The sequence below is a fragment of the Rhinoderma darwinii genome, chromosome 7 (assembly GCF_050947455.1).
Source record: "Rhinoderma darwinii isolate aRhiDar2 chromosome 7, aRhiDar2.hap1, whole genome shotgun sequence".
NCBI classification, from domain to species: domain Eukaryota; kingdom Metazoa; phylum Chordata; class Amphibia; order Anura; family Rhinodermatidae; genus Rhinoderma; species Rhinoderma darwinii.
Window position 1 is genome coordinate 34707457 of NC_134693.1, and position 72089 is coordinate 34779545.

A 72089-nucleotide genomic window follows, 5' to 3' on the forward strand; every position below is an offset into this window, starting at 1 on the left:
GTCATCGCAGGCTATGTTCACGCTGGCGTTCTTCTCTCTTTTGTCACTTTTACAAAAAAAAAAAAGAAGTCAACTTTTCAATTTCCAAAGGGAACGGTCAAATTGAAGCCTTGACCCAAGTGAGAGCCGCACCTAAAGCTACTTGCACACTTAACAATCTCTTTGATTAGTTTGTTTCCAAAAATAGTTTTTAACGGTATCTGTAAATGTTACATGTCCAACATTTTACAATACATGTGTCGCTACGATAGGTAAAAATTTAGAAAAATGTCAGCATATGTACAATGATTGTACCAATGGAAATGTCCGCCAGATACTCGGAACAATTTTTTAAACCAAAGATATTTCGTTTTTGTTGTGTAAAATTGCAGTGTTAACGGGCCCTAAGAGAAGTGCATGAACCAGTGTGGTTACAGGTTTAGCGCTAGCTCCTAACTTTTACAACTGAAATAAATGGCTAGGCACACCAAGTAAGTGAGCAATCCATGCCCTAAATTTTGTGAATGATTTCAGTGGACACATGAATTTTTTTCATCAGTTTTTGGTCATTTTGAGAACTACAGATTTTCCTTGAAAGAGGTTGTTTTGCCAGTAGAACCTCAAAAGAAATGCATTTGGCAACGTTTAGCAGATTGTATAACGCTGGGGTCTCTGTACAATCCACTTACTTATGAAGTGATCGAAATGAAATCCCTTTGGTCATCTGAAGATGGTCTATTAAATATCGATTCTATTAAATTATATTTATTATGTAAAGTTTTCCTTCCACTTAATAATTGTGTCTCAGAAGTGTTTTATTAAACCTCTTTACTTACACCAAGATGCATGATGTTGAAATTGAAGTTCGGGTTAGGCATTCTTTAAAGGTGTAGCTAAACGTTTGACAAACTTCTGACATGTCATAGTGACACGTCAGAAGTTTGGATTGGTGGGGGTCCGAGCACTAAGACCCCCACCAATCGCTAGAACGAAGCAGCTGAAGCGCTCGTGTGAGCGCTCAGCTGCTTAGTCTTTATTCAGGTTTTTCCGGAATGCTGATGTATCGGAGTGCGGGCTCATAGACTTTGTATTGAGCCCGTACACCGATACATTCTTTTCCAGAAAAAGCCGAACAGACACGAAGCGGCTGAGCGCTCAGATGAATGCTTCATTCTAGCGATTAGTGGGGTCTCAGTGCTCGGACTCCCACCAATCCAAACTTCTGACATGTCAGAAGTTTGTCGAACATTTAGCTACACTTTAAGGCCAGAATCACCCACATTTGTGGTCCAGTTTTTGGATCAGCTTTTTATTTTTTAGCCAAACACCGGAGTGGAAAGGAGATGCATCAGTCTTTTCTTTTATACCTTTCCTTCCTTTTGGATCCACTTCTGGCTTTGGTTTAAAAAAAACTGCACCAAAAACTCTGCATGTGCCTAGTGGCCAATCATTCCTTCTCCAGTAATTATAGAACTATTTGGGGTTAAGGAAAGGAACCTGCATGGATCACACTTGCTGATAAAATTAGAAGACCGGATTATGACAATACATGTATTACAACAAAAATATTAAAACACAGTTATGTATTTATGGAACTAAATGTAACATAGGGAAAGGGGGAAATTTACTAAACTTTCTACACCGGTTTTTTGATGAAGAAAAGTGGCAATTTGCAGGGTAAATTTACTTTTGGGCATTTTATGCCACCCTCACCACTTTTTTTTTGTTCCATGCCTTTTTTTTTTAAAAGGGTTGGGGCCACCCATGGCTCTCACAGCCAGCTGTGGCTCATACAAGGTACTGAAGCCGGGCAGCGGCCGGACGTTATATGTTAAGCAGCACTCAAGATGGTTGAGTGCTGTGTCGTACAGACCCTGACACTGTTCGCTATCAGTACCTGCTGCGAGATCCAAGGGGAGAAGCAGAGCGGTAAGGTGTGTTTTTTTTTTTATTTTTTATAAATATGCTTATTGGGCCTGGCCAGGAATACAACCACAATTGTGGGGCATGGCGAGCTGAAAGATGCAATGCATTAATTATGGGGCTTTTGCCTGTTAATAAATGTGTCATCTTACTATAGTGAATTGTTTTTTTAATATGGGAGTAGAAAACGCCAGTCCCAATCTCCTCAAATTGGATTTCCATATAAACCTATCTGTTCTTGTCACCACTCCCAAGTAGAGGCACATGTGGATATCGGGAAGTAGCCTATTGAACTATTAGGTCTGTATTTACTTGACGACGGAGGTGAGATGTTTCCTGACTGGATTGATTCAATGCTCATGAAGAGCATAAGGGGAACCTGTCATGTTTAACTTGCTGTGCGGTGTGATGGCTGGATGTTATAGAGCATGAGGGACTGAGCAGAAGTATCCAGTTTGAGACAAAGGCCCTGTTCACTGAGTTTTTTTTGTGCAGATTTTGATATGGAAAACGCATCGGTGTAAGCACCAAAAACGTCTGAAATCGCTCGCCAGAGCCTGGTTACTTTATTAAATCTGATATTCGAGCAAGAACAGCCAGAGCATCTGAAATATAATCCTTATCAATCATATTACTAAATTAACTTATAAATCCAAGCTCATCGGATCAGCTCAGCTTTTACTGTAACGTATTGCTGCAGATAGCAATGACCTTTCTTTGCCGCCCATACTGTTCTCAAAACAGTTAGCAGCAGTTGGAGACATGGGCAAATCTGACCTTTAACCCCTTCAGGACCAAGCTCATTTTGGCCTTTAGGACCAGCCCCATTTTTTTCTAATCTAACGATACTTTCTGTGGTAATAACTCTGGGATGCTTTTACCTATTTACGTGATTCTGAGATTTTCTCGTGACACATTGTACTTTATGTTAGTGGAAAAAATTGGTTGATAAATTCATTGCTTGTATGTGAAAAGCACCAAAATGTAAAGAAAATGTGTAAAAATTATGATTCTACTAATTTTAAATGTTTCTGCTTGTAAAACAGATAGCAATACCACACAAAATAGTTACTATTTCAAATTTCCCATATGTGTACTTTATGTTCCCATCATTTCTTGAACATGCTTTTATTTTTCTAGGACGTTACAAGGTTTAGAACTTTAGCAGCAATTTCTCACATTTTCTAGAAAATTTCAAAAGGCTATATTTTCTGGGACAAGTTCAGTTCTGAAGTGGCTTTGAGGGGAAAATTGTACCCCTCAAAGTATTCAAAACAGCATTCAGAAAGTGGTTTAACCCTTTAGGTGTTTCACAGGTATTGAAGCAAAATAGGTGAAATTGACAAATTTCATTTTTTTTTGCCAAAATTCATTTGTTATAAAAAAAAAATTCTGTAAGACAGAAGGTATAGCCCGAGAAATTCAACTCAATATTTATTGCCGAGATTTTGCAGTTTTTAGGAATATCCCACATGTGGCCCTAGTGTGTTAATTGACTGAAACACTGGCCTCAGATGGAAAGGAGCACCTAGAGGATGTTGATGCCTTTTTATTAGAATCAATTTTAGGCACCATGTCAGGTTTGAAGAGGTCTTGTACCAAAATAGTGGAAACCCCCAAAAGTGACCACATTTTGGAAACTACCCCTAGATAAATTCCTTGAGGGGTTTATAGTTAGCATTTGGACCCCATAGGTTTTTTTCTATATTTATTTGAATTGGTTTGTGAAAATTAAAATTGACTTTTTTCTGGAAAAACATGGAACTTTGACCCCACATGTTTTTTGCTGAATTTATTGGAATTCGTTTATGAAGAGAAAAATCAAATTTTTTTCTGAAAAAACATTGAATCTTTGAAATTTTACAAGGTATAGCAGAGAAAAAGCACCCCAACATTTGTAAAGCAATTTCTCCTGATTACGGCAATACCCGATATGTGGTATGGCTGAGAAGGGAAGGAGCACCATTTGGATTTTGCCGTGCTGAATTTGTTTCTGGGGGCCATGTCGCATTTGAAGAGCCCCTGAAATACTAGTACAGTAGAAATTCCCCAGGTGTTATCCCATTTTGGAAACTATACCCCTCAAATAGTTAAATGAGGTGTAGTGAGCATTTTGTTGATTCCTCAGGTGTTTTATAGATTTTATTAGAATTGGGCCAAGAAAATTCTCCAATAATGTGTAGATTTAGCTGATAATTTTCATTTCCACAAGGAATACAGGAGAAAAAATACCCCACAATTTGTTACACAATTTCTCCTGAGTAAGGAAATACCCCATATGTGGTTGTAAACTGCTATTTGGACACACGGCAAGGGTCTAAAGGGAAAAAGCGAAATTTCGTTTTTGAAGTGGAGATTCTATAAAAACCGCTCTGATGACATGTGGGGAGGTACCAGTACAGTGAAAACCCCCGAGAAGTGACCCAATTTGGGAAACTGCACCCCTTTAAGGAATTTATCATGAGGTATTGTGAGCATTTTGACCCCACAGTTTACGCAGAAATTAGTACACAATAGATGTTGCAGATTGAAAATTGCCATTTTCCCACAGATATGCTAATTCAGTGCCTAATATGTTGTGCACAGCTTGTGCCACTTTAGACACAGACCCCATAAATTGTTAAGCATGTTATCCAGAGTACAGTAATCTCATATGTGGTCAAATTGCTGTATGGGCACACTGCCAGGCACAAAGACTGCCATTTGGGTTTTGAAGAGCAGATCTAGCTTGGCAGTGGTTTTTGTTTAGTGTTTTATTGGTGTTTATAATATGGGGGCATATGTAAGTTGGGCAGAGTGCATCAGGGTATGTGTGTGTGTGTGTGTGTATATATATATATATATATATATATATATATATAAGCTGTGTGGAGTACATCAGGGTATATGGCGGCTGGTCGGAGTATATCGTGGTACATGTAAACTGCGGAGTGCATCAGGGTACATGTAAGCTGGGCGAAGTACATTAGATCATAATAGGATGATGTAATAATGGGGTAAATTTAATTTAAAAAAAAATTATCCATGGAGTGTGATGCTTTGAACCAATCCTTTATGCACAGGCCAGATTTTTGGGTGCAGGAGTCGCACTTCTAAAGGCTGTCCGTGGTATTGTACAAAATATCCGCACTCCAGCATTGTCTAATCTCTGACTTCTTCACTAGCCCCATATGTAGCACAGACCCCAAAATGTCATAGGGTATGTACACACGATAGCAGGCATTTACATCTGAAAAGGCAGACTGTTTTCAGGAGAAACCAGCTGCCTCGTTTCAGACGTAATTGCTCCTCCTCGCATTTTGCGAGGCTTCTCTGACAGCCGTAAATTTTGAGCTGCTCTTCATTGAGTTCAATGAAGAACGGCTCAAATTACGTCTGAAAGAAGTGTCCTGCATATAATGTATATAAGTGTCCTGCACTTCTTTTGACGAGGCTGTATTTTTACGCGTCGTCGTTTGACAGCTGTCAAACGACGACTCGTAAATTACAGGTAGTCTGCACAGTACGTCGGCAAACCCATTCAAATGAATGGGCAGATGTTTGCCGACTATTGTAGCCCTATTTTCAAGCGTAAAACGAGGCATAATACGCCTCGTTTACGCCTGAAAATAGGTCGTGTGAACCCAGCCATAGTTTCTGCTGCATTTACAGGGTCTACCAGTGGGGGCTAGAAAATGATGACGTGGGGTTTTATGTGAAGAATTGCTGGACGTATAAATTAGTTTGGGCCGTCATTTTGCATTATTGCATTCCGAGAGTGATAACTTTTTATCTTCTTGTTGACGAGCTGTGAGTGTGCTTGATTTTCATGGGACGAGTTGTAGTTTTTATTAGTATCATTTTGGGTTACATGCGATTTTTTTTTTTTTTTGATCACTTTATTCCATATTTTTGGGCAGTGAGGAGACAAAAAAAACTGAAATTCAGAGTTTATAAATATTTTAAAGCCATTCTCTGTGCAGTATAAACAGGTTTACCTTATTCGGCGGTTCGATAAGATTACGGCAATACCAAATTTATATTGTTTAACTGTTTTACACAATAAAAACACTGTTTTCTAAATAAAAATGTTTTAGTGCCACCATATCCTGAGATCCACAGCTTTAATTTTTTTGTCGACGGAGCTGTGTGAGGGCTTGTTTTTTGCGTGACAAACTGTAGTTGTTTGTATTGGTACAATTTTGGGGTATTTAATTTTTTGGGGAAACGTGACAAAAATGAAATTGCCCTTTTTATTTTTTTACAGTGTTAACCGTGCAGGATAAGTAATACGATTTTTTTATAGTTCAAGCCGATACGAACGCGGTGATACCTATTATGTATAGCTTTTTTTTTTTCTCATTATAAAGGACTTGATCAGGGAAAAAAATCATTTTTAGTACAAAAAAAACGTATATTGTTTTTCTAAAACTTTTGTTTTTACACTTCCTAGGGGACTTGAAGATCTGATCCCCTTCACAATAGACTACTTCTGTATTGCAGCTGTCATTGTACAACCGACAGTCAGTCTATTAGGTCCTGCCTTTGGATTTTGTGTCAAAAACGTCTTGTTTGCTTGATTGTACTTGTTTAATTCCAAGATTATTCTATTCTTCTTTACAATTCATTGGATAACTTTAAGAAACCTTATTATCTCCATAGATAAAATTGCATGAGCAAATAGCTGCATTCCTTGATATAAAAAAAATTCTGTTACAAATATTCTGTTTGATCTATGACAATAACGCATTGATGTACATAGACGAGAGGGGACCCATAGCAAAGATCAAAATTGGTCCTCCATTATGATGCCAAGTTTTGTAACCCAGCTAATATAAAAGGGGGCAGGGTTAGACTGGGATCCCTTTTTCCGAGGCCCCATAGCAGCTACATTGTTTGCCCTTATGGTATGTATATCCTTTGACATTGCCATAGATTAGTAAGTCAGAAGTTGGGGCAGTATCCAGAGTTTTATAATTAAGATTCTATTACATTTAGAGATATTGGCATTTTTCTATTTAGTTGTGGTGGCCATTTTTGCAACAGATAAAACAGGAAGTCCAGCCATATTGGTCGCTTATCCCGCTCTTTTTAGAAACATTCATACTCAACCAACCCAATTTATGTAAATCTTAGTTGGTTAAAGACTATGTTCTCCATCACAGACAACACATGCAAGCAAAGTCAGCACAATGGATTCATACATACAAAAATTAGTAAAATAATAATTTTATTCCTTTATTACAGCCACAAAGAAAAATATATACGATAATGAATATGTGGAGAGCGAATTCGCACCAGTAGAAAAACACAACAAAGCTTTGTCTTTTACGCTTTATTTTTTTGTGTTACTAGTGAACTACCATACAGACATGACAAATAAATAAGAGGAGGCAAGCGATAGAGACCATATGTTCTTAAGACAAAATAAGGCACAGTTCTTTAATAGTACAACGTGAGTACATGCTCGGGATGTATTTGGCTTAATATGTGCGAGTTCGGACCAGCCCTGTTTTATTGTGGCAGTGTTTGCTAACAAAATGTATCAGCATTGTCCATAAAGTAAGAATCCAGTCAGTACATAATATTACATTGATAAAATCTCTATTTAACAATCTTGATGACCTGGCTCGAAAACTAGAAAAACTTATAAATGCAACATTTCTAACTACCTTTTTGTTTATTCGTTTGTCTTTCCCCTCCGGGGAGGGACTAACCTGGATTATGACTATGCAAGTGACAGGGGTCAGCAACCTTCGGCACTCCAGCTGCTGTGAAACTACAATTCCCAGCATGCCCTGACAGGTTTTGGCTGAAATGATAAAGCTTTCGGCTGTCTGCATGATATGGGTTGTAGTTTCACAACAGCTGGAGGGCCATAGGTTGCGGACCCCTGCTCTAGATAATTGACGAGATTCCTGATACCAGAGTGAAGACCAACCCTCTCTTCTAATCCAAAATTCCACAATAGGGTATTTGAAAATGGGTTTTGTATACCAGAAATCCCCTTTAACGATGAATAAAAGGCTATAAAGACTTATCAATTTATAGTAACAGAAATATACAAACACCATGAGAGAGCTCATTGACTGGAGTTATGCTTTAATACAATTTGGTCTACATTTTGATAAGATTATATCTTTTTTTTTTAGAAGAAAATGTTTTATCCTTTGCTGTTCCTCGGTGTTAAAGCAGTGACTGCTATAAAAGGCTATAACAATATACCGAGCTGTAAGGAAAACAAGGGGCCTCTTTTGTACTATTGTCCCTAAATATAGTTCTATGGCTTTTGAACGCAAGTAGTGATCCGAAGGGAAACCCTATTACGATGTAGCTCCATGTAATACGGGATCCTGAATACAGTATTCCTCTGGGGTTATCCAAAGTCACGTGGAGTCTATACCAAAATAAAAGAATTGCAGGATACTCCATTGAATGCCTTATATATCGGTGCTAGGTGGTCTGATACACAGCAAGCAATATGGACTGGGAATTGTGACAATTCATTGCACAATAAGGTTCTGTATGGAGTGCTGCATTACGCACAGTAGCGCACAGTCTTTTGCATTAGCCCTTTGTTATGCCCCTACGAGCTAGTTTTTTACTATTTATAACATCAACAGTGATGGTAAAATATTCCCTATAATTTATTATTTTACTAAAAGGAAGGAATGATTTACTGAATCCCATAACCACCACAAGACAAGCTTTACCCACTAGACTAAGAATAATTAATATGAATTTCATATTGTTTATATGTTATTTGTGAACAGTTGTGAATCCGCCACTGTCACACACTGGAGCAAGATCTACATTCAAAGAAACGAGTGTGTATTGCTGCAGTGCAGTGCAGTCCCTATAACCAGTGACGTAGCGATCATGGCCACAGGGGATGCGAATGCGTCCAGCCGGGAGGGGAATAAGGCCTACATGGGGGGGGGGAAGCTGCATCGGGCCCCAGCAAAGTTCTGCATCATGGCGCACACAATGTGCCGGGCAACGTCGTCGTATGTGACGCAGCACACAATGAGAACGTGCCTGGCATCAGGGCCTTGTACGTGCCGTGGCTTGATGATGGCTGCCTAAGGGGATCCAAGACTGGCCCCCTGCAAACACAAGAAGGGATTACGTACGGAGATGGACTTCAACTTGAAACACCACTCCCTTTAACAACACTCCTATGCCAATGCTGAAGTGCTTTCATAGGGACATCGTATGGATGATCAATATCAATGATCATGTCCTAAATGCCACTATTTACTGCCGTTAAGATGTGGATATAATAGGTGAACTGATAAAATAGGGATTTTTTTTTTATAGTGCTCTTGAAACACTGCAAGCCACTAATGCCCACACATGATCTGATTTTTCAGCTCCGTTACCAGGCCACGTACAGTATGTGGAAGTGCAGAATGTTTAAGATGAACCAAAGTGCTTAGAGCTTCTCTAATATTGCAAAGCTTTTTAAATTATCCAATATTTTCCTCCAGTGGAGAGAATGGACTGAAATTGGGCAGGTGCCTCAAAACCAAGTTTCAGCGTGACATCTAGCACAATATCATACAGACTAGCATTAAAAATAAAAGCATTTAGCGGTCTGCTCCTTTTCACAACAAAAACCTTATGATGTTATCTTTCCCTAAACACCAAATACCTCGATATATCCAAGAAAAGAGTCAGCTTTGTGCCTGGATTCATGAGCCATAAGTTACTAAGGTATAGCATAACGTTAGCGAAAAACTGATGTGAACGTAGTCTAAAATAGATTATTTTTTAAAATGCCAAGTTTGTTGTATGTGCTGGGAAAAGCGTTTGACTCATACACCGAACGCATCCATAAGTCCCCATGGACCAAACGATTGCTAAAAAGAGTGTCCTTTTGGCATACAGCTGAACTACGCTTTCCATACATAGGCATATACGCCGCTTTAACATGGAAGCTTATGCAACTGTATGGCACACAGTTGTATACATTGGGGCTAGGCGTATGGTGCATATTTTGGGATAATTGTATTAATGGAATGAAAATGCATCTTTAGGCTTGCTCACACTTGCATATTCAAGATCCTTTATATGTTAAGAAAAAAAATATGAGGAGAGGTCAGTAGATGAGAGAAGGATAGAGCACTAGTTTCAGAAGACTGTCCTTCCTCTCGCTCCTGGGATCGGCTAATATTTTTCTTATTGGAAAACAGAACTTGAATATAAAAGCATGAAGAAGTTCTTAGCATTTGACTGCAGGGTTATATGATACTGTCTGAGAAAACATTTTATATGTAACAAAAACAACCACAAGTATGGTAGCATTAAACCGCTCCTCCAACAATGAACAGACACTGAAGAAATTTCACCAATTACGCAACTAACTCAATATGATTGGTGTAATTATCTTTGAAAAAAATAAAAATCAAGCCTGTAAATACATGGGAGGCCAAGACAGATCTTGTCTGAAGCTGTATACAATGACATAACTAAAGAAGAAATACAATAAAAGAAAAAAAAAAAAAAAGCCAAAAACGCACAATACTAGGCTCATAGTAAATTATCTTCCTATACTTAAACCACAGTTTTCTATATCAAAAGACATCAACTTGCATAGCATTAGTCACAAAAGCAATACGGCAGGAGGCAGGCACTAGTGGCTCTCCAGCTACAGTTGAAAATGTAGTCCCAGAATGCATTGGCAGTTTAACGACAGCTGGAGTGCGCCGTTGGTGGTCTACAATAAAATTGTCCATTAAAAATGTACACACAAGTCTTCTGGAGTTCTTCATCCATAGTTTAAAAATCTCCATATGTAACGAGTATGAATCTTATATCACTTTTTTCCCCAGCTTGGCCATTCTAATTCTCAATGCTGTGAGAATAGAGAGAACAAGAGAATAGAATCAGGAATATTTTAAAAAAAATTTCATATTTACCTTTTCTGAGGAAAAGGGAAAGGAGTGTAGAGCAAGATTGCCAACCATTAAAAATATGTTCTGTGAAAAATGCCCAAGAAAGTCTACCGATCCTCAAGATTCACTTTTTTTTATTATTATTGTTATTTATTTACTACTAATCAGTATACAGTCTGGAGCTATATTATTTTTAATTACACAATAAAGGAAATGTACAGGATCAGCCATTTAATATTAATAAAATGGATTTCATCAGATGGACCAAAAAAAACATAAAAATAAAATAAGTGTTGGGATTAGAAATAAAAGCTCCATTGAGATTAAAGAGAAAATTTGACAGTGGGGAATCAGTAGTTCGATAACCAATAGAACTGATTTTCCAGTTTTATGTTCTACAACAAATTAGATTTATTTGGGAGAATCAGTGGAGTAAAAAAAAAAATAAAATTCTAAATATTTGCTCATTTATAAGGAAAATCTATTTAATAAAATTCACAGAAATTTGGGCTGATTATTTTCTATTCAGTCATCTCTAGTACGGACTACTAGTATGGTTGGCATACTAATGGTTGGCAACAATGCTAAACTGGCAAAAGAGCGCAGAACAACATACCTCAGATTTATTTCCAGTGGCAAAAAGCAGAAGTTTACAGACCATTAGAAATGAGGAAGATTCGTGAAAGCATATCCACAAATCAAAGAAATGTGTTTCCAACCCTCAATTACAGATTTTCTGCAATTGAGACAATGACTTCGCAATTAATGTTAGTTTTTATATTAAGTGCAGTATTAAGTTAAAATTTTATTTTGAAGGAAAATCTCCAAATATTTTGCCAAAATCCATCATTCCACTAATGAAGCAGTGAGGTCCTGCATTACTTGATATTAAATAAAGACTTTCCAACATGGTGAAAAAAGTATTGTGACCCTTCCTTTTATTTTTCGTAGAAAAAAAAAAAAAGGGAGTTCACCGTCCTTGCACCACTGGTATTTGAGAAAGGGCAAATGTCCCGGTACACAGTTCTTGTTGAGACATCTCTGTTTTTTAAGCTTTAAAAAAACATGACTTTCTTCTAGAAACAGCACCACTCTTTTCCATGGGCTGTGTGGGGTATTGCAACTCACTCCCATTTACTTGAATGAAGCGGAGCTGCAATACCACACACAGCCCATGAACAAGAGCAGCACTGTTCCTGGAACGAAGCAGTTATATTTTTCTCATCTCACACAACCCAAGGCTTTAGTAACAAAAGAGAATGAGGGATTTTGGGAAAATAGTCATAGTGGGTATCCAATAATTCCACGGACATAATTGTAGTCATGCAGATTTATCTGAAGTGAAATCGTTGAATCAAACATGGCAGAATTTGGTTTCTGTTCATGTTAATATTACAATATTAGAAAAATAGAATTATTTCTATATAATTTCACGCGTCTTGTGGCTGCTGACAAGGAAACCCCTCCTACGCAATGGTTGTAAGGGTGCAGAGAATGAGGATCTCAAGTCAACAGCAGCAATCGGCAGAGATTTACATTGGCATGCGGTCCTCTTCACGGGGATTCCCACCACTTACCTATGGATGTACCATACAAGTTTGTGTGGTGATGCAACAAACTGGAAGCCAGAAGACTTCTAAAATTAAAATGCACTAGTCCCCCAGTTACGTTTGAACAGGGAACTGTAGTTAAATCTTTAAATTGAATTTAAAAGAATTATAATAAAACAAATATATCATAACTAGTAATTCAGTAAATTGTGGAGCTAAAATCTCAAAGTAACACGGACTGGAGCCACAAGTGACTTAGGTCATCAGGGACCAATTTTGTATGAACATGTTACATTATAGAACAACATTTGCATCTCTGGACAGGCTTCTCACCTGTTAGGGATGGGTCCTCAGTACCATCATCTATGCTCTGTTTGGAGACAGGGAGATAGTTATGGGGCCCCAGGGTTGCATCTTGTTCTCGCAAGGATATGGAGTTCTTGTATGGTGGAGGACTATGCAATGTGATATCATGAGTTGGTACTTTCTGTATGGTATTGGTTGGCATGGATGGATTAGAACTATATAGCGGTTGAGTTTCAGGTGCAGTTATTTGTTCTTTTGCGTTTTTTTCTTCCTTATCATCCTTCACCTCCTCATCATCATCATCATTAATAACAACCAATTCGGCCCGGATGACCCCTTCATAATCGGTTAGTGGCCTGCTTTCATTTTCATCAGCATGCTTGTACCCCATGAAAATCATAGTAACTGGCTCGTTGTCGTCTACATAACAAGGTGTAGCATGGACAATGTTGTAGTGGATGTCATCTTCTAATCCAGTAGGTGGATATCCAGTGATGTCACCTCCTGGGTTCCTCAAGGTTACTTCATGTCGTGCCTCCTTTTTTTGGAATTCCACATTAGTTGCTTGTCCATTCCGTGTATTGACTCTTGGCTCAGAAGATATTACATCTCCTGGGACAGATGGTTTAAGTATGGGAATTTCTTCTGTGACTGTAGAAACATGACCATTTTGATGATCCATGGTAACTGGTGAGCTATGGCCATTTAACTTGGGGGAGACTTGGCCTTTGTTAGTTGCAGAGCTGTTAAAAGGATTTGAAAATACTGGTGCATGATATTCCGTGGGAGACTGTGTACTTCTTTCTGTAGCTTTCCTCAAAAGATCCTCCACTTCTACGGGGGCAAGACTGTCTATTCCATTTTTTACCTTCTTTCCTTCAGAACTTAAGGCATATACAGACTTTCTGCCATCATCATAGACTTTCACTCCTGCGTCTTTAATTTCATTTGAGGGCACGGGGATCGATGATATCACCGTGTTTGTACCAGTTTTCATATCTTTCTCAACCTTGATTTCCATGGCAAATAATGCTACATAAAGAGATACATCGTTACTATATTATATTAAGTTGAATATGTGATTAAATATTTTACAGAGTTAACTAGTCTGCCAGAATACAAAAAAAGGATGTGATGTGAGAAAATACTTATTTACCTGATGTGTGCACTTAGACATTGAAATGTACTCTAATCATTATTATACACCATGCTACACACATATTATATGGTACTTGTTGTCAAATCCCCATCTGGAGTGCCATTTTCTAATACCCAGATCCTTTACTACTTCCACATGTAGTCAGGGATATTAGAGATCTTAGCCCAAGTAGGAGAATGGCCATAAAAGATGTTTAAATGTAGAGACACCAGAAAAGCTCACGTTTCATCATATCAATAAGGCCGGGTTCACACGTAGCGTAGATACTGTGGATTTTCCTGCAAGAAATCTGCAGTATAATACAGTAGCAGTAGAGTGGATGAGATTTGAACAGGTCTCATCCACATGCTGCATAAATAAGCAGAAAAAAAAATTATTTCTCAGAAATTGACCTGTGTTGTGTTTTTTTTTTAAAATCCGCAGCAGGTCATATTTGCGAAATCGCTGCTTTTTTTTTGTGGGTTTTCGCCATTGAATTCAATGGAGAGGTAAAACCCGCAACAAATAGCCGATGTGATTTTTGCGGCGGAAAACCTGTTATTCCACGGCAAAAAAAATCGCATCTCAGAAAAAAATAAAATAAATACCAGAATTTTGTGCTTCTTCCTCCAGGCTGGCCTCTTGGGATGACGTTGCATCCCACGTGTCCGCTGCAGCCAATCACAAGCTGCGTGGTCACATAGGATGAAACATCATCCCAGGAGGCCGGGCTGCAGCACGGCAGAGGGACGGGTCACCATGGCTCCAGGCAAGTATGGAACTTTTTAATTTTTTACATTTATTTTTTAACATGCAGTTTTCCGTAGTGGACATTCCGGCTGAAAAACGGAAAGTGGATACACGGTTTACTTTTACACAGAGTATCCACCCTGTGTGAACATACCCCAATAGTACATGTTATAGTATGATTTATACCTTTTCTTGCCTCCTCCCCATTCTCCATTTGCGCACTCTCCATTCTTCTGATAAATGAGGGTTTATACGATGGTGGTAAGTCAGGGATGCCGGCATAAATATCCTTTACTGGTTCTGAAGAAAGAAATTTGGATCAATCAAAACACCTACTGTCACGTCTACAATATCAGGTTTCTGCATTGTTGCAGGAGAGTTAATCTATACAATATTTTTATGTTTTATTACATAACATTAGACAATTTATTTTGTAACCTAACAATCGGCAAAAAAAACTACAGGATGTCATTTTGGTCAGTAAAACTATAGCAGTCTCTTGGAGTAACAAATCACGTACATTGAAGGGCGTATACTAAGAACCGTTTGCAGTACATCCTTGGTAGTGATTTTAGTGAATGAGAGGAGAACTCTCACGGGAATTTGGTTGGAGTTTTGGCCAAATTTGCTTTACAAGTACAGCGTGTCCATGAATTGTGTACATAGAGCGCTATATAGTAATACAAAACCTATAAAGAAGTTGTCGTTATTGACTAACCAATGTATTTATTAGCTCATAAATAATATTCTTATAACTATATTTTTTTAAAACCTAAAACATATCTAACACTACAGTTAGGCGCCATGTGTACTACACATCCCTTACATGAACGCACATAAAAAAATAAATTATTGTGCGGCTCGAACATATTGCTTTTAGGGGAAAATATGGCGTCTGATGATGGGAAGCACATGCAGTATTGTGAACCCGTGGTGCAGTCCATGCACCAACGTATAGCTCCATATCAACTGCATAGTTGTGAGCATGAGCCGTTAGAGCACTGTTCCCTAACCACTGGCTCAGGATCTACATATAGTTTTGAGTTTCCACGCTCTGCCAGGTGCAGATACTATTGGAAGTGGCGCCAGGTACGTCATAGAATTATTGAAACTAAGCATTAGGGTTAAAACCATATCGCTGGCAGTCAACACTTGGCTAAAAACAATCATTCCGTGAAATCTTTGAATATTAAAAAGGGTAAAAAAAAATAAAAATTCAAAAATCGTTTGAACCTCAACAACATCACTTATAACGAAATTTAGTTCACAAGTTACAAAAAAAACAAAAACTGGGGTTTTTGTCAGGGGCACAGCAAAAGGGGATGCATAGGTAGCAGTCACACCCGGAACGTGGAGCCTGAGGCGTTTCAAAGGTATTATAGCAATAGCACATGGCAATTCAAGCTTTATGCTTTTCTTCTGATTTAGGCAAATCATACTATCGTGAAAAATAGCCAAAATGGATGTCTTCTTTACCCTTAGGCTGGGTTCACACGACCAGGTTACGTCCGTAATGGACGGAACGTATTTCAGCCGGAAGTCCCGGACCAAACACACTGCAGGGAGCCGGGCTCCTAGCATCATAGTTATGTGCGACACTAGGAGTCCCTGCCTCGCTGCAGGACAACTGTCCCATACTGTAATCATGTTTTCAGTACGGGACAGTAGTTCCACGGAGAGGCACGGACTCCTAGCATCGTACATAACTATGATGCTAGGAGCCCGGCTCCCTGCACTGTGTTCGGTCCGGGACTTGTGGCCGAAATACGTTCCGTCCATTACGGACGTAACATGGTCGTGTGAACCCAGCCTTATGCAGTTACATTTGGTCTGACTGGTATAGAATATTTCCTCTTATAGCAATAAACCATCGAATTACAATATGTACGTACCTTCTCGTACTTCAGCTTTCACAGCCTGAAAGGACAAAGATAAGATTACGTGGCTTTCATAACAAAATGAACTTCAATAGTTAGATTATAATTTATCATGAATTATTTCATTTTATTAGCAATAAATTACTAATATTTACAATAAGAAAATAAACCAACCTGACTTACCTGAAATAATCGGTTGTTTGTAATTAAAAAAATTCTCGGCTTCTAGTATAAATAGAAATCTTCTATAGGACTTCCATTGTCCTGTACATACCTTTATTATATCTTCTGTCGTTCGTTCCACAGATTTCAGCCTTTGGAGGACACGTACTTCTTTAGCAGACAGTTGTGTTTCCTTCTTCTCTAGATCCTCAATTTCTTGTTCAAGCCTGAAATTAGAACGCATTTCCATGATTAGGAAGCCCGGAGTCCAATATTCTTGAGTACAATCTTGTAAGCTGCACAGTTTTCTTGTACCGGACAAGCGAATTTCATTCATAGGTATTTTAAAACAGAGTTGTTTGATATTTAATGCTCTTACATTCCTTCTATTCTGGAGCCGGGCCCAAAAGAAATCTGCAATTAACTTCGCACTGAAAGGGTCTAAAATACTTCCCAACATCCGTCTTGTCCAGCTGAGGGCTCTTGAGCACAGTAGGCAATTGTACACAGAGTAAATAAATGCAGCCAAACAATCTCTCTATATTCCGGGCCCAACACCTTATTTTTCAATAACACCATGTAATGCAATGTGGCATCCAGCATTAAATCTATTTATTGCTATAAGACTTCTTTCACACTAGCGTTAATATACGTTTACCTCTCTTCCATCCGAGGAAGAGGAGGATCGAAACATTAAACGGAAAGCAACGGTTCCATTAGAATTACCATTGAATTCAATGGTAATTCTTTTGTTTTAGCTGCTTTCCATTTTGTCTGCTAGCTTTCCGCTTTTTTGAACGGAAACAAAAAAAAGAGTGCAACCTGCAGAACTTTTATTTCCGTAAAAAAACAAAACGGAAACCTGACGAACGGAGACAAACGGAAAGCAACTGAAACAAAAGAATTACCATTGAAATCAATGGTAATTCTAAGGGAACATTTATTTTCCGTTTAATGTTTCGATCCTCTTCCTCTTACGAAAGGGAGGTAAACGTATACGAACGATAGTATGAACTTAGCCTAAAGTAATTCCGCAAGTTTGCCATTCAAATAATATACATATGAATTTCTCTCTTCCATCTGTAGTTTCCTTCATATACCCAATGTCTATGGTTATTGCAAAATGTAAAATAATAATTATGGTTGATGATGAAGGCGGCTAAAGTAATTCAGGCAACTACCAGTAAAATGTGTCTGTAAACACTGCCAATATTGCTGCCCAGAGTACGGGCTTAAAACAGCCGTGATCCTAAATAACAATCCCCCCAAAACTAAAAAAGGGATTTTTAGGCTATGTTCACACGGGGTCTTTTGCCGAGTTTTTTGACGCGGAAACCGCGTCGCAAAACTCGGCAGAAACGGCCCGAGAACGCCTCCCATTGATTTCAATGGGAAGCGTCGGCGTCTTTTTCCCGCGAGCAGTAAAACTGCCTCGCGGGAAAAAGAAGCGACATGCCCTATCTTCGGGCGCTTCCGCCTCCGACCTCCCATTGACTTCAATGGGAGGCAGGAGAAAGCGTGTTTTCTGCCCGCGGCGCTCAATGGCCGCGGGCGAAAAACGGCGCGATCATTGCTATTCACACGGAGTATTTTGGGGGAGGAATATCTGCCTCAAAATTCCGTTTGGAGCTTTGAGGCAGATATTCCTCCCCCAAAATACTCCGTGTGAACATAGCCTAACAGGGCAGGCTCCAGATTTCCACCAGCTCATTGATGAGATTAGAAAATTGATTGAAATACCAGATTCAGCCTAGTGGTGGCGCTATTTATATTTACTGATCTCATATAACCCTTTAAAATTTAGAACTGCTAAACTTGCTTTTCATATACGGCACGTCCATGGAACGTGTTCATAAAATGGCTGCGTGTCCATTCCTTGTGGATGGGCTCCATATAGGCACCACGGAGTACTGCAGTCCATGTGGCACCATAATTACTACCATCTATAAGAAGGCTAATACAATTCAGGCAACTACCAGTAACAGGTGTCTGTAAATACTGCCAATATCGCTACCAAGAGTACGGGCTCCAAACAGCTATGATCCTAAATAACAATCCCCTCAAAATGAAAAAGGATTACAGGACAGTCTTCAGATGGTCTAGATTTCTGCCTGGCTCATCGATAAGATTAAAAAAATGGGTTGCAATACCAGATACCAGCCCAACAAGGACACCATTATACAGAGCAAGCATGAGAATGGCATCACCCTTGTAACTAGGTCATTATTACATGAACGCAGGAGTTCTATTGGGAAAACAAGAATTATAGTCTACTAACAAGACCAGACAAACCTTGTACTTTAATGAATATATTTGTTCTCACAACATAAAACCCATTACAAAACAACCGCCATAATTATGTCCTCATGATATACCCACAATACTGGTTGCCTGAGGCTTTTTCCATTCCCAACACCATTCTGTATACAACCTGCAATGAATCCTATGTTGCTTCAGACAACAACTGTGCTTGTCTAATTTTCCCATAAAAAAAATTCTTATCCCTTTTAATAATATGGTGAAGGATGTAACCACACTCTCTCATTGGTAAGATCGCCTACCACAACCCCTTACCTGGCACGCATGGAAGGGAACGCTTAAAACTCCTGTGGTATATTGGACATAGAAACACCTTCACTGTTCCACAGACATAAATGTGCATTTAGCTTCCCTCAAATTACGTTAAATATTACAGATTATATTCTAACCCCTCAAAGTCAAAAATACCTGAGCTGTGGTCTGGATTTAAAAATCTGCAGCATGTCCGTTTATCTGGCGGTCGGTCTCCGAATTGTATGGGGCAAGTTTATATAGAAAAAAATAAAAAAATGCTACAAAATCTGCAGCATAAAATCTGCATCAGTTTCCTCATCAAAATGTATAATCTTCACTTAAACTTTATTAAGTGCAAATTTTATCTGCATTTATCTGCGGTTTTTATGTGGATTTTCCGCATCAAATTCCACCATGTGTGGTTTTTTTTGCAACGTATAAGGAGCGCTTCTGCAGCAAAGTAAGCACGTTTTAGGGGTGGTGAATTTTGCTTACAAATTCCCCCCTTTATTAAAAAAAAAAGTCTGAAATAAGCAGTGAACATCCAGAACAGAAGAAGCAAGCTGCAGTTTTGAAAATCTGCATCATGCTCTGGTTTCCGCACAGAAAATCTGCAGCATTTCCGAGTATGAAGAATAAAGAGGAACGGCTGGCAGAGATCTTTGGCACCACTTATTCTTGAGGGGGTAAAAATGTGAGAACATAGTCCATCTAATTGTACCACAAGAGAAGACACCAGGAGGTGATCTAGCACTTCTATATACAGCACTCCTATTATACAGACCTTGAGCTTTTTGTTGCAATCTATTTCCACAATATAAGCGATTTTTGATTTATGATGGAAGATTTACAGCAAGGAAGTGAGCATTTTAAACTGGAAAAAATAATCTTCCCTGAGGACACCGATAAATCACAACTTTATCGTAGTATTTGTGTCTGTTCCTGAAACTTTGACGTGATAAACGTAACAAGAACAATACAAAATAGTTTCGCCTTTCAGGTAATGTTAATTTCACAAAGTGCTACGGAGTTTAACAACACACTCCAGAAACTGAGAGGATTCATTAATAATTCAAATATTTCTCATCGTTTCCAACTTTTATCTCGGTTCCAACAATAAACTTTCCTTTAGGTACAGACATTAAAGTTAAGCTCCACCTTTGTAGCGGCATTAAAGACCATAATGGAAAATTTCACTATGAACAGCAATTCCCTAATCTATCATTACAATTGGAAACGTTCCATTAGTTATGGATGTATAAGGGTAGGAACACACACCCACACAGCGTTTAGGGCAAATACTCTGTGTCAAGCTACATAGCATATCCATCCTGAACACCACAGGGGATGCCGTCTTAAAAACAGCACCACATTGCGGAAAGCAGCGCTGCAAAAAAAACCAAAATCATTTATACTTACCACCTCCCTCTCTTCTGTGCGTAGTCCGGTCTCCTTAGATCACGTTGCAGGCCAGGTGACAGCTGCAGCCTCTAAATTGGCTGCAGCGGTCACATGGGATGAAACGTGATCCCAGGAGGCCAGACTGGAGAAGCAGGGAATTCTGGGTAAGTATAATGTTTTTCTTAATTGCAGGTTTACGCGAGAGCTAGAATTTCTCTAAATTGTGATTCCTTTTTTTAGTGTAATACAAATGAAGAAGATTATTATTTCCATCTACCCATCTCTTTATCTAGATCTTTCAGATCATATATATTGATGTATCGTATAGTTGTAGGCTGGAGCTACACAACGACTTTGGCCGTGACACTGGTCGCATACACAGAGATCGCTATGGAATCCGAATTGAAAAATTCACTCTCCAAAAGCCAGTTTGCGCACTATTATTTATTTCCCTTATACATAAAAAAAAAATAATATATATATATATATGACTTGTTTTTCTCAGGACATGTTGAGCTTCCATATTGTGTTAAAAAAATGTGACCAAATACATGTAGGTTGGAAGAGTAATAGAAGAACAATTTGCTTTTAAGCTGGCACATGGCTAAAACTTCTATTTTTGATGCGGATTGCGCACTGAAAATTCACTACAAATTACAATATAAGGCCTCATGCACACATCAGTGCATGTCGGCCGTGTTTCCCAGACCGAACACAGTTCAGGGAGCCGGGCTCCTAGCATCATAGTTATGTACAGCACTAGGTGTCCCGGCCTTTCCGCGGGACTACTGTCCCGTACTGAAACGCGGGCTGGCAGTGATTCACAGCGTCATACGTAACTATATCGTATATCACGTACCGAACACTGTCGTATGCTTGAGGCCTAACTCATGTGAATGGGGTTTACCTTTTTTTGAAGGATGAAATAGCATAGCAGACTCTGCATAGAGAGATCCCGCAAAAAAACGTATACCGCCCCTGACATCACTACATGGACAGTTAGAGTGCTGCCTCTTCTTTTGGATTGTGGTCTAATTTTGGTTTGAGGTCTTTTGTCAAGATTCCTCTGAGGATAGCACCCACCACATGCTACAGTGCAGCTCCTAGATCTCGTTTGTTCACTACATGGACAGTAATGTCAGGAGCTTCCCAATGCAGGAGTCCCCAGGCATAGCACCGCAATTGCTCTGTCCTTGGACTTTGGCCTTGGGGAAGCTCCTGACATCACGGTCCATGTATGGACATCAGGAACAGCGCCACAGTCCCTGGGCAGAGCTCTACTACACAGTGTTCCAAATTATTATGCACATTGGATTTAAGTGTCATAAACTTTTCATTATTAGTTTTTCAATTAAACACATGGATGGTATTGTGTCTTAGTGCTCTTTGGATCATTGTAATCAATCTTAGACACCTGTGATAATTAGTTTGCCAGGTGTGCCCAATTGAAGGAAAAAATTCTTAAGAAGGATGTTCCACATTATTAAGCAGACCACAGGTTTCAAACAATATGGGAAAGAAAAAGGATCTCTCTGGTGCCGAAAAGCGTGAAATTGTCCAAGGTATTGCACTAGGTATGAAAACATTGGATATTTTAAGAAAACTTAGGCGTGATCATCGTACTGTGAAAAAATTTGTGGCCGATTCAGAGCACAGACGGGTTCGTTCAGATAAAGGCATAATGAGGAAGGTTTCTGCCAGACAAAATAGGATTAGGAGAGCAGCTGTTAAAATGCCATTGCAAAGCAGCAAACAGGTATTTGAAGCCGCTGGTGCCTCTGGAGTCCCGCGAACCTCAAGGTGTAGGATCCTCCAGAGGTTTGCAAGTGTGCATAAAGCTATTATTCGGCCACCCCTAAACAATGCTCACAAGCAGAAACGGTTGCAGTGGGCTCAGAAATTGTGAAGGATTTGCCTGACACAGCTTCTGTGTCGACTCCCGTGGTTAATCAGCCTGCATCTGTTCCTAGGTCTGCTAGAGTGACTCGATCTGCTACCACTCAGGCTGGTAGACTGAGGAGTGCAGGAGCCTATCGCAGCCTGGCCAGACGATTCTAGCTCCCGCCCTTGGTCCACTTATACCTTTATTTGCTGCTTGTCCTTTGCCTGTGATTCTCCTGTTTCCTGGCTCTGCTGTTCCTATTGACCTCTGCTTCATATTGACCCTGGCTTGACGGACTATTCTCCTGCTCTGCATTTGTTACCACGTACACTCCTTGTTTGACTCGGCTCGTCCACTACTATGTTGCTCACGGTGTTGCCGTAGGCAACTGCCCCACATTCCTTGCTTTTGTGTTCCCTTGTCTTGTTGGTCTGTCGTGCACATATTGAGCGTAGGGACCGTCGCCCAGTTGTACGCAGTCGCCTAGGACGGGCTGTGCAAGTAGGCAGGGACTGAATGGCGGGTAGATTAGGGCTCACCTGTCTGTCTCTTTATCCTGACATTACAAAAAAACATGAAGACTAATTTTCAAACCGTGTTATTTACTGATGAGTGCCGTGCAACCCTGGATGGTCCAGATGGATGGTGAATGGCCACCATGTCCCAACAAGGCTGCGACGTCAGTAAGGAGGTGGCGGAGTCATGTTTTGGGCTGGAATCATGGGGAGAGAGCTGGCAGGCCCCTTTAGGGTCCCTGACGGTGTGAAAATTACCTCTGCAAAGTACGTAGAGTTTATGACTGACCACTTTCTTCCGTGATACAAAAAGAAGAACCGTGCCTTCCGTAGCAAAATTATCTTCATGCATGACAATGCACCATCTCATGCTGCAAAGAATACCTCTGTGTCATTGGCTGCTATGGGCATAAAAGGAGAGAAACTGGTGTGGCCCTCATGTTCCCCTGACCTCAACCCTATTGAGAACCTTTGGAGCATCCTCAAGCAAAATATCTATGAGGGTGGGAGGCAGTTCACATACAAACAGAAGCTCTGGGAGGTTATTCTGACATCCTGCAAAGATATTCAAGCAGAAACTGTCCAAATACTCACAACTTCAATGGATGCAAGAATTGTGATATCAAAGAAGGGGTCCTATGTTAACATGTAACTTGGCCTGTTAAGCTTTTTTTGATTGAAAGAGCTTTTGATTTCTGTAAATATGACCTCCTGATGCTGCAAATTCAACATATTACCATTTTAGTTCTCTTTACAACCTTTAAAATGTTTTGATCTCTGTTGTGCATAATAATTTGAAACAGTGCATTTTGAGTTTTTTTACTTCTAAAAAAAAAATCTGTTAATAGGAGATTTGTTCAATAAAATTTGCATTATACTCCAACGGTTGATGGCTTGAAGATTATACTGACTGTCATTTGCATCGACTATTTAGGAAAATCAGCGAAAAATAACATTTGCATAATAATTTGGAACGCGGTGTATACTTTGTAACTGATCCAAAAAGGTGGACATTTCATTTCATTATTTTTACAACTGTTTAATGGCACACCCATCTCTTGCAACATAGAAGGAACATGTGTTGTTCCTTTTGTGTATCCTGAAGACTGAATAATTAATCTTTAAATAAGCCCAAGGTACAAAAGCAATTAGCCTATTAAATCACGAGATTATGGAAGAGTTATCCTTATAAGAAAAATCTGTGATAGTTGCGTGCCTACATATCCCACTCTTCATCAGGAATTAATAGTATTAGTAACCAAAATCATGTGAAGGGTCCGTTGAAAGATAGAACAAGTCCTGTTCTGTTACATTTTCACGGGTCCCTCCATAGACTCAAGTCTATGTGGATCCGTGAAAACGGAGCCCATACGGCGGCACCTCGGATGTGAAAAACATCACATTTATCATGTACGAGTTTCCACATGCTCGTGTGAATCTAGCCTTAGCATGTGAAGATTCCATGAGAAATAATGCAGCTTCAAGTTATAAACATGCAAGAAAAGGGTAAAAACAAGAAAGCTTTGTAAGGCTTCGTTCACATCTGCATCGGGCTTCTGTTCATGGGTTCCGTTAGACCTTTCAGTCAGGGGAACCTACAAATGAAAAGCCAAACTGAAATCATAGCTTCCGTTTGCATTACCATTGATTTCAATAGTAATGCTTCCGTTTAAAATGGTTTCCGTGTGGTTTCCTTTTCTTGCGGAAATAATAGCGCAGTCAACTACGCTATTGTTTCTGATTAAAAAAATGGACGCCTTGCGGAACGGAGACAAACAGAAACCATTCGCAACAGAAGCATTACTATTGAAATCAGTGGTAATGCAAACGGAAGCTATGGTTTTAAATTATGGCTTCCCCTGACGGAAAGGTCTAACCGAACCTGTGAACGGAAGCCTGACGTAGATGTGAACGAGGCCTAAGTTATATGCTATAGGTCTAATGAGTGGGATTGTTCAGCGAAGATAGTGTAGCAAACAAACGGGCTTTATATTTATTTTCCAATAATATTATTATGACTACATAAATGCATGCTATACATCTACAGCTATAGGATTTCACTTGCCATAGTGTACAAAATATAACATAACGTTCTGCACAGTACCGACACCTACTGTAAGGCTGGATTCACACGACCATGTTACGTCCGTAATAGACGGAACGTATTTCGGCCGGAAGTTCCGGACCGAACACAGTGCATGGAGCCGGGCTCCTAGCATCATAGTTATGTACGATGCTAGGAGTCCCTGCCTCGCTGCAGGACAACTGTCCCGTACTGTAATCATGTGTTCAGTATGGGACAGTAGTTCCACAGAGAGGCAGGGACTCCTAGCATCGTACATAACTATGATGCTAGGAGCCCGGCTCCCTGCACGGTGTTCGGTCCGGGACTTCCGGACGAAATACGTTCCGTCCATTACGGACGTAACATGGTCGTGTGAATCCAGCCTAAGGGAACTTTGTTTCCTTTGGCTTCTGTCCATACTGATACTGTACACTATAAACCGACCTGGTGCAAACCCAATTACAGTTCTCTAAATGCAAATGTTATTATAATCAAAAGTACATTTGCATATTAACAAAAAAAAACATTTTATGAAACTGACCTTTAAGTTATGAAAGGAACGGATATGAAGAGTTAGATCACATTATATGACAATTTGCATTGTAAATGAAATGTACAATTTTCATATGAACAGTTTCCTGCTCGCTGTAAAAACCAAGTGGGCATGGAAATGGTGTACGCTGGAGAGTGTATGAAGTCTATGACCAGCTTAAAAAAATATTTGCACCCTAGGACAGTTTTAGGTTTTGTGTAACATTGAATCACAGCAGATTTAATTAATCTTTTTCTATCAATGATAAACAAAAAATAAATAAATACAATTTACCATGTGATCCATATATATTACTACTAATGGTAATTTTATTTTAATTGCAAAGCACTTCATACCATGTCAAGCAGCCGAGGACCACCTCTTTATTAAAGAGGCTCTGTCACCACATTGAAAGTGCCCCATCTCCTACATAATCTGATCAGTGCTGTAATGTAGATATGTTTTTTTATTTTTAAAAATCATAAATTTTGAGCAAGTTATGAGCAATTTTAGATTTATTGCAAATTAGTTTCTTAATAGAAAACTGGGCGTGTTTTTACTTTTTTACCAACTGGGCGTTGTAAAGAGAAAAGTGTCGGCTGACCAATCAGTAACAAATCAGTGTCATACACTTCTCTCCATTCATTTTTAGCAATACTCACAACACAGCGTGATTTTGCGAGATCACGTGTCCTGTCATTCACAGAAACTTTACAAACGTGTCGGGATTGTAAATAGACATTGCGTCCTGGCTGGAGGGGATGTCTACTCACTCCCAAGACACTTCGGTAAAGTTAATATGGGAGTATGTGACTGCACAGCGTGATCTCGCGAGATCACGCGGTGTTGTGAGTACTGCTAAAAATGAATGGGGAGAAGTGTATGACGCTAATTGGTCAGCGTCATACACTTCTCTTTACAACGCCCAGTTGGTAAAAAATAAAAAACAGGCCCAGTTGTCTATTAAGAAATGAATTAGCATAAACTTAAAATTGTGCATAACTTGCTCAAAATTTATAGTTTTTCAAAATAAAAAAACACTTATCTACATTACTGCGCCGATCACATTATGTAGGAGATATAATGTGGTGACAGAGCCTCTTTAAGGCCAAATAGAAATTCTATTTTAGGTTGAGGAGAGTCTTGACTTTACCGCTTTGTATTCCTGTATAGCATCCCTTTATGTATAGAATCCTGTCTTTTAGGAAAATAAATCATCTCCCAAGTCGCAGTTTACTTGTAGACTGCAGCAGGTTTTACTCCAGGGATTTCCATGTATTTTATGGCATTCATTAAAGAGGATCTGTCAATAATTCAGTAATGCCCTATGTCTTAGCTAATCTTATAGGCGCTGTCACACTGATAATGCTAGTGAAAATTGTGCCCCAAAATGTTTATTTTAAAAGTTATGAGCTTTTTTCTAAATATGTAAAATTAGCCTTTATTAGACAACTGTGAGCCATCACCAGCGATTCTCCTGAGGTGGAGCCACCTCACAGCCTCTGACGCTGTCCTATCTACATGAAGCTGCTTCACACAGTGTGAGAGACTGAGGCTGGAGGAAAGAGGGAATCACTTCAAAACACCATATCTCGGGCTGTGGACCACGTAGAGCAGCGGTTCTGGTGTCATATGAAAGATTCTAATGACACCAGGATTGCAGTTCGAGCTGTGAAAGAACTAGAGATCTCACCAGTTGAAAACACAGTCGGGAATGGAAGCTGTATACTATATGATCACACTGTGTTGCTGGGCAGGGAAGGGGGAGAAGCTGTATGCTGATTGGACAGCGTCATACAGAAAACATTACACCGCCCAGAGTTAAAAGAAAGAAAATCGCCACCCATTTGGCGATTAGAGCCAAATTAGCATATCTTGAAAAATGCTCATAACTTTGCAAATAAACATTTTTACTTATTTTTTCTTAAAAAAAAGGTCCCACTGTAGGGGTCATCATCATAGCGCCTATTAGATTAGTTAGGAGATAGGGCATTAATAAACTAGTGATAGATCCTCTTTAAACCCTACCTTTTCAAGCCATTCTGTAGAATGCCATAGCCAGATGCTGTCATCGTCATGCCTTATAGCAGTAGTCAACCTGTGTCTCTCAAGCGGTTGCTAAACTACAATGCAGGGAGTTCTAGTTTCACAACAGCTTGGGGGGGGGGGTGTCACAGATTGGGGACCTCTGTTTTGCAGTGTAAAGGTCTAATGCACTATGCAACCCGAAATATGCTGTGTGCAGTTTTATGAGGGTGCCGTATCTCATGCCAAGTTTTCCCCTAGAAGTATTGTACACAATGCTTTTAGGGGTGGACTTGGACAGATATATGGCTTTCAGTGAGGCATGCCGTCATTTTATCACTGCAGAATCACATTCTTTAAAGGTACAGTGTCACCACAAAAAAAATTTTCATGTCAGTTTTATTAAAAACGTTTGGATTAATTTGTGTGTTTGTGTGTTTCTTTCTTCTATTTTTTCACTTTTTCTTCCCTATGGGGGCTGCCATTTTTTTTTCCATTTCTGTATGTGTCGATTAACGACACATACAGACATGGAATACGGCAGCCACAGTCCCATAGGGACTGCGAACGGGGCCCGTCCCATCCACTTCTGTGTACGCCGTCTGTGTGGGAACGGCGCATGCGCCGCTCCCACACAGTCCAATTAGAAATGCGCGCCGTCCGGCGCCATTTTCCTGTGGACCGGAAGTCGCGGCCGGACAGTAAGATTACTACTTCCGGTCGTGGCTTCCGGACTTGTGCACTTGGACCAGCGGCAGCACACGGAGCGGACGGGCCGGAGGGAGCCGCGGCGGCAGGAGCAGGTAAGAGATTTCTATGTATGTTCGTGTTTGTGTGTGTTTACTACTATATGTAAACCTACTACACTGTGTGTTAGCTCAAAAAATGGCGACACACAGTGTAGGAGGTTAGACCGTTCAATCCCCTCGTTTATCCCGACACTAGCCAGGATAAAGGAGGGGGGGATTCTCAGAGCTCACTAGAGCGAGTGCTTTTTTCCCAATTTTGCAGCAAAAAGCAATGTGGTTGCTTTACCACATGCAATGCTGCAATTTTGGGAATAGCTCTATCTAGTGACCAGCACTGGGAAATATAAATTAGAATCTAATTTATAATATTTCCTGACTCGTGAAAAAAATAAAAAAAATTTGAACAATGTTTAATCACCTACACACTAAATGTTTAATTTAAAAAAAAAACATGTTTTGCTGGCAACACATTCCCTTTAAGGGTAACCTGCTTTAGGAAGATTTACAGTTGACATAATCTTTCCCTTTTTATTTATTTTTTTTAAGAACTTTAGTGAGTTACATTGACTAGGACATTTTATGTATCTTTTGCCCGACTGGTAATTTAAATAACTTTGCCACGTGTTCTTCTTTCATCAAGGTGCCGTTTTTGCATAATTATTTGGAAAGCAGAAATTTTCCTTCGGAAAACACTACCACCATGCAGCATAGTATCTTCCCTGGTGAATCTTTCCTCATCGTATTTGCAAGTTCCTTCCCTGGAAGCCAATCGTACTTTATCAAATAAACAATTTGTACTCTGACACTAAATAAGCCAGTGAGATTGTAAGATAAAACTGAAAAATGGCAAGTATCATGGAAGCTGAAAAGGTCACTGCACTTTCCCGCCTGCTCTGTTGTAATCAATGTGCTGAAATTGTGGTGACATCTCAGATCTACACACAGGCAAAACATGGTAGCCCGGTGTTATTTTAGAGAGTATTAACCCAAAATACAAGAATCACCATAAAATAAAAGGTTATTAAGCTGATCTTTTATGTCACAATGCTAAAGGAAGTTGTTAGATAAAAGGGTCTGCTATTTTTTCCAGAAACAGCACCACTCGTACATGAGCTGTATCTTTATATAAAAAAATATAAAAAATAATCCTTTTTCTAACCTTCGGATTATTTTCCTCCTTTGCTTAGTTATTTCAGTATCTGGCAATGGTGGGCAATTATGAACATGGCCGCCATTCCACCTTCTAAAGGGACTGTCACCTTAAGATTCCTGAATAGCAAATTCGGTTTAATGATGCGTTAATCTCTCTCATTCTACAATGTCACTGCATAACTCCTGTGGAAGCTGTAAATGCTGCCATATTGCTTGTCCCCACACTTTTCCTAAACAAAAATGACTGAAGACGACAAGTCAAGGAATTTATGATAAAATTACTTATTTGTAATCGTTCCCACATTAGGCAAGTTTAGTGAAGACATGGACAGCAAGCAAAAGTAAAGCTGGCCAGAGACACAAACATTTTGATTAGGACTAAATAAAAAGAGCTTATTGAATATTAATCTCAAACTTTTAACGGTTAGCGTACGGGTTATGAAAAATAGCGCATTGTGGGGTGCCATAAAGTATAGCTAGTAGACAGGCCTCCATCAGTGTAGGACAGGATGTAGTCCTGTGAGGGGCCCAGCCAAATAGGGGGCAGCCCACCACTGGGAGAAGCAGCCACACAGACGCTCATTAATTGATGATTTATACAGCTCCCATTAGTTTCAGTGGGAGCTGTATAGCAGTCTTTTGCTAACCTCGCCACTTGGAGAAGAGATGGAAAGAGCCAACAGCTGCCAAAGCTGAACATTGCTCCACCGAGACGTATAGAAATTCCTGATGGTGGCCCAGCTTGTGAACGGTGGTATCGTTACAAGTAGGGCTCTGTTCAAAACGGTGTCATTATTTCCAACTTTCTGTTCGGTCATAGGAACAGAAAAATTAAAACAACAGAAGTGCTGGATCCATTAAATGACTTACACCAATGGCGCCCAATGGAATCCTTGGACTTGAATGGGGTCCGTTGGGTTTCCATAACTTTGCCAGACTAAATAACATGGTGTGCTATTTGGTTTTAGATTTTTTAGAAATCGGACGGAGCTCCACTTCACTATATTTTATACAAGTTCCTATAAACCGCGGTGTCTCAAGGAAAGCTAAAATATTTGCCGTTCTGGTAACATTTGCTGGGGGTCTGAATATCTGCTAGCAACGGTTTACTGCAACTAAAAACGGTTCACATCTGCGTCGTGGCTTCCCTTACTCCCTTACCACCGTCGCCAGATAAACCCCATTGATTTCTGATCTTCTGTCTGTCGTTTTGGCGTTTTTTTAATAGGAAAAATAAATAAATAAATAAATAAATAAAAGGTCATTACAACATAACTAATAATAGTGCACACTAGGTGGCGTATCAATATTTTTTTGGTCAGAAGTGCAGTGTCAGAGTGAGGTTAGGAGGACAGGGGGAGCATGACCTCAGTCAGAATAAAGGCACAATCTAATCAGATGAGTAGAACCACGCAAGCTAATCTAATCTACTTAGGACATAATTAGCAATTAAGGTATTGTCCTAAGTAATTGCTTCTATTTAGAGCACAGCTATACGACTGTATGTAAAGGGAAGCTGTGAAAAATAAGATTTCACTATCCAAATGGGCTCTTAAGATGGATAATTTGCATTTTTGTCATTTTTATTCTTATATTGTCACTGAATCATTGAATGCAATGTCTGTACCAAGAAGTTTATTTAAAGGGAATGTGTTGCTAGACTTTTTTTTTTTTTTTTTAGTTAAACATTATTTAAGTGATTACACATTGTTTTAATTTTTTCACAAGTCAGGAAATATAAATTAGATTCTAATTTATAACATTTCCCTGTGCTGGTCACTAGAGGGAGCAGTTCCCAAAATTGTAGCATGGTCAATGTGGTAACGCAACCTCATTGCTTTATGCTGCAAATTTGGGGTAGAAACACTCGCTCTAGTGTCCTCACACAATCCCCCCTCCTTTATTCTGGCTAGTGCCTGGAGAAGGAGGGGTTGGAATCTTCAAACCTCATACACTGTGTGCTGCCATTTTCTGAGCAACTGCACAGTGTAGGAGGATTAGATACAGTGCTAAGCAGACAGTATAACACTAACATACAGGAACATAATACACACATCACACACACGAACATAAATTACCTGCTGCTGCCGCCTCCGCTCCTATTCCTTGCGTCATCGCTTCCTTGAACATATGGCCGGAAGTCGTCATCTTACTGTCCGGCAGCGGCTTCCGGTCCACATGAAAATGGCGGCCGTTTTCGCTCTGCTAACGAGCTTCGTTTTGGTCTGCGTGGGAGTGGCGCATGCGCCGTTCCCACACAGACGGCGTACGCTGCAGAGAATGGAACGGCTCCCGTTCGCATTCTCTATGGGGATGTATGTGCTGTATTCCATCTCTGTATGTGTCGTTAATCGACACATACAGAGATGAAAAAAAAAATAGCAGCCCCCATAGAGAAGTAAAAGTAAGAAAAAAGTAAAAAGTAGAACACAAGAACACAAATAAATAAAATGTATGTTCAGATCATACTAAAAGCAGTATGATAAAAAAAATAAAAATTCATGACACCTTCCCTTTAAGTTTACCATATACATACAATTATTTCAGCCCATAGGACTCTCTCTAAAGTATATTATTACCATGTCTATACGGTCCGCACACTGATCCTAATTTGTTACATCATTGTAGTTATATAAAAGACTACAGGGAGTGATCACGATGCACAAATATTAAATGCACACCCTCCAAAATATAAAAAGTATAGCTCTATGCCACACCTTCATTTTATATTCTCTCCAAGTAGTTGATATTATATTCTGCATTATACATGGCAATCTACTGATTTATGCATGCTCTAGTCACATTATATAATTCCTCTATATAAGGGTCCATGCACACAGCATTGCTGCTTGTACGGACCCTATAGGGTCTTGTTTGAAAATAAAAAAAATCCTGTCAGATCCTTGGATAGAACAAAGAATAGTCGGCTATACTTTTTTTTTTTTTTTTTTAGGGACAAGGATAGGCAAGAGTTGCTTTTTAGCTTTATTTAATTTACAGCCCCTACTAAAAAATATTCACTTCCCAGATAACTCTTTTAAACCATGTGGGCAATACACTAGATATTAAGATGATGACATTTACAACAGATTGCATAACTCAAACAAATTATCAGCCTTACTAGAAAAAAAATAAAAATACTGATTTTATTGTAGAAAATTGCAGTGCATAATAGAGGATTTATCCCAAAACACCAACCTTCCAATGTTAAGTTGCAGAAGTTTGATCTGCTGTTGGTCTTCTTGGTTTTGTTTTATCGTCTCCTCTTGTTCCGCAGGAGTCATTGTATTTAGTCCATCCAGCAACCATTTTTCTCGCAGGGCTTTTTTCTAGAAATATTTAAAACCATGTTCAGCACGGCATAAATAGCATATATAATGACATACATGATTTCACGGAATATTGGATTTGAAAAGCCAAACCAAAAAGAGACACCTCGACCACACCAGTGTTTGACATCCATAGAAAAAAAAGGAGCTGTAGATGTGAATAACATAATATAGAAAATTGAGGGGGGGGGGGGGCTATGGCAGAATATTGGCCATAACTCATAACTCAGCTGTGCTTGGCTAAGGAATAAGGCATTGTTCTTTGGAATGAAATGTCATCACATTATGTTTACCAAATTCACGTGCTTCAGAGAAAACACATTTCTCATAGAAAGAATGTCTTTCTGTTCTTGCGGAATATTTATTGTCACAGTAGGGTACATGGTATGCGCTCTTTTGTTCACAATGTTCTACTGAATAGAATAAATCAAATCTGTCTTCTTAAGTCTGTACAGTAATATAATCTTCTGTAAAGATTCCAAAGTTCTGTAATCTATATTTGTAAAGAGCTCAGAGGAATGTGGATAGCATTCTAATCTTAAAGGGGAATCGTGCTATTTACCAGGGATCAAAGATCAGATCTCATACAAGGAAGTTCTCAGTTAATATTATATAATAAAAAACAAAACAAAAAAAAAACAACTTGTATAGTGAAAAATGACAGGTCATCGAAAATGAGGCAATAATTTAGAAGGAAAAACAGTCATAACTGAACAGATTCCTTTATAGGAGGATCACGTTGTGGCAGAACAGGTCCATTCATGTACAACCATTTATTTGAACAGTCGCCACGTAATATTACATTTCCCCTGCAGCTTTCCATGATTCAACCCTATAACTTTAGCTAGAAAAAAATCTGTACGTGGTTATGCATCAGTCTTGTAGGTGTTACTCTTATTCTGCACTTGACAGCTGTGCAAATGTCTGAACAAAAGGAAAACTTTAGGAAATCAGTCTTAACATTTCTACTGTAATGCCTTTTTTTTTTTTTTTCACATTTTCATCGTGTCGGCCACATCGGCACCAGAGGCTACAGTTGATTCTGCAGCAGCTTCGGTGTTTGCAGGTAAGTCGATGTAGCTACTTACCTACAAATGCTGATGCTGCTGCAGAATCAACTGTAGCCTCTGGTGCCGATGTGGCAGACACGATGCAGGACCTGTGAGTGACGTCACAGATCTGCACTGCCAGAAGCTGGGCGTTCTGAAGAGAAGTGGATGATACTTCTCGTCAGAACGCCCAGCTAGTAAAAGTAGTAAAAACGCCCCGATGTACATACACAATACACACCCACTTGGACTTTTACTTTTAAACACACCCACTTGGACTTTTGCAAGCCTCATTTGCATAAATACAAAAATGGTCATAACTTGGCCAAAAATGCTCGTTTTTTAAAAATAAAAACGTTACTGTAATCTAGATTGCAGCGCCTATCTGCTGTAATAGCAGATAAGGGTTGCAAAATCTGGTGACAGAGCCTCTTTAAAGAGAACCTTTTACCTGCCCATACACATGCAGCATGTAATAGGCAGGGCTGCACAAACCCTGGGGCACCTTACATATTTTTCCTACCCTCCTCCGATATTTAGATTTTGGCGCCGTTATATTTGGCACCCAATATTTAAATAACCCCCTGAGCTGCCAATGGGGCGTGTAATTGCAAGGGGGTGTGTAACATCGCTGTGACACTCTCCAATCAGCTACGGACAGTGCTACAGCAAGTCTAAACAAGATATGTAAGGATTCACTCCGAGGTGAGATGTGATGGTGCTGTACAGGTTCGGGTTTGGAAACCCACACTATAAGTCCATAGAAAAACCTTGAGCACTCCAAGAACACATTTGAATACGGATTTTTCAAAATTACTTTATTCCAAATATTGGATTTTTATCGAAAAAAGCTATTTTTTTTAAAGACATTTCGGCCTAACCAAGGCCTTTATCGTAATCGCGGTGATAGAATCAATAGGATATTGATGTAATGGCGTCTTGGTTAGGCGGAAACGTCTTAAAAATAAAAAAAAAATATTTGGAATAAAGTAATTTTGAAAAAAAATCAATATTCAAATGTGTTCTTTGAGTGCCACAGCAAGAGCTGGAGAGAGGAGACCGTGTGCACGTGCAGCTCTGAGCTGTGCGCGCACTCACTCACCAGCTCTCGGCAGAGGAGGACCAGACTGTGCGATCTCTCACACAGCTAGTTACTTTTAGTTATATAAAAAATAACATTTTGCAGAAACCGGACGACCCATTTAAATAAAGACTACTCAGAAATAGACCAGATGCGCCAAAATTTATCACAGTGGCTTAAGCTGGAGGATAACTTGAAAAGGTATATAGAAATCGATTCGCTCTAGTTTATCGTACCTGTAAATGATGAAATTTTAATTTCTCCTCCTCAATTTTAAGTCGCCTTTGAGCAATTTCTTCCTGTAGTTTTCTCTTATCCTGGAAAAATAAAAGATAAAACCACAGATTTTAATTTTCAAACAAATGAAAGCGCTCTTTGAATTGTTAAAATAAAGAGAGTTTGACAAATATAACAATAAAAAATAATCTGATAAAATAAGGTACGTGAATATGCAACCATCAGGAGCATTCTTCCATAACTCCATATAATTCCCGTATAGGGATGAAAACAAAAATACCAACAAATGTCTAAACTATAAACACGTGCTTACATGGGTATGGATTCAGCTAAATATGTAAAATTGCACAGCACAAATAAAAAGATGCCAATAGATGGTTAGAAGAGTGGGTCCAAGAGCTCCCAGAAACAGAGTTTGGAAAAGCGATATACTGTGCCCGGTATCCAGCTGAAAAGGACATGTAGGAGGAACATTGTGAGGAGATCTGTCTGTCAGCTGTTGTCATTCAATGTCATTTTAGATGTATTGGATAAATAAAAAAATACGTTTGTAAAATGTATACAGCTTTTAAGACCTCTTTTTGGACTTAAACACTATATACACACACACACACACACACACCTTTGAATTTTTTTTTTTTAACTAAAAATATCAGTGTGATTGGTGCAACTTTCAAAGTACTCTTTAGTAAAAATTATTTTTACTTTTTGGAGATACAGCTGCTTTTTATTCTGTATACAGAGGAGCTGTATCATGCAATAAGACCTGAATCCGTCAGGTCTGCAGGACTGACGTGTTCAGTGAAAGCGGGTCCTGCGTCTCTGACACACAGGATCCACCTGTAATCGATCACATCTAAGTCTCGGACATGCAGCAGGTCCTGCGTGTCATAGTCACGCAGGATCTGCTGACGCTGAATCAGTCAGTCCCGTGGATTGAATATATTTTTAATAAAAAGTGTTTAGTAAGTTGCACAAAACACCCTGATTACAAATAAAAAAATATGTTCAAAACGGTGTACATAGCCTTTAAACCCCTATTGTTTACACATATGAGCTATAAGCCTCAGGGTATGTTCACACAGCTTAACAAAATACGTCTGAAATTACGGAGCTGTTTTCAGGCGAAAACAGCTCCTGATTTTCAGACGTTTTTGTAACTACTCGCATTTTTCCTTGGCGTATTTAACGGACATTATTGGAACTCTTTTTCAATGGTGTCCATGAAAAACGGCTCCAAATACGTCCCAAGAATGGACATGCACTTCTTTGAAGCGGGCGTCTTTTTACGAGACGTCTTGACAGCGACACGTAAAATTACACCTCGTGGGAACAGAACATCGTAAAACCCACTGAAAGCAATGGGCAGATGTTTGTAGGCATAATGGAGCAGTTTTTTCATGCGTAATTCGAGGCGTAAGACGCCCAAATTACGTCTGAAAACAGTGCGTGTGAACATACCCTCAACGTGAAGAAAGATACTACTACTTGTAGTAACACTGGGGCTTTAATTCCTGAGGTGGTCCAAAGTACCCTTTGCTACATTAAGGGTCATCGGTACTATAAAGGGCATGTGTTGTAGATTTTGCATAGGAGCAAGGAGCTTGAAGCTACTTCTCTTATGCCAATTCTGTGCAGAACAGGTACTCGAGCCACCCCCCACCAAAAAACATATGTGAAGCTCAGCTGTTAAACTTGGTTCCTGCAAAATTGACATTTAGGTTAGGAAAGGGGTTAAATATAGATGAAGAAGCCATCTGACTAAACAGTGGGTATCTAGGAACGAGTAACTGGTAATTCAAGTTTATGTTGGTAACGCAGCTGCTGTACGGAGTGCCAAAGCCAACAGGCCAATTTTCCAGTCTCACCCTCAAGAACGAGTGATGTAAAAGCAGAGAGTTAGACACACGGGTGTAGTTTGCTGGAATCGACCATAAGACAATTCCATGGTAACTCATTCTGTGTACAGTGTGTTTGGGCGGAATAGGCATGAGACATTCATACTTTAACATCTCACTCAGACTTTCCCAGCTTCATATGAGCACAGGTGTGATGGCCAATGACTTAGTCATTTTCACAGATAGAGTTCTGATGGGGATATTAAACACCTGCGCTTAATGGAGATTTATTCAGACTGTCTCTCCGGTTTGCACAATAGTTACAAATTATCTATTTGTCTAGTAAATTAAACAATTAATTGCAACAATAAACTTCCATGACTCATAAGATTGCCAAATACAGGATCTGAATAAGGAACAAATTTCCAACATTTCCAAAACACATTGGGCAGATTTACTATTGGTGTTGCGCCAGAATTACAGCTGGCCGAAGTTACAAGAACAGATGTTTGCATCTCGGGACTCATCAGAAAAAAGGGTGTGGCTTTGCGGGGTATGATCGTAGCTTAAGATGCGCCAAAATTTTGACACTAAAAGTGTCCTAAAATAAGCCAACTAAGGTGGTATAAAGTTAGATAGAAACATCTAATGGTACGCCAAATTTATCATCCAGCAAAGGGCCACTGTGATAAATTTAGCGCATCTGGTCTTTTTCTGAGCAGTCTTTATTTAAATGGGTCGTCTGGTTTCAGCAAAATAATAATTTTATATAACAAAATATATTAGAAAATTGCATTACTTTTACAGTATGAATTCCTCACTTTTTTTTTTTTTTTAAGATCTCTGCTTGTTATTTGTTAATATTTGCTTCCAGTTGATAAAGTTCTGCGCATGGTCATGTGTTGGACACAGTTACAGTATGTGTATCAGAGCTGTGTCTTCTAACGATCCAAGCGCCTGTGTCCATCACATGACCATGGACAGAATTGTATCCACTGGAAGTAAACAATGAATGTTCTTACTGAACAACAACAAGCAGAGATCTTGAAAATCATGAGGAATACGGAAGTTTTATATACTTTTAATTATAAAAAAAAAAAACATTTATTGCTGAAACAAGACAACCCCTTTGAGTCAGTATTCGTTAATCTGCCCCATTGCTAGCAATTGTAAGGACTACAAGTGATGGTATCTCATTGTGCTGATATGACAAATTGTTACATTTATGACCGGCCTTAGTGAAAAGTGACACCAATTACTTTATTTTCCTATAACTAAATAGCCACAACTCCCAGATATGGGGATCACGCTCGCTCTACCCATTGTTATACTGGTGTCGTGTATGCAACATTATCTCAGATGCAACCCTATAACATGACACTGGTGATGAATCGCAGGAATATCTACAGGGCTCTGAACGTCTTGTTTACTGTCAGTACAAGGTGGCAAACACCATGTGCAAGTTAATGGCTTCTGGCCTAGAACGATAGAGCTACTAAATAATGAAGACACAAGCACGGAGTACTTAAGAGAAACTGATACATACAAGTGCCCCTGGCTCATTGACAAAGTAACGGTATTAAAAAGTGGGTCAAGGACTGGTGACAAGTGATTTACCCTGGACACATTTTCCTTATATCCTTGCACTGTAACGCCTAATAACACTTTGTATGCAGCTCTCTGGACACAATCCTCGGCACGCAATGTTTGAATATAACTTACAAGTATAAGGGTATGTCCACAAGCAATAGCAAAATACGTCTGAAAATACGGAGCTGTTTTCGCCTGAAAACCGCTCCTGATTTCCAGATGTTTTTTAACAAGTCGCGTTTTTTGCAGCGTATTTTACGGACCTTATTGGAGCTGTTTTTCAATGGAGTCAATGAAAAACAGCTCCATAAACGTCCCAAGAAATGAGCTGCACTTCTTTGACGCGGGCGCCTTTTTACGCGCCGCCTTTTGACAGTGACGCATAAAATAACACCTCGTGGGAACAGAACATCGTAAAACCCATTGAAAGCAATGGGCAGATGTTTGTAGATGCAATGGAGCCATTTTTCAGACATAATTCAATAGCGTAAAACACCAGAATTACGTCTGAAAACAGTGCGTGTGAACATACCCTTAGGGGGCATTTATGCAGTCTTTATTTTAGTCCATCTTTTTCCACACATTTATTGCCCCAAATATCGCACCAAGCATGACCAGCTTAAAGGGGTTTTCCAGGGATACAACATTTTTGTACTAATACACTATGTCAAAATTAAATAAACTTCCTAATGTGCATTCTGTTAAAAAACGGAACGCATTGGTCCCTATTCCCCCTACCTCTGGCCGGCCGAAGTTCTTCTTTTCATTCTAGCGTTTTTTTGCTTCGACACAGTGCACGAGCGAGCGCTATTATGGAGACAGACCTGTGTCAACACATGCAAATTCTGCACTGTGGGAACCCAAACTAAGGCCCTGATCACACAGAGTTTTTTGCAGGCAGAAAAATCTGCCTCAAAATTAATCTGGAATTTTGAGGCAGATTTTGACCTACCTGCACACTGTTTGTTGCGTTTTTTTTCGGCCGTGGCGGGTGAGCGCCGCGGGCAATAAACGCTTTCTCTGCCTCCCATTGATGTCAATGGGAGGTCAGAGATGGAAACGCCCGAAGATAGGGCATGCCACTGCTTCTTCCCTCGAGCGGTTGAAATCAATGGGAGGCGTTTTTTGGACTTTTTTTTTTTTTTTTAGCGTGGTTTCCGCATCAAAAAAACTCAGTGTGAACACCCCCTAAAAGGTATCTTCCCACAAACAGGATAAGCTGCAAACTTTCTGGAGTAGTTTAACCTGAAAATTTAGTGATTGATTGATTATAGCAAACTTTATGTGCACCTGCGAGATTTTCTGTGGTTTTCACTGTGATTTTGCTGCGGAATCGCGGTACAAACCCCAACACTACTCAACTTGCAATTTTTTGTGTAGAATTTGCTTCCAATTGAAGCCTATGGTGAAACACGTAGCATCTCCGCACAGACTATGCAGAGGATTAAAACGTTACACCGTAGAACACGTTCTGCACAACTTTCAGCAATTTGCAAAATCTCATCCACTTTGCTGCAACTGCTGCGGAACTTCGGCACAGAATTTTGTTGTGGAAATTCTGCAGTGTTTACTCTGTATGGGAACCCAGCCTAAGGGCCTACTGATACTTATTATATTATAGCTTGCAGATAAATACTTATCCATATGCTATGTGTTAGGTTAATATGTCAACCAGACTTATTCTTATTACAGTCCTATGTCTATTACCACCGCAAAGTACAAAGATCTTCACATGACCCACCAGTCATCTTATAAAAAGAATTTCTCAGGAAACTAAAGTTAATGTTAATTGCTAGTGTGGCAGACACTTTTCTGAAAGTACAAAATAGGCCCAGGCCTTCTAATTTGCTGTGTGTGTGGAAAATTTTGTCTGCATAATACAGTTGATGTTTTCTCATTATTAGGCTCCGTGCACGTGACCGTAATTTTGATTGGCAATTATGGACCGTAATTGCGGATCAAAATACGGTTCCATTCGCTTCTATGGCCCATGGACACCTTTCTGTATATTTATGGAAAGATGTCCAGGCCGTAGAAAGCATCCATAAAAAAAAAAAAAAAGAATAGGACATACTTTATAATGGAAGCACGACCCGCAAATGTGGGTGACTGTCCACGGCCGGCCGTCCCCGCAATCACGAACCATGATTACGGGCATGGTAGTGTGCACGGGGCCATGTATACTTAGATCACAAAACGCATCTTGGTACAAAACACTGACGTAAGTGCCCATCTTCATGCAAATATGGCCTTCAAATGTATATGCATTACCCAATTACATATTGATGTTGATCGCTCCTGATGGCATGAAATTCTCAAGGATTTCAATTTTCTCTGTAGAGTGTGTGTCTAGGGTAATGTGCAACGTGGGAATACCATTTTACACAGTGCATTCTTCCCAAGCAATTTGCTTCCATCTGAGGTAATCATTGTATTAAACATCCTCCACCCACATGTAAGTCATACTGTAATCACAACTATGAGGTTTGCAATATGAATGTAACCGGTGGAGCTGGAAAAGTGTGTATAAATCTAATAAATATGGTTCTCACTTTCTCCCACAACAGCGAGTTGGAATGGAGAAGTCCAGACATGGCAGAAGATCTGCCCAAGAATAAGAAGTCCTCTAAGAAGCATAAATTCTCCATTGCTACTCTTCATATCCGCAGTTGGAATAATGAATAGGCTCGATTTTACATGAACGGTTGTATTATCGTTGGTTTAGACAGAGGAGTAGCCAAGTTCTCCAGCACCCGGGGCAAAGTCTTCGTTTGGCGCCTCCCCAGCTTTTTTACCCCATCTTCCCCCCCCCCCCTACCATGTTTGCTTTGTCTACTATAATCAAGAGTTGTTGTTTTTTTATGTAACTTGAGCATAAAACCATTTGTACATTTTACAAGCAATATAGTTGTAAAAGGAAGTTAACATAGTAAATTAAAAGAAAATAAATGCAAGGTCAGTGTTCCTGACAAACAGATTGTATAACTGAGGCTAGTGAGACTACATGGTGACATCTTGTAGCTAGTGCGATCTACAGGAGGGTGTGTGTTGCACTACACCCCCCTCCATGTACATAACGCCGTTGGGGCTCCCTAGAGGAGCCCCTAACATCATGGTCTTCTCCAGGAGCGGAATCCCTAGACAGAGCTTCGGCAATCTCTGGCCGGGGATTCCTCCATACCTCCCAACTTCCAAGCATCACAAAGAGGGACAACCGATGCGGCATGTGTAGAATTTATTTTTTTCTTTTAAGCCACATCTCTAATCACACCCAATCACCATCCATACACACCCGGGTTCAGCCAAAATAGTATCATAGTATCATGCTCCCATAGTGCCTCCCACGCAGTATAATGCCAAATAGTTGCCAACATACAGTATAATGCCCCCATACTGTATAAAGACCACAGATTCTCCCATGGAGTATAATGTCCACACAGATTCCCCTCTACAGTATAATGCCCATGCAGTTTAGTGCCCAAACATTCCCCTATACATCATAATGCCCAATAGCTGCCCCCATACAGCATACCGTCCAATACAGCATAATGCCCACACAGATGCCCCCATGCAGTATAATGCCCAAATTCCCCATACATCATAATGTCCAATAGCTGCTTTCACAGCATAATGCCCCTATAGCTGCCCCCGTACAGCATAATGCCCCCGTACAGCATAATGCCCCATAGCTGCTCCCATACAACATAATGTCCCTATGGCTTCCCCCATAGAGTACAATGCCCCCTTAGCTGCTCCTAGTGCCAGTGTCCATGTACAGAGCATAGGCGGGGGTTCTGCTCCTAGAGTGGACCCCTGATGTCACGGTCCATATATTCCTCCCATTCTGCCCTGGGTGATTTTAATTAGTTGAATGCTGGTTCCTACCATCCCCAAGTATATGTAGGCTTAATCCCAGTTCTGTGTGTATGGGCAGTGTAGGTTCCCACATTATAAAGGTCGCCTTGTCGTCGCAGGTGGCCTCACACAATTTGATCGAAATGTGCACTAAGAACCTCCCTATTGTAAGTTGATTTAGCAGGAATTAATATTTATATATATTAAGTAGCTTAGGTGTCATTAGTGTTCTCAGTGTGCTGTCACCATTTTCTTGTGTGCCATATATGGACAGTGACGTCAGGGGCTACTCCTGGAGTGGAATCTCCTGCCAGAACGTCGGCAACGGGGATTCCAGTCCAGAGCAGCCACTGACGTCACCGTCCATATATGGGCAGTGACGTCAAGGGCTTCCCTGGGCATAGCTTAAAGTAGCGCTGTGCTGGGGAGTCCTCGGCGAGTGGAGGAGCTCCCTCTGCTCTGAACGAATGCTGAAGCAAGGAGCTGACCGTTGCTTGCTTCAGCACTGGGTTCAACTGTATCTGCGTCCTGAGGACGCAGATACAGTTGACAGCGGTACATACCCCCAGCTGCCCGGGACGGCTCCTCTCCTGGAGGAGTTTCTGATGTCACTGTCCATATATGGATAGTGACTTCGGGGGGGGGGGGGGAAATTCCATTGTATCTCAGCCTGGCATTGGCTGAAAATAGTTAATCTGTGTTCAATACAACCGGCTGTAAATTTTAGCCGTGTAACTTTTATTTTTTTAGAAACCAGCAGTTTAAGCCATTTGAAGCATTTCTCAAATTTACTTGATAAAGCTATAGTGCTCATTTAATGAAGAGCCCCTGATCCTATTAACACAAAAACAATGCCTATGGCTGCCACTAAAGATTGAAAGTTTGGGAGCTTCTATTCAAGTCAATAACTGTATACAAAATCAGTACAGTGGTGGTGATGGGTAGGTGCAATTTTTAGGCCCCATGCACACGACTGTAGTTTTTATCCGTAATTACGGATAATCTTCAGACCCATTAATTTCTGTAGGTCAGTCACCTTTCCGTGTATTTACGGATGTGTGTCCAGGCCGTAGAAATGATCCGCAAGATATAGAACACGTCCTATTCCTGTACGCAATTGCGGCACAGACCTCCCATAGAAGTCTTTGGGTGCGTACAATATTGCGGAAGGCTACAGATGTTTATTCGTAGCTATCCAGAATTGCAGAAGAATTGCTATGAGACAACAGGGGATTCCCAAAGAAAATGGCACGTGGGGATGCTATTTGCTACCTCAGGACCTGGATGTATTGCAAGTAAAATTGGTTATGTAGCATAACTAGGATGCAAAACACAAAAACATCTACATGTGAATTGCTAAAGTAGAATAAAATGTCAGTTTTTGTCTTGGTATTGTCAGAGACCTGAAACCAGTCTGGAGACGTCTGTATGAGATCTAACAACTCAGTATAAGAAATGCTTCAGTTACCTTCTTTTTTTTTTTTTTTAAAGTAACTATGGTAACTTTCTCTAAGGGTCCATTCAGACATTGCAAATGAGGGGTGGTTAAAACCGCATCAAAAAACGTCATCCTAAAACCGCATCTGTTTTTACCATGATTTGGAGTGCAGTTGTGGTATGTTCACGCGAGGTCATTACGTCCATAATTGACGGACGTATTTCGGCCGCAAGTACCGGACCGAACACAGTGCAGGGAGCCGGGCTCCTAGCATCATAGTTCTGTACGACGCTAGGAGTTGCTGCCTCGCTGCAGGACAAATGTCCCATACTGTAATCATGTTTTCAGTACGGGACAGTAGTTCCACGGAGAGGCAGGGACTCCTAGCGTCGTACATAACTATGATGCTAGGAGCCCGGCTCCCTGCACTGTGTTCGGTCCGGTACTTGTGGCCGAAATACGTCCGTCAATTACGGACGTAATAACCTCGTGTGAACATACCCTAACAGCATCCATAAATGCGCCAAATCGCATGCAGTCTTTCAATGCGGTTTTAACCGGACCGCTACATCTAGATGGGCCCTAAAGGGTGCATCGTCCACTGGTATGCGTCTATTACGTTCTTGTATAATGGGGGAAAACTCATTTAAAACAAAAACTAGTACGACACTAGAATGCATTTTGTTTGGAACTTTTTGAACGGTCTTACATTACTAATATTCATAGGAACTGTATCTTTTATTATAAAAATGAAAACATAAAACATAACGTTAGAACACCAGGCCATACGCAACAAAAGTAGACAGTGCAGGAGAGGCATAAAGAAAACGCATGCGTTTTGTTCACAGCTTGCTGCATTTTCGTTGGGGTTGTGGTTTTTACAGCAACAAATACAAATTTGCTGTAAAAAAAAAAAAAAACAAAAAAAAAAAACTCATGCGGTTTTCGGAACGCAGTTTTAACATCACCTCAACCTGCAACATCTGAATGGACACAACTTGATTACCACACATATCACATCTAGCATACCAACAAACATATACAAATAATCTCCTGTCCTACCCAACTAACTAAAATATAGATATATCCCATCTTACTGGCGCATTTGTCGTAAGGATCAACAGCGAATAATAATCAGCAACAAATATTTTACCTACACAACCAGGAAAATACGAATACATTCCCTCCTCCTTTCTAAATCTTGCTTTTTTATTCCTATGGCACATAAACACACACAAATTATAAAACACACTAAATAAATACACACTAATAAACATGCTAGAATCCAACACCATCATCTATTCATGAACCTGTACAGTATTTTATTCATAAGATTGCTTACTCAATGCACTATGACTAACATTCAAGTCCACAAAAATGGCTGCCCGCATCTGTAAACACACTTTAATCTATATTGAATATGGACTTTACTAGACTGGTCGCTATAATATTAATGAACATGGTCTGACAGGGTAGTGCTTATTCTACTAAGACAAGTGCTCATATTTACTACAACTATACTGGAGCTGTACTTTACTCGGGCCAGTCTGTCAAACTGATCACGATGGATTTTAACAGATCGGTTACATCAGTTATGTGAACATAAGCAATGACGCCAGAACAAGAGAACATAACATACCAGCGAGCTCAAGCTCTGTTCACACTAACATGGCTTTTGAGTTTCCAGGATGGGTGAGACTGATCTGCTAAGATTCATTATGATTCGATTGACAGATGTTTATTTGTCCCCCCCCATTGACTTATAATAGATCCATCATTCATGCTGTGCGAATTACATCAGAAACCTGACAGAAAACCGCCTTTAGGTCAGCAAACACGTCCATACTGTCCTGTATCAGGGAGCCGTAGACACTCCAAGTGTTGCGCCGCATGGTACGTCCATAAGCCCCTTCAATGCTTCTAGGGGAGAATGCTTCCGAAATACAGCATGCAATGGAACATGTCCCTTTCCATCAGAATAAACCTCTGTATGGCTCCATGTGAAATCAGACGCACAACATTGATCTATGATACAGCTATGTACATAAGGCCTAATACAGCTGCTCCCTGCTCTGACTTTCACCAGGCTACAGGCCTATAAGACGCTGGAACAGGATCCCTGTGCACCAGCGATGACATCACTGGATTGTGCCAGCCTACGCAAAGATCCTGTCTCAGTGCCTCATAGGCTGCAGGACTGAGGAGACTGTGGAGCTCTGTTCTTCGCTAGAATGGGGCTAGATGAGTAGAAGTCTTATTTGTTTGGGGGGGAGCTATGTACAGAGGGGCAGTGTGGGGCGCCATCTACAAGGGCAACTAAGTGTGGCACTATCTACGCTGGTTATTACGCTACCGGTAGTGGCCGGCACATATCGCCTAGCCCTTATTTTATTAGAGCTTGTAACAAAGGGCTCAGCTGGTAGATACATGATGAATAATAAAAACCAGAGGGTAGCGGGACAAATATAAGGTTTGAGGAGTATGCGTTTGGAAACCCCCTTTAAAAATCTTGCGTTTGCCCCTGGCGCTCATATGCATCTGGCCTAAAAAAAATGTTTTAAATAATTGCTTGTTTATCTAGAGCAAAAATAGAGCATATGGCCTACTTCAAACACTGAACAGAAATTTACCTCAAACTACAGTGACTGCGATTAAAGCTCCTTTGTCCCATCCCTTATAATATTATACAGAACATCTTAAGAGGGATTAGGACATTAGATCTAAGGCTGTCGTAGTTCCATTACAACAGGCCCAAACATGAATAAATAGCCCGGCTTCAAACTATCCCAGAATTCATCAGAATCCCCTAGAGCTTGTGCAAAGCCTACTGACGTTGTGTTTAATAACGGATGCTGTGGTTAGACAAAGCGTTGGTTATATAGTCAGTAATGTTCAATCTAGGAGATCTGGAAATATATTTTATCTTTTTTTTTTCTGTTTTCACTTATTTTGCAGTTTATTGTTATTCTGTTCAGAAATGAAAATACATCTACTAACTACAAAATCTTTAACAGGGACCCCACCTGTGCCATTTATTACAGTGGTTTTCTTCTTATGTGGCAGAGGGGCCTTCGGGCCCCCTCAGGCACCAGTGTTAGGCCTCATTTACACGAGCGTATGCGTTTTGCGCGCGTATGCATGGCGTATGCACTGCGTATACGCAGCCTTGTTGCGTTTTAAACGCGCAAAAGGCATTTGACAGCTCCGTGTGTCATGATGCGCGGCTGCGTGATTTTCACGCAGCCGCCATCATAGAGATGAGGTAGTCGAGGCCCGTCACTGTCCAAGGTGCTGAAAGAGCTAACTGATCGGCAGTAACTCTTTCAGCACCCTCGACAGTGAATGCCGATCACAATATACACCAACCTGTGAAAATAAAAAGACTTTCATACTTACCAAGAACTTCCTGCTTCCCCCAGTCCGGGCTCCCGGCCGTTGCCTTGGTGACGCGTCCCTCTCTTGCCATCCGGCCCCACCTCCCAGGATGACGCCGCAGTCCATGAGACCGCTGCAGCCTGTGATTGGCTGCAGCCTGTGCTTGGCCTGTGATTGGCTGCAGCTGTCATTTGGACTGAACTGTCATCCCGGGAGGTCGGACCGGAGTTATCGGTAAGTCAGAACGTCTTTTTTTTTTTACAGGTTCATGGATTTTCGGAGCGGAAGTCACTGTCCATGGTGCTGAACCAGTTTAACGCTTTCAGCACCGTGGACAGTGACTGTCTCCTGACGTCGCGTACCCGAACATTTTTTACCGGTTTCGGTCAAAACGAGTTTGGCCGAACCCGGTGAAGTTCGGTGCGCTCATCTCGAATTTGACACTCCGTTTGGATGTTTGTAACCAGAAAAGCACGTGGTGCTTTTCTGTTTACATTCAGGAGTTTGACAGCTCTTGCGTGATTTTCGCGCATGCAACGCAGGACCGTCAGTGTGGCATGCGTTGTTTTCACGCACCCATTGAAGTCAATGGGTGCGTGTTGCGTGAAAAACGCAAGAATATAGAACATGTCGTGAGTTTTACGCAACGCACTCACGCAGCGCAAAATTCACGCATCGTCTAAACAGCCCCATAGACTATTATAGGTGCGTACGACACGCGTGAAAAGCACGCGCGTCGCACGCGCGTATAATACGCTCGTGTAAATGAGGCCTTACTGTTACATCTGCGCCCCATATACCTACACCCCTGGCGATACTTAACAATGAGATCCACAAATAGCATCTAACCTGCTTGTTGTCAGTTTCCAGCAGCAGGAGATTTTCTACTTTGCCCAAAGCAAAAAAAAATTGTTAAATACGTGATAACAGCAAACCGTTAATGAAGTATATTACAAAGACACGGTTCTACATTTGCTGCCACTATAGCCCATGTTAATGAATAATGAAGCGAATTATAATGTTATTATGGTCTATAGGCATTTCCCATTAACGTTCGAATTAATCTCAGGTCATTTATATACGTAAAACCACATCATACAGTACTGAATTGTTCTAGCCTGTTCTAAAGAATAAGAATTAGGGCTCATGAACACTGCGGAGTCATCACAGATGCACGTGGAGTCCCTGAGGCTCCATACCAAAGATGTAGGCACTCTGTGTGCCTCCGAATGGTCCTCCATCAGCATTGCTTCTAGTAGGGAACGCCTTTGTAAGACGTCATCTGATGGAACATGGTTTGATTATTTTCTTCTGTTTGATTCATACACAATCCAACAGGGAATGTCTCCATATTAAATCGGGGGCATATGGAGGTTCAGAAGGGCCCCATAGCAGACTAAAGATTTTGTATTAGGCCAGGATCACACATCCTCAGTTTTTTTTATCTAAACAGAAGTGGACACAAAATAAAAGGAGATGCATCAGTCTTTTCTTATACCTACTAAGGCTGGATTCACACGAGCATGTTCGGTCCGTAAATGACGGAAAGTATTTCGGTCGCAAGTCCCGGACCGAACACACTGCAGGGAGCCGGGCTCCTAGCATCATAGTTATGTACGACGCTAGGAGTCCCTGCCTCGCTGCGGGACAACTGTCCCGTACTGTAATCATGTTTTCAGTACGGGACAGTAGTTCCACGGAGAGGCAGCGACACCTAGCATCGTACATAACTATGATGCTGGAGCCCGGCTCCCTGCTGTGTGCTCGTGTGAATCCAGCCTAATACTTTTGGATTCACTTCTGGCTTTGGTTTAAAAAACTACATCAAAAACTAAATAAACAAATGGTGTGTGATCCTGGCCTTATGGCTTGTTACTACAGAATAGTCATGTGAATGAGCCCTTAGGCTAGTTTCACACATCTTATTTGTTGTAGATTTTCGGTTGCAGAATTTGCAATGCAGTACAATGCAAGTGAAAGGGGATTTACCAAACACAATTCACATGCAGCGTATAAAATCTGCATCAAATTGCAGGCATGCTGTGGATTATCACATCCACAGCAGGCTATATCTGTTGTGCATTTTTGCCGTAGATTTCAATTAATGCAATGGGTCAAAGTCAAATCCACATGTGACACATGCAGATCTTGTTGTGGATTTCCAGACTAGTTCTGTAGCATATGTTTTACTTGTAAATGGCCGTTTACCTACAAAGTCGTTCGGCTATTACTAAATACACCTTTCTAGGGGAGAAGATCTCTGTACTAACGGAGTCGGAATGGAGCATGTGCGGATATGTACTAAAGGAGACGTACAGGCTCTATGCCAGTATGCACAATCCCGAAGACTAAGTGCATACGTAGAGTATGCACTTAGTTTTAGGGATTATACAAACTGGCATAGAGCCTGTCAGTCTCCTTTAGTACATATCCGCACATGCTTCTTTCCGACTCTGTTAGTACATAGATATTCTGCCCTAGAAGCAATGCTTCAAGAAGAGAGTACCTCCATACTTCGAGTCTGATGGAAAATGCCACGGCCATGAGACCTAAGGTCTCGTGCACACAGTGTAGATAATGGAACCATTAATACTTCTTTTTTGGCATCCAGTCCTGATTTTGGCTTAAAAAAACAAAACCATATGCAAAATACTGATCAAATCTGCCCAGTGTGCATGAGGCCTTAGTCTTTAAAGCTGGTTTCACGAGAGCGTAATACGGGCACATTCTTACTTTCATCTTAGGGCCGCAAATTCTGGGTCAGTATCATAGACCCCTTTGGGCCCGTATTACGCTTGTGTGAAACCGGCCTAGGTTTGGCTTAAACTAAGTGATTTGTAGTATGATCCAATGCAAAAAATGTAATTGTAGTAAAAATAGCTGTGAATGGTCATAATGATTGATTCAGGTCACCATTTGACTTACATGAAAGCAATAGCAATCACCATAGCCGCTACGATCATAGCTCGCAAAGGTTCTGAAAAACTCCATTAGACTATAGTCACAAGTGGCATTTAAATTACTGTGAAATATTTCACTGTAAATAAAAATAAATGCATGTGTGAATACAGCCTTATGGTAAATAGTAGGTATATCTTTTGCTACAATGGGAACATTAAATGTCCCCATTCTAACAGAATATCCACATCTATAAGTCCCCCCAGAGCAGTATTGACACGGCCGCAAAGGGGCTGACAGCCACGCCGACATCCTATTTGTCGCAGCTGTCAAATTGCTAGCTAACGGGCGTGCATTGTTGCAGGTAAAACGGCTGTTTACCTGCAAAATTGTTCGACCATTAGTAAATACACCTTTTAAGGTCGCACGATTATGCTGGTAAACAGCTGTTTTACCTGGAACAACACGCAGCCATTAAGAAATTTGACAGCTGCGCCGAACCTGGTGCCTGCGCAGCAACATCAATGCCGCTCTGTGGGGCCCTAGGCCACATGCACATGACCGTAAAATCGCCTGTAATTATGGACCGTACTTAAAGGCCGATTCGTTTCTATGGCTGACGGACACCTTCCCGTATATTTAAGGGAAGGTGTCTGTGCCGTAGAAACTTGCCGAAAAATAATAGGAAATGTCCTATTTTTTTATTTTACGGACCGTGCTCCCATACTTTATAATGGGAACATGGCCCATAAATACGGCCGGCTGTCCGCGGCCATAATTACGGGTGCATGGGGCCTTACCCTAAATAGCCAGTTAGTGTCATTGTTTTGATAATGAACTATGAAACAAACATCTGTTTGAGGACAAAAGCATCAGTTGAATCACGTTTAGTAGTCAGTGGCAACAAAAACTTCTGTACATGCCTAGGAAGAATCAAAATTTGGGAAAAGGATTATACTGTCATTTCATGGACAATTATATAATAAATTATCAGTTTATGGATATTTGTAATATTACACTGCCAACAAAAAAATAATAATCATTACAGTAATAACTTGGAAGGTAAACACATAAAAGAGGCTTATAGTCAAAAAGTCTAAGTCTTCCCAACCCACCCAATAAAAGCTTATTATTCCCTGACGTGTTCACTAAATAGCAGCATCCAAAATATCCCATGGAAAAAAGAATTTCATTCACTTTCTCATTTTGTTCACGTGGATGCTACCTCCTTTCTCCATTAGGGCTCATGGACATATCTGTTTGGATCCCCTCCACTTCATTGACTTAATGAGTCTGTTAGGTTTCCGTTTTTTCTTGCTACGGAGTAGAATAGCACAGCATGCTACACCATTCTGACAATCAGAAAGCAATGGAAATTTTGCAGGAAAAGAACAGGTGTGAACAGAGTCTTAGCTCGGAGCCTTATGTAACAATATCTTTTGTATAATTGTTCCACATTCATATCACAGATGGGTCTGAAGTGACTCAACTTATGACTCACTGGTAGTTTATGTAATGCAAAGCTCAAAATATACAATTCAAATTGGTCTTTGAAAAGACCACCAAAAGGTGTAATGAATATGGTCTTCTAAAGGAGTGGTCCTCTCAAAGAAGATGACCAGCAAGTCTAATATATGGTGAATTGAAAATCTGTCACAGAAAACTTGACCAAGATTGAAGGGTGGTCTTCTCAGGAGGCTTCAGGAACACACACATTATATATATATATACACATACTTATATATATATATATATATATATACACACACACTTATAAATGCTATCAGTATTGTTATTCGCTGGTATGGTGTGTACCAAGTTTATCAACGTGAACATGTCACACACGCTGCGTCTTATTTATAAAACTAAAATGTACCTATGTAGCTTTAAAATATCACATATATACAGATTTCACAACATGTGCCAACTTTGCCTATCCGTGGCACCATATCCATGAACGTCGCCTGCAGATATACAGGCACGTGTTCCAGTATGTATGGAGAAGCTACGATATACGTAAAAGTTCATACACAAACGCCAGTCCCTAAGTGTCCTTATCTGGGTATATTTAAATAGCTAACTATCCGTCCACATACTTTGGCAGTAGTTTGACCCAGTGCCCTTGACATTAATTCCACACGACCAGTATACCTCATACCTGCTCTCACGCACACATCAGACTAACAGATATATGGGGTTAAGGGCTACAGTCAAGCCAATTGAATACCCACTCGTATCACTCGATAGAAGCTATGCCATGCAATGCCAGCTTTTAATAAGACAGATTGCAAGAAATGGGACTTACAGTTATGGCCAGCAGCCTTTCCCTCAGCAGCTCAGCTTCTTCCATCCTGTAAAGTTACACAGAAGACATTCAGGTCTGATCAGGCTTAGAAGAAACCAGCGCAGCTGAATACAAGAGAGCAGCTGTAAGACTTAAGTGCAACCCTAATGTGAAGCTGAGAAGTAAAGAAAGTGTATGGATCAGCCCAGACAGGCTGGTGTGAGGAGGGCGTGCTCTGCAGGCAGGCGCTCACATTGCCATGACTGACAGCCAGCACAAGTTTCTACCTTTTAACAAGCTGTCAGGCTCCTTCTGCCTAAGTACACAGATATCATATTTCCCTGAGCGTTTTATGTCATACTATTCCGATATATAACAGTGTACGCCATTTACTGTTTGTTTAGTCCTTTAGAGCAATAGAATAAGCACGTCACTATGATGTGGCATTTACTACTACCATAATACATCAAATAAATGTAGGTGTAGGGACCTGATCTATCTTCCAGGTGCAAGAAACTGGACATGGACACAACCGTTTTACATATGAGAAGTGATAAAATATTACAATTATGTATAAAATTATTCAGTCTATGGTGAGTGCTGACTAAACAACTAGAAGATCATTCAAAGAGATGGAGGCACCTTATGTATCACCCCCTATTTTAGGCTGGATTTACACACAGCGTTTTGTGTGTTTTCTGTGGCGTTTTTAACAGCATTTTTTCTTGTTGTAAGATGTTACATTAAAGGGGTTTTCCAGGGATACAACATTTTTGTACTAATACTCTATGTCAAAAATAAATAAACTTCCTAATATGCATTGTGTCGAAAATCTGAACAAGTTCCTATTCCCCCTACTTCTGGCCGGCCGGAAGTTCTGCTTTTCATTCTAGTGGTTTTTTGCTTCGACACAGGCTCATGCACGAGCGTTATTATGCAGACAGACCTGTGTCGATACGTCACTGAGTAGTGGCATAAGCAGAGAATGAATAGGGCGAGCATTGAGGAGGCTGTGGACCTATAGGATGCCTGAAACCAGGGACTTCTGACGTATACCCGGGTTTGAGGCATCCTATTGGTCCACAGCCTCCTCAATGCCCGCCTCGTTCATTCTTTGATTATGCTTCAATGCCCGCCCCATTTTGTTTGTGTTACTTCATATAACTCAGTGTTTGTGCACTGCCCGCCACAAAGATTATGTCTCCCTGGAAAACCCCTTTAAAGTCTCTAGAAAAATATATAATACACTGTATCAACTGCGTTTTAGTTTGTGCCGTTTTTTAGGCAATTTTGTGATCAGTAGCGTTTTTTTTCCAAATGCAGCATGCCTGTTTTTTCAGGCATTTTTTTCCATAGGCTTCTCTATAGGACTTCAAAAATGCCAGAAAAAAAGCATGTACGAAAAAACACTAAATTAAAAACACCACCAAAAACACTGCTAAGGCCCGTTTCACATGGGCCAATTCGGTCCGTGATATACAGACGGTATGTCGGCAGTATTTCTCGAACCGAACACAGTACAGGGAGCTGGTCTCCTAGCATCATAGTTATCTATGATACTAGGAGTACTAGGATTACTTGCCTTCCCGGGGGTATACTGTCCCATACTGTAATCATGTTTTCAGTACGGGACAGTATTCCCCCAGGGAGGCAGGGAATCCTAGCATCATATATAACTATGATGCTAGGAGCCTGCCACCTTGAACTGTGTTCGGTCCGGCAAATACTGCCGACATACAAGTGGATACAAAAGAAAGGAGATACATCAGTCTTTTCTTTATACCTTTTTCTTTCTTTTGGTTTAATTCTGTCTTTGACTCAAAAACTGAGCCAAAAACTGCATCAAAACTGTGTGTGTGATCCTGGCCTAAAGGTGACACCAAGCTGTTGTTAAATCTAAAAAAAATTTGATGGTTGTGTCTGTGGTACTATTATGACCAATTTCTCAAACAGTAGAAATTTGCTCCATTAATTGAAACCATTTCAGTAATTGTTTTTAAAATTTCCTCATTGGTGTGGCCGGCAATACAATTGTAGCATTGTCTTCACTATCATCGGAAACAATCTAATATTATATACAATATACAAACAATTTTACATAGGAAACATCATTCACACCGTAGAAAGTATCTTTGTATGTATGCTAGACATATTGGATTGTTTTTACCTATGGCCAAAATCTGGCTTGTTGGGGCCCATAGAGGGACCAACTCATGGACCAATTTGCAGAGGGATGTATATTATAAAGTTTTCGGACTACTAAGTCCTAGAGAAAACCTTTTAATAATGTGCATGGCCCATTGATGCAGGTGTCAGGTTTTCCGAGTCATCTGTCTATTACTTCTACTGTAACCTGTTATATGTAGCAGAGGATGTATTTTATATAGAGTATGTTTGTGTACGTGTTGAGGGTATTAAGATGTTGAATTAGTAGGCAGGTAGGACCCCTTATATGTTCTCAATAGGGGGTGCCAGGAAAAGGCCCATATACACTGGCCAACTATTTTCACGATTGGTGGTTCGATCACCAACGATTGTTCATAGGTGGTTTAATTTTTTTTGCGTGTAATGTGTTTTTAGGCCCTGTTTACACGATGGATTTTGCGTGGCGGGTCCCGCTGTAAAATCCGCTGCAGAACTTTTCCTGCCATCGGCAGGGAAATTCCTCTCTCCCATTGACTTGGATGAGAGGTTTGGGTGGAATCCACTCAAATATCGAGTAGGACACTTCTTTTTCTTCTGAAAAAATCATCTAGCGGAAAAATAAGCGTCTGACTCCCATTTAATGGTAGGCAGAATTTTATGACGGAATCCGTGGCAGATTCCGCTGCAAATTTCCTCCGTGTGAACATAGCCTTAATAAGGTTTTGAGATTAACCTTAGGCTAGTTTTGCAGATCTGATGAACCACTGATAGTCCAAAGTTTTTGTGTGATGATCCTCATTTTCCAACCTAGTAAGAACTTTTAGAGAACATGGTCATGGTCTTCCTCTTTAAATCAGATTATGATAAACACTATTACAGTGAATTATTTATCCACATATTGTACAAATATCATATAATAGCACAATGGACCAAATATTTTCATACAATCAGATTTTATTCATCAACCTTGATTTAATGATGCATGGTAATAAAACATAGAATAGATAATTAGCGTTGGTGACATTTAACATGACTCATATTGAGTATACGCTGTTATATACTGAACGTTGTTGCTATAGTAACGATATGGGAGTTTATTTCTGGTGGTAGATTGTGTATAACATTTATTGTCTTGCATGCAGAGCAAAGAGTAAGGACAAAGAACAATATACGCAGGAATGTGTTGACAAATGGAATGCTGATTTCATCTCAGAAAAGAAAAAAAATCTAAAGGCAGAACTTCATGCTGTGCGGTGTAGGGTGGCATCTGTATATGTGGGGAAGAAAAATACTTAAAGTGTAACCCCAGAATTCCAGAGGTCAAGCAAACCCTAAAAGTTTTGAAAGTTTGCAGATTTTTCAATCGACAGCGTTTGCATTTCATAATTAAAATTTTCCCCTTTTAAGACAATGGGGACTAAAAGACAGATCCCTATTTTAGTCTCTGTATGTCTTAAAGGGGTTGTCCAGGCATAGGGCAGATTTTCATACTGATGACCTATCCAGAAGTTATGCTGTGGTCGGCACCAAAAGCAGATGGCTCCAGTCACAGTATAGCGGCCGTGCTGTAGTACTGCAGCTCTGCTCCTATTCAAGTAAATAGGGGCACAGCTGCAGTAACTGAGCACAGCCGCTATACACTGTACAGAGCCATCTGCTTCCAGCACCGACCACTGTATGAGTTCCAGTGCCCAGAGGAAGCCGGAACAGCTGATCGGTGCGGGGTCCGGGTGTCAGGCCCCCACCGATCATATACTGATGACCTATCCTGTGGATAGGTCATCAGTATGAAAAGCCAACTCAAGCCTGGACAACCCCTTTAAGGTCCTTTTACATGGGCCAATGATCGGGCAAACGTGCATTCATACAAACACTTGTTCCTGATCATTGCCCTGTGTAAAGAGCCGATAAACGAGGAAATGCTTGTACATCAGGGGATCGGATCTTTTATGCGGCCAAAAATGGTCGCTAGTCGACAGCACATTTCCCTGTGTAATTGCACCAGCCTTAGTAATTGAACACTGTCAATCAGACAGCGGCCATTACTAAGGCGCTAGTAAATTATAAAAAAATACACAGAGACATAAGAAAATATTTTTTATTAAAATAAAAACTCCCTCATGCATTCCTCTTTCACCATTTTATAAAAAAAAAAAAACGTAGATCATTGAAGTGGTCCACCGAATGACTCCATTTTGGTAGGGTCCAGCGGAATCTACCAAAAAAAAAAAAGTTAGCAGTATACATTTTTTTTTTTACATAGTTTCAATTTTTTGGTTTCAATTTATAAGTGTGAATGATCCAATACAGGTTGGTACTTGGATTTCTTATGATTTTTTTGTGGATAGGAGGGCACCATTTCAATTTTCGCCTCAGGCGGCAGTAACCTAGAATCGGCCCTGGCCACAGGTTAGGTTTAGACCCATACCAGAAAATGACTGGGCTCATGGGGACACCATTCAAGCCTCTAGAATATAACTCTACCATTGCAAAACATTATGGTACAGTTCCTAATACAGGATTTGGGTGGAGGAATTATTCCATCCCCTCTATCATCAAGAGAACTTTATACCAGCAAGAAATAGCAAGCATTCTTTCCACTGAAGATTTAACTGCAGCCGCTGCCTACTGCCAATAGTCCTGAAGCCTAGACTACATTCTTCTTGTCCAGGTATGAACAGATTGGGCTACATTTACTGTTTGGTGAATGTAGTTGAAGGAAGTTCTTACAGTACATATCATGTAACATGCCTTTTCTCCAGTCAATAGCTCAGTTTACTGTATATACTTGCGAGGACTGTTGACATGTGCTTTACAGTTCATTGAACCCTATCTGCAGTTTTAGTTGAGCTTCATACACCATAAAGCACCTTAAAGCAACATAGACACCAGAACCTGCGGAGTGTATGAGACCATTTAAAGAGTCAGCACAGTCAAAATTGTCATAAAATGCAGCGAAAGGGAAAATAGTACAGGGAACTACGTATGTTTTTAACAGGTACTCTACATACGACCAAGAATGGCTTCCTTAACATATGACATCTAACCAGGCATCTACATGGCTGTGAGTTCAGCCCGGAAAGTGTAGGTTCACATTTTACACAATGGCATATGTACGGTAATATACCTTATCTATTTATTGTAGTTGCCTTGCCTTGCACTACACAGGGTAACAAAACCTCAGATAACTGACTTCTTCAACTGTTTGTTATATAGTCAGAAACCACCTATTATCGCTGTGCAATGCCCTGTCACATTTAGGTCGGGTTCACATGTGCCATTTTAGTTGACTATTATTGCAGGTGATCAGACACAGCACTTGCAGATTTTATCTGTAAGTGAATGGAACTTTAACAATGCATTTTTGTTTGATGCGTTTTACAGGCTTTTTTTTAGGTACACAAAGCAATAAATCTTTCCAGCACTCCACACACTTATTTAAATAAAAACGTAACTTTATTACTGCATATTAAAAGAAAACCACGTCCAGTGATAGGCTGGGGTGTTTCAGACGTTTAATCAGTTCTTACTCATAGGAGATTAGTCACAGTGTCCTATCAATGCCATAGTGCTACCCTAAAGAGAACTAGCCACAGTGTCCGTATGTGTCTAAGGGCCATGCCACAGTTTTTGAAATTCTTCCATGAGTACCAGTCAAAGCAGGGGCCCCACCAGTGCCAGCCACAGTTCCCCAAAAGTACCAGCCATAGTTTTTCACAGCAGTGCCAGTTATGGAGCCCCATGAGTACTAGCCAAAGTGACTCTATTAGTGCCAGCACGGTCATCACTCCCATGTTTAATACGGAAGATACACATGAACACTTATGGTGCAGGGAAAACAGTGAACAGGGCACTATTTTCTCTACTTCAAAAAGACATAGCTGTCTTTTAACAGATGCGTCTTTCTATAAGATCTCTAGTAGCGCCCCAGTAGATGAAGTGGGAGAAGGAGTATTGTAATGCACCGAGGCAGTGGAAGGAGCTGCCACCTAGGTGACTATTTATAAAATATTTATAAAAGTTACGCAAAATTTTATGTAGATTCTAACTTTGAAATGTTTAAAAAAAAATCAAAAATGTAGTTTCTCTTCTAATTTATCTAACAATGTATATGGATAGTTGAGACTTCAGTTTATAGGAGTTTCCTTGTCTCTAATGTAGTAAACTATAACGTTATGCGGATATTCATAGTATTCTTGACGTGTACCAAACACTATATGTGCCATGTTATTATATGGTTATTATATCCAATCATGTCTATTGATAAAGTCTTCTGAAAATAGCCGAAGTCTGGATATAAATATGGATGTCAAAAACAAAAATATAAGCACACCAAACTAAACATATCGTAGAGTTAGGACAATCGACACTGTAATATTTCCAACCGGCTGCTGTTCATGTTGTTCCTGGACTGCAAATCTAAATTATTATGATAGCTACAATAGCTTTGTAGAAGAGCGTGATCTTGCTGCCACACAGATGGGCACACCCTTACAATGACTTGATAGTTGACTGTTCCCAGATTATTACTTCAGTAATTACTTCCAAGTTTCCTGAAGTTGTATGAAAACAGGAGCTGCCCAACCCAGTTCTTAAGTGCTGCCTAAAAAGATCCATCAACTGTGGAAAGGTGTAGACCACGGAATTAAGTTTTTAATCATCTGCCAACTTCTCAGATCTGGAAGGGTCTAGTGGGGTCTTTATGGAGGAGATAGATGCCACACCAAGAGCTATCACTTCTGGACATGGCAATTACAGAGTATGGTAGTCAATGTTTTTTGTATTTTTTAGAGAGGATGCTAACATTTTTGATTTTCCGAAGCCACAAATGACTTATGGTGGTCGCACAATCTCTGAAAATAGATAAGGTGAAGGTAATTTCAATGCACATGTAATAAATAGAAGGCTATTGGAGAACAAGAGCTTCTACCAAACATCTAAATCTTTGAAAAAGAAAACAATTATTTGTCAAAAGATGTAACTTATTCACATACAGCACGCAAAGACTACTGTATTATTGGATTTTAGTTTCTTCCTTTAGTTCCCATAGCTACGTGTTCCATCCTACCTCCATGAAGAGAATAATAGTATGCGGTAAAAGCATACATAATCTCTAGAGACATTTGCTTTCAATAAGGTATTTCCGTTACAGAAAGTTGTTTCTGTTTCTCATATTGAGTCATACCAAGCAGAGGTTTTGCAGATAAATGCATCAGCTCTATCAACCTAATGGATTGACGTAGATGAATCTTTGTGGTTATTATAAAGACTTGTAATATCAGTAAGATATAAATAATGGTATAAATAATATGGTATATTTTCGACAATTAGTGCTGCATATTTATGTCGTGCAGTAATGCGTTCTGGGGCAGATCCACTATGGATATGCTGAAGTTATGTTAATCCCTTTATAAACTGGATTTACGTAATGAAGAAAGAGATGGGCCAGCTGTCACCTACGCTGCCCTTAATACCGTCCAAGCCGTGACCAGGCAGGAACCAAGATCACACAGCCGCACATGCTCAGATATCAGTATCCCGGCTGCAGCTGCTCCTGTGTCTGGAGGCCACATAAACACTGTAGACAGTCTCAGCCCAAGCCTCTTACAGTGTTCTAATCACATCCAGAAATAAACTTCTATCTAAAAATAAGTCCGTACTATAAAATTAGCAATATCTATTATGTAATGGGCATAGAAAATAGTTTTTTGTTTTTATTTCATGTTTTTATACTAAAAATTGCACAAAGGTCAAAATGATATCTGATTAATAGACTTTCCAGACATTTGGAACCTGAAAATTGGACACCATTGGACAACTCTTGATTTTGTGAAATTTGGCAGTAGTTTATGCCAGTGGTGTTTTCTGTCTAGTGCCAGACTAAATTATTTTTACTGTATTTTATACATTAAAGAAGAAAAACTAGACTAGGAAAAAATGTTATATTAATTAGTACATAGCGAAATACATTTTATTAATTGTCATAAACCATCACGGAATTTGCCCAGTGCGTGTACACAGAATTATTTCCTATGCAGATTGTCAGGAAGTCTATGACAATTATTACTATTTGACAGGAACATTTTTGGGTTGAGATTTGTTTTAAAGGGGTTGTCCGGTTTAAAGCAAATGTTATTTAAGCAAAGCTCTGCAAGTAGACGGGGATCTTGGGATTAGTGCAGACTAGGTAAGTATAACTTTTATGGGAGAGTAGGCTACCACAACTTCAGGCAAAAGATGATTTTTTAAGTTTTTACCTGGAGTATCAATTTATGAGATCTTGATTTACATTCACATATTCAGGTGCGTTTATTATGACTGGCACAGATTACTGAGTGATACACCAATTTGTAGAACCAGTGCAGTGTAGTATTTTGAACGCAATTACACCAGTTCTTGCATTGCGGAATATTTTTCCCATAGGATTACAATGTAAAGTTTTCCGCAGCGTATTTTTACACTGCGGAAATACAAGGCAAATACACCACGTCTGACTGCACCAGAAATGTCTGATCTGGTCGTGTAAGAAAACCATTGTAGCCTTTCTGTTGAAATACGAGCAGTAAAAAGGACAAAGCTTTTCAGTTGCACTAAGTATGGATGCTTTATTAGGGTTTTCTATCAAACTGGCATTGAACTATGCCCAGTAAATCCTGTCATTGATCACTAACTCGTGCCTGATGGCAAGAAAGGGAGCCCCATAGAAACGTTTAGACTGGGCCCTTTTGTTGGCTAACAATGCCGTTTTCCTGGAGAGGGGAGTCCTTGGCCAACCAGCTCTGGGCCCTTTCTCTCCAAGGGCCTCATAGCAATACCAATCCGCTGCCACCATGGTATATAAGGACTTACACCACAGGGCTTGGGAGTACAGCACTTGCTACATTATTATTTTAGTTGCGTGTTACTCCTTGGCGTGCCTAAATAAATATGCCTGAATTTCTCTCCTGACAGTATTGCCTCCAGTGAAACACGTGTAGGGGGGCATGATATTGCCATTTACTGATACACATCACCAATCTTTTGGAAATATAGTGAGTGATCCCAGCAGACAGCTCTACAGTCACAAAGAGATCCAGATCTGTTACTTGTGGTGGTGGAACTTATTGCAAGGCAACCACCCACATTTTTCTGGCTATGCCTAGCATTCAGAGTACTTGAAAAGGCTATTCAATAGAGAGTCTGAAGGACTCTCTAAAAATAATTAAAATGAGAAACTTGAGTTACATTTATACAACGGTACATAACTAATACAACTCGTATACAGGTCCTTTTATACCGGCCGATAAGCGGCCGGTGCAGCGAGCGCCGATCAACGAGACATCGTTGATCGGCGCTTGTTTGCTCCTGTCACACAGAGCTATGGATGCGGACGAATGGTCGTTACTCCGATCGCTGGTCCCCATACATTATTATCATGTCATGTTTACACAAGGAGATGTGCTGGCGACAATGATAATCTTTTCGTTTTTTAAAACGATACGACCAGCAGACGATCGAGCGTTTGCTCGTTCATCTGCTGATCGCTGCCCTTTTTACACAGGGGAATTATCGTCAACGAGCGTTATATGAATGCTCATCTGCCCAATAATCGTCCTGTGTAAAACCCCCTTTAGTTTCAAATCTCAAATTAACCAGGAATGTATGAGATATGGTACAGAAGCAGATACAGAGTACAGATACCTTTCCATATCTGATGTGGACACAGGTCATTAACCAAGAAATAAGCACACGTCTTGCATTAAATTGCCATGTAGCTAAAAGAATGCTGTTCAGTATAAATTCATGCAATGAATTGTAATTTCCTAAGTTTAATTACAAGAGTCAGCTAAATAATTGAGTATGAGGAAAAGCATATGTGCTGTACAAATCATACGTAACATAACTAAAAGACAATTGTACAATTATACTGAAACAGATTTGATTTTGCATAGGTTCTGTTCACACTTGTATCGCGGTTTCCATTATGAAAACCACACTGCATTGCCGAAACCGTCATTGACATACAATGGAGTCTGTTGGGTTCTGTTGTTAGGTGTGTCGTTTTCATGACAAAATAGTGCCGCATGTAGTGCTATTCTTCCCGTCACAAATGACGGAACTGCTGATGGAGCTTTTGACTGCAGTGTGAACATAGAGATACAGACATGACTTGTTTTTGGAATGTTGTAGTTCAGGTATGACGTTTCTGACCTTAGTAGTGAACTAACTTGTGGGTGAGGTAGTGCAACAAAAGGTGCTTTCAACCTTTTAGATATAGCGTGTGAGGAAATAAGCACTGGTTCAGACAGTAATGTCAAAAAGTCGAAAATTGTGTTTTATATTTTTTCTATGTCAATTGACAGAAAACAAATGCAATAAAATTGCAGTCCCCCAAAACGTCGCACAGGTGTTGTCAGACGCCAATCCTCCACGCGTGTTGTCTCTGCAATCAGCTAAAGCCCTGGATCTAACAGAAGATTATGAAGGAACTCTAACCAGGACATTTACAGGACTCTAACCTTCAGATGGGTGATATATTTGATTTACATTACTGCATTTGTTTTCTGTCAATTGACATTGAAAAAATATAAACACATCTGTCCTAATTTTCAGTATCACGCTTTCAGATTTGTCCCTGGAAATATTTGTGTCTGTAAATGACCATGTTTCTGCACCTATCTCTCTTTAACCACGCATTTTTCAGCTAATCGGGACGAACTGTAAGATATTACTCCATTTCATATATAAACCAGGTCTGAAAGTTTAAACACTGCTTGTACAGTGAGGGTCCGGGACACAGAAGGACATAGGAACACAGGCAGGTCAGTGTACAATCAAAAAAGTAATAAAGAGGTTAAAGGGGTTATCCAGTCCCTAAAAATTGATGGCCTATCCTCAGGATGGGCCATCAATAGCTGATGGGTTGGGGTCCGACTCCTGGGACTCCCGCCGTTCAGCTGTTTTGAAGGGGGTACAGCGCTCGTACTTCAATTGGAGAAGGCTGCAATACTGTGAATCGCCGCTACATCAGTGTTGATGATTCACAGTGAGCAAGTAGAAATGAAGGGGAAGCAGAGCTCGTACGAGCGCTGCACCCCTTCAAAACAGCTGATCGGCTGGGGGCCGGCGGACCCTGACCCATCAGCTATTGATAGCCTATCCTGAGGATTGGCCATCAATTTTTAGGGACTGGAAAACCCCTTTAACATTTTAAAAGTGAAACTCTTTCATGGCGTTTGTTAAAGGGAACCTATCACCAGCATTTCACCTATTGAACTTTACTTATCCCTCACTGGCCGTTGCTATCAAAAGTTCATTGCCGTTATCCCCTCTCCTAAACTCCTCCTCCGACTTTAAATAACGGTCTGCAAACATTTTGCACTTTTTATCGTAATAATCCGGTGTGCCTTTGTGCGCACACACCAGAAGAGGACATCAATGCACAAGCGCGGGATTTTGTTTGCTGGGGAAGGCGTGGAGCTGTCAATCAAAAGTAAGGAGGCGGGGTAAACGCGGAAAGACTTGAGGAATACAGATCTGACTCTTTTCAAAAGAATTCAGTCAATTGCAACATTGATGCCACCTGCTAGGGATGCCCTGGTCAATTGTAAGTGCTGCTATTGTGTAGTTGAAATGCCTAAGAGCGTCCACAGCTCAGTTGCAAAGTGGGCAACAGAACAGGACTGCCAAGTGTTGAACCCATACTACAAAGTTCCAAACTACGACTGGCAAGTACTGAATTTCATAACAAGAACTTCACCTGGAACTTCATAGATTGTGTATTGTTGACCATGCAACTGCACACATGCCTATGATCGTGAAAAGCAATACGAAGAGTCAGTTGGGAAAGTGTAAAATAACCCTGTTTTGGACTCAGTGGAAATGCTTTTTCTAGATTCTGGAATCACACCACCATTTCTTAGTCTGACAGATGATTCTGGGTTTGGTAAATGCCAAAAGAATGTTCCTTGCCGAAATGTCAAGTTTCTCAGACTGAGAAATGGTGGCCTATCGATAATTTATTGGTGGGGGTCCAAGCTCCAAGGCCTCCATCAATCAGCAGAATAAAGGGATTTCAGGGCTATTACATGTACCAAGTTCTGTTACTTTTTTACCAGACATAGTGGCTCGTCTGTACAGGTGGCTTTGTCTGGTACTGCAACTCATTGTGCAAATTGGCTTGGATCCCCAGGGATGGACCCCCATAAATCAAATATTTTCCTAAAAATAAGCCATACATTTTTGAGTCCCATGATGAATCCATTTTAATGCTACAACATTCTTTGAATTATGTGCTTCCAACTTTATGACAACAGTTTGGGGAAGGGCTCCTTTCTATTTCAGCATTACAATGCTCCCGTGCATAGAGCAAGGTCCATAAAAAAAATTTTTGGACAAGTTTGGTGTGAAAAAAGTTACCTAACATGCACTCAGCCCTGTACGCCACCCATTTGAACACCTTTGGGATGAATTGGACTGCCAACTGCTGAATGGAAGAAAATCTGCAGACATGTGCCAAGTGAAAAGCTTTCCCAGAAGAGAGAAGGCTGTTATAGTAACCAAGGAGGGACTAACCCTTTATTAATGCCCATAGTATAGAATCAAAATTTGAACAAGCAGATATATTTTGGTGTTCAACATGATTTTAGCCATGTAGTATATATTTAACTAGTTTATTTAGCATTTACTAAGAATGAAAATTCATGGATGCTGGATATATTGCGCTATGGATTTACACATTACCCTCTGAATCATATTTTAGTAGTTTAACACACTGGCAGCCATGTCCATGAGGTCTCGTCTCACTGTTTTTGTAAAGACAAATCCCAACAACAGTTTGAGTTTTCTATATTTGTATATTTATTCATGTTTGTGGCAATGACCAATTGCTTGCATTACCAAGGTAATGTAAAGGATCTGCCAGACACAGCTTCTGTGTCGACGCCCGTGGTTAATCAGTCTGCACCTGCTCCTAAGTCTGATAGAGTGACTCGATCATCTACCACTCGGGTTGGGAGGCTGAGAAGTGGGAGAGCCTATCACAGCCTGGCCAGACGGAGCTAGCTCCCGCCCTCTGTCTATTTATACCTTCATTTCCTGCTCCTCCTTTGCCTGTGATTCTGCCTATTTCCTGGCTCTGCTGCTGCTGCTTGTACTATTGACCTCTGCTTCATATTGACCCTGGCTTTACTGACTACTCTCCTGCTCTGCGTTTGGTACCTCGTACACTCCTGGTTTGACTCGGCTTGTTCACTACTCTTGTTGCTCACGGTGTTGCCGTGGGCAACTGCCCCATTTCCCTTAGCTTCTGTGTACCCTTGTCTGTTTGTCTGTCGTGCACATATTGAGCGTAGGGACCATCGCCCAGTTGTACGCCGTCGCCTAGGACGGGCCATGCAAGTAGGCAGGGACTGAGTGGCGGGTAGATTAGGGCTCACCTGTCTGTCTCCCTACCCCGTCATTACAGTTAAAAAAACAAACAGGAATTATAGTACTTTTAGTGACAAATTAGGATAACAAATGGCAAATACTTGACGTTAAAATCAATGACTATATCAGTACAGTAATTGACCTACTGTGCTGCTTAGTCAATGTGCCCTTATCTGTTGTTAGGTCGCCGCAGCCAAGTAAATAAAGACTGGCGGGGAGCACCGCAGTGGCAGCGTTGGAGCTGCGGAGGATTTATAAGGTGAGTATTGGTTATTTTATTGTTTTAACACTATTCATGCTCCAAACCCATTTGTTGCTGAACTCGAAAAAACCCTTTTAAAAATATACTACCCTTTTAGTCTAAAGTTCCGATGCAAATCCATGTGTATTCATGGTAACAGACAACAAACAATCCCTGTGTAGTCTGGGCCTGCAGTCATACTCCCTTCTATCTGTCCCCTACCTCTTCCGAACACACATTTGGTAGGTTAGTAAGAAGTAGGGTACAGATAGGAGAGAGTATGGCTGCAGAGTTGGACTATACACGGTCTATAAGTTATCGGTTATCATAGAGACACATAGGTCTTCACAGCAGACACAAAACAGAACTTTTTAATGAAGACTATTTTCACAGATGCTTCATTTTTAATTTTATATGCATTAAAGAAATAAAGTAAAGTGGTTGTGAAGATGTACATAGACTTTAACATTAATATTCTATCCTTAAGATAACGCATTAAGGTGTGATTAACGTAGGTCAGACCTTACTGATTGGCAGAACCAAGGGACAGCGTCACTCTCGTCCATGCGACTGTGCCTAGTACTTCAGTTCAGTCGTATTCACCTGAGCAGCAGTACCAGACGCAGCTGCACATATATGCCAGCAAGAGCTGTGGCCTCGTCAATCTGCTGCGTGGTGAAAGGTCCTGGGGGTCGACTCCCATCAATGACACATTGAGGATGTATTCTATGGATACAATGTTATATTCTGTAAAATCCGTTTAATATACTTAAAGTGAACAGATATGCCCTACTGAGCTGGTAGTTGCAGAAATTGCAGATTGCCATCGGAGCTCCATTTGCTGACTACAGGCTATAGTTAATTATGAAAGTGGTCTGTAGCTGGCAGGTTATGTGTAGCTGAGGATATTTTGAACGTATTCCACCATGGTTCAGTAAGGAATTCAATAAAATGGAGAACATCTCTGAATGGAAATATGCTACGGCACTGATTTAAAATAAATCCCCCAATATTAAATGAATACTGTTATATCGCATGTTATCACCTTTGGCTACTGAACCCAGTGTAAGAAAAACCCCAAAAACTATATATTGCATCTATTTTCAGAGTTACACATGAATCACTGACACACAATAGAGAATGTTCCAATACTACATTGCTTTTCCCAGAATTAGTCACTGATCACATCATGATTTATATACAGTCACCTCCACATCAGTTCTGTAATTCTTGACTCTTCCTTTTTTTTATTGTATATTATAACTAGAGTTCCTTTGGTTTTCCCTCCCCCAAATACAGAGGTTTGCCGAATACCTGGCAATGTTCATTCATATTGATCAGTGTCACCCATAGCCTGTATAGCGTGCTGTGTGCACAGATTATGCAGTGTTAGGTTTAAACAAATTTCACTTCTATGTATATTTAATCTTCCCAAGTCACATAAAATAAGTGAAGTGCTTTCATAACAGGAATTCTTTTTACATCCTCTATTAGCATTGGTTTCCGATGAGATCACTAACGCTGCAGTCTGTGTCACTAGATCAATGTGACATGTTTGTTTAATCTAAGACATTTTATAAAAACAGCACAACTGGGCGGCGGTCCCTACGCTCAGTAAGTGCACGAGACAAACATACAAGGGAATACAAAGCAAAGGGAAAGGGGCAGTTGCCCACGGCAACACCGTGAGCAACCAGAGTGGTGAACGAGCCAAGTCAAACCAGGAGAGCACGAGGTACCAAACGCAGAGCAGGAGAGTAGTCAGTAAGCCAGGGTCAGTATGGGGCAGGATCAAATAGATAGGAGCTGTAGCTGGGCCAGGAAACCACACGAGAAGAATCACAAGCAAAGGAGGAACAGGAAAGGGAGGTATATATAGACAGAGGGCGGGAGCTAGCTCCGTCTAGCCAGGCTGCGATAGGCTCTCCCACTCCTAAGCCTGCCATCCTGAGTGGTGGAAGATGGAGTCAGTCTCAGAGACGTAGATTCAGGTGCAGACTGATTACCTATGGGAGTTAACTCCGAAGCTGTGCCTGGCAGATCCTTTACATCACCACAACCTAATGACAAAGTAGGCAATGCTAAGGTATTATTTGTTTTCTTTAATTTGGTATTTCGAAGATGGCATGGGTAGGTAACGGGCACCAAGCATAAGACAAATTGTTGGATTTACTTTTCTAAACTGCAGGTTCAATCCTTTAGGTTCAGATTTCTTTTGAGTGATGCCCCCCGATGTATAAATTGGTACACATTGGTGGCCATAATTCAGAAGGGGCCTGGAAGAGGTGGGGGTTTTCATGAATACAGGGGACTCAAAAGCATGAGTCCACTATATTCTTTCTAGTTAGCTACTATGCAAACAACAATTTTTTTGTCCGTTTAGCGGATCTGGTATTCACCCTTAACAGATCTGCTTTCAGCTGTTAATAATGGTGAGGGTACTCTAGGACTCATTTATATAAAAGAATGCAAAAAAGTAGACATGTTACCCAGAATTACTAATCACATTCCAATTATCTGTCAAATAGTTTATTTGCGTACTGCACAACGCATGCAGAAGAGGGCCTGATACCTTTATAGTTTGGGTTTGTTGATTCATACTGCAAGAACGCTTTTTTTTAGAAACTTTTTTAATGACAGTGGTTAAATAAAAAAAATTAAAAGAATGATTTTGCAGGAAAGCATCTGCTTTGAGGTAGTGGCTAACAGTGGCTAGCATGAATCTTTGGGGGGGGGGGGAGCAGGGAACCCTTCTATTACAGTCATATGCCATAACTGGGACTATGAACAGGTCTAAGGTAGACAACCTCTTTAAGGATTATAGAATCAAAGCAGCAGAGACCGGAAGACGAGGACATTTTATCTTTGTCCAGGCTGTTCAAACAAGTATCTTGTACATATGTCATTATTTACAGTGTTATTTTAGCTTCAAATTTGTTAATGTCTCTATGGCCTCATTCAGACGAGCGTATTTAACATCAGCATTTTGACAAGATTTAGTAATATCCGTAATACGTTGTGCAAGGTCAGGCAGGGCTACACCTAGACTTTTTGTAGCGCTACCGTTCAGCTACCGCTGCAGTCCAAATTAATATTTTGAGTTGCATGCACTCTTGTGGACTGCAGCTGTCACTCAAGAGTTTGATTTTAATTTTTGAGAGACAGCTGCAGTCCACAAGAGTGCGTGCAACTCAATGTAATTGTTTCGACTGCAGCTGTAGCTCAAACGCTAAAATCAAACAGTAGCGCTACAAACATTCTAGGTGTAGCCCTGGTCTAAAAAAAAACAGCAATAGCATTTTGGCACACGCTCGTTATTCCAACATGCCCTATGGAATGGCGTATTACGAAACTTTACACCCATTGAAATGGGATGTGTATATAATACGGGACTTGCATATTTTGTTGAATTTAGCACTTATTTTGGTGCCTGTGACTTGCTTATTTAAATACGCTCAACTGAATGGGGACTAAGCATGCAGAAATACATGGTATACAGGTGCCATTGGTGTCAGTCAGAATGCAGAAATATAGTCCTAAGACATGGGCTACCAAGAACCTAAGACTGTCATTACCTGTCACAGTCATGTGTTAAATGTAACCACAATTTTAACCTCAATAAAAAGCCACAAAGACCCAAAAGTAAATCAAAAATTTATTTGCATAGTATATGTATTCTCGGATTACTTGTCTTAATGTGCAATAGAAAGTGTCCCTGTCCTGACCACTTAAGGTAAGGAGATATTTAGTCATATCAACACCTCATATAGCAAAAGTGTTCGGCACTAAGATTTAGGAAAACTCTGACTGACGCCCTTCACATCCTGTCATTCTGGACATATAAATAGTCCTTGATCGTTTTGTTTTTGCTGCATAGCCTATTGTTCTCTACAGAACTAGTGACACTATAGAGCTGGTATTTGGCACATTATACACTTAAAGAGAAAGCAAATAATTTCAGTTTCTACTTTAGAATATGTGGGTATCATTTTGGACTATTTATATGATAGTTACAATCTTTTTTTGACTTAAAGGCCATTTCCAAAGTATAATTTTCTTCTAAACCGCGTTCTATAAAATGCTAGTGGTCCAATCGATACAGCATTGTTTTTGTCTTTACCGCACCAACCCACATTTAGGCAGGGAACATAGTTCTGGGAAGAATGCACATTTCACTTGGATAACAAAGACAATAGTTTTTAGCCTGAACATGACGTTCTGCCATTTCAAATGTCACCATAAATAAAAATACATGAAATAAAATTATATGAATACTTTGCAAATTAGTTAATAAAGTATTGCAACTGGATATGATGTTCAAGCAGATGTCGAGAAGCAGCAGCTTAATCTTCTAAGGACGCAGCCTAATTTGGACCTTTTCTTTCCGTTTTTTCATCTCCGCATTCCAAAAGCAATAACTATTTTATTTTTCCCTCAACATAGTCATATGATGGCTTGATTTTTCCGGGATGAGTTTTATCACCCTTTTGGGGTACTAAAAAATTGGGGAGAATAGAAAGAAAAACATTTTGTTTTCACGGTGGTTCATATGCAGCATAAATAACATAATAACTTCATTCTCTTGGTCGATATGATTATGGCGAAACCAAATTTATATTGTTTTTTATTTTGTTTTTTTACTACTTTTGCACATTAAAAACACAGTTTTTTGTTTTTTTTTAAAAAACTGTTATAAAAATGTAATTTTTCTGTATGCATAGTTTTATATGGGCTTTTTTATTTTGCGGGACGATTTGAAGTTTTCATTGGTGCCATGACTTTTTGGTCACTTTTTATTCCATTTTTTTGGGAGGCGAGATTAACAAAGAGCAGCAATTATTGCATTGTTTTTTTATCTTATTTTTATGCATTCACCAGACGGGATTAATAAAATGTTATTTTTATAGTACATGTTTTTATGGAGGCAGCGATATCAATTGTGTATTGTTTAAAAATTATGTGTCGGTTTTTGTTTGCTTTTTTTCCTTGTTTTTATTATTTTTTTTTTATATAACTTTTATTGAACTTTTTTTTATTATACTTAATCCCTCTACGAGCTTGAACATCTGATCTCCTGATCGCTTCAAAAATACACTGCAATACTTCAGGCAAAGTGTTAACCCCCGTCAGCATTAGGCTGGAATCACACATTCAGACGTAGTTTTCGATGCACATTTTTTAGCCAAAGACAGGAGTGGATATTAGGAAGTGCTTTTTTACACCCCTATTAATCCCGTTATTACTCCCTAATACCACTGTCGTTCATGAGTACCAGAGTTAGAGTACTCTAACTCCGGTCGGATGAACCGTGGGAGGTCCAGGTGTTGCTTCCGTAATACGGGTGCAAAAAAGAACTTTTATTATGATTGCGTGAAAGCAGTCTTACCTTTATACTTTTCCTTTTTATTGGGTCCACTCCTGGCTTGGGCACAAAAAACTGCATCAAAAACTGCATGTGTGATTTCAGCCTTACAATGACAGGGAGCCGCGGGGGTGCCGATGGGTTTACAGATTAAGCCTCCAAATAGGTCCTGCGAACGCTATTGACCGTTGAATCTAAGGGGTTAAATGTCCGGGATCTGAGTCATCTCCGTTCCAGGCCATAAGAGTAGGGTGTCGGATGTATTATACAGCAGACACCCGCAAGTGACAGTTATGTACTATTAGGTCAGTTAGAGTACGTAATAGTACGTCACAGGGAAGGGATTAAATTGTTATTTTCCTTGTTGTGCCACTGCAGTGAAAACAGAACATTGTAGGGCACCTATTGGAATCAACTGGCATAAATACGTTGTCTATTCTCCCAAGCTGAGCATTGTACTGGACATGGCATTCAGCTGTAGCTCATAGAAGGGTGTCTCCAAGTGTAAGACTCCTGTCTGGTA

The 72089-nt window shown here is 40.2% G+C and overlaps 2 protein-coding genes across 2 annotated transcripts in view; one reads left to right on the forward strand and one right to left on the reverse strand.

The window, feature by feature from the left end:
* Positions 1–756, forward strand: part of LOC142657783 (putative ferric-chelate reductase 1) — a 24318-nt gene extending 23562 nt beyond the window's left edge. Inside the window, exon 16 of the mRNA XM_075833162.1 lies at positions 1–756. This exon is cut by the window's left edge and continues 1144 nt beyond it. The gene's annotated coding sequence lies outside the window, so the exon portion shown is untranslated.
* A 6445-nt stretch (positions 757–7201) lies between these two features.
* PALMD (palmdelphin) lies at positions 7202–52608 on the reverse strand. The gene is made up of 8 exons (XM_075833164.1): positions 52431–52608; positions 35131–35211; positions 32634–32764; positions 16674–16788; positions 16415–16439; positions 14709–14822; positions 12662–13666; positions 7202–10738 (listed from the first exon to the last, which is right to left on the reverse strand). Exons 1-8 carry the CDS (start codon positions 52473–52475, stop codon positions 10695–10697), a joined length of 1560 nt encoding a protein of 519 aa, XP_075689279.1. The 5' UTR covers positions 52476–52608; the 3' UTR covers positions 7202–10694.
* Positions 52609–72089: the final 19481 nt, after the last annotated feature.

Excerpts from the sequence above, each read along its gene's own strand:
- PALMD (XM_075833164.1), bottom strand. The coding sequence starts at position 52,475 with ATGGAAGAAGCTGAGCTGCTGAGGGAAAGGCTGCTGGCCATAACT. Across the intron at positions 32,765-35,130 it reads TAAAATTTCATCATTTACAG|AAAAAAGCCCTGCGAGAAAA; the intron begins GTACGATAAACT and ends AAATATTTCTAG. Across the intron at positions 14,823-16,414 it reads GAAAGCTGAAGTACGAGAAG|AACCAGTAAAGGATATTTAT; the intron begins GTACGTACATAT and ends TTCTTTCTTCAG.